The sequence below is a fragment of the Nicotiana attenuata genome, unplaced genomic scaffold (genome assembly GCF_001879085.1).
Source record: "Nicotiana attenuata strain UT unplaced genomic scaffold, NIATTr2, whole genome shotgun sequence".
NCBI classification, from domain to species: domain Eukaryota; kingdom Viridiplantae; phylum Streptophyta; class Magnoliopsida; order Solanales; family Solanaceae; genus Nicotiana; species Nicotiana attenuata.
The window spans coordinates 164,449-236,537 of NW_017670350.1; the positions used below are offsets into that span (position 1 = coordinate 164,449).

The window sequence follows — 72,089 nt, forward strand, 5'->3', positions numbered from 1 at the left end:
CAATTGGCCAAAGCTTAACTTCAACAAGTTCAAGGGCCGAAACAAGTGCATGCAATGTAAGGTGTGAATATGATGGTAAACAAAAGATGACAACAAGGTCAACAAATGCAAAACTGTTTGGAATAATTGATGCAATGATAGTGGTTATGATCAAGGTGATTCGTTCAATGAGCAAGAAGAAGAAGTTCAATATGTCAACAATTATCAAGGCCAAAGAAATAATGCTCAAGGACAAAATCAACAATAATAGAGGTCGTAAGGAAATCAAGGCAATTGGAATAACCAAGGCCACCGAGGCAATTGGAGTGGTGGCAACAATAATCGAAGCAATTGGAATAATCTAGGTAACCAAGTCCATTAGGGAGGTAATCATCAAGGCGATTGGGGTGGCAACAATCAAAGCAATTGGGGAGGCAATAATCAAGGAGGGTGGAACAACAACAACAATCGGGGGCCGGGTTTTCAAAGGCCTCCGATGTTCCAACAACCGAGCAATCCACCTCCCTATCCTTATCAAGGACCGAGATCTTATTCCAATGAAATGGGTATAATTGAGAATATGTTTAAACAAATGATGGAGAAGAACGTCGACTCCGATGCTCAATTAGCCTCTCACAACACTTCTATTCGGAATTTGGAGGTTCAATTAGGGCAAATCTCACAGGCTTTGAACACTCGTCTTAAGGGGGCACTACCTAGTGATACGGTGGTGAACCCAAAGGGTAGGAATAATACGAGACATGCTATGGCTGTGACTACTAGAAGTGGAAAAGGTGGAGATGCAACCACCTAAAATCAAAGGAGAATTGTGGATGAAGATGTTGTGGTTCAAGAAGCGGAAATCCCAAGCAATGTGGTTCAAGCTAATGAAGAAGTGAGAATTGATATTGATGAAAGTGTGGAGGAGATGCAAGAAGAGGTGAACCCATGTAGGGAACACGTGATTGACATGCCGGAAATGGTAGTGCCGAAGGCTAAGACACCAATTCCAAGGCCTCCTCCTCCATACCCTCAAAGGCTTGCAAAGCAAAACAGTGAAAACCAATTCAAAAAGTTTATTGATACGATGAAGAGTTTGTCAATTAGTGTGCCGTTGGTTGAGGCATTGGAGCAAATGCCGGGATATGCAAAATCCATGAAGGACTTGGTAACAAAGAAAAGATCAATTAATTGTGAGACCATCAAGATGACTCATCAAGTGAGTGCTACTGTACACTCAATGGCTCCGAAATTGAAAGATCCGGGCGCTTTCACAATCCCTTGCACTATTGGGAGTGCCGACTTTGCCAAAGCATTATGTGACCTTGGGGAAAGTATCAACTTGATGCCCTATTCGGTGCTCAAAACTTTGGGAATTAGGCAACCAAGACCCACATCCATGAGGTTTTAAATGTCGGATCGAACAATGAAGAGGCCTTTGGGCATTATTGATGATGTGTTGGTTCGAGTTGACAAGTTCATCCTCCTAGTGGACTTTGTGATCCTTGATTGTGCAGTGGACTATGAGGTGCCTATCATTTTGGGTAGACCTTTCCTTGCTACGGGGAAGGCTCTTGTTGATGTGGAAGCCGACGAGCTCACTTTCCTGGTGGGTGAAGAAAAGGTGGTCTTCCATGTGTGCAAATCAATAAGGCAACAGAATAGTAATGAAGTTTGTTCATTCGTGGATTTGGTGATGGATGTGATTGTTGATGATGCTAGTGCCACAATGAATGTTGAAGACAATTTGGAAGCTGTTTTGCTCAAACTTGATGATGATGAGGAGAGTGATGGCTATGTGGAGTGTGTAAATGCATTACAAAGCATGGGGTCGTACACTTATGAACCCCGAAAGCTATCTTCAGGTCTTGAAAACTGGAAGACTCCTCCAACAAAGCCCTCAGTCGAGGAGCCTCCTACCTTGGAGTTAAAGCCGTTGCCCCCGCATCTCAGGTATGAATTCCTTGGCCCTTCTTCTACTTTATCGATTATCCTTTCTTCTGGATTAACTAATATGCAGGTAGAGTCCATATTGGAGGTGATACAAAGGAGGAAAAGAGCAATCAGCTTTGGCAAATATTCGGGGCATAAGCCCTACCTTTTGCATGCACAAGATTATTTTGGAAGAGGGTGCCAAACCCTCAGTTGAACATCAAAGGAGACTAAATGAAGCGATGCAAGAGGTGGTGAAGAATAAGATAATCAAGTGGTTAGATGCCAGGGTTTGTACCCCATTTCCGATAGCTCATGGACCTCTCCGGTGCAATGTGTCCTAAAGAAAGGGGGCATGGTTGTGGTAACAAATGACAAGAATGAATTGATCCCAACAAGAACTGTCACCGGGTGGAGAGTGTGCATGGACTATTGGAAGCTCAACAAAGTCACTCGGAAAGATCATTTCCCGCTTCCATTTCTAGATCAAATGCTCGATAGGTTGGCCGGACGTGTTTTTTATTGCTTTCTTGATGGATAATCCGGCTATAATCAAATCCTTATTGTTCCTGAGGAACAAGAGAAGGCCACTTTTACTTGTTCCTATGGTACTTTCTCATTCTCGTGGATGCTATTTGGGTTGTGTAATGCACCGGCAACTTTTCAACGGTGTATGATGGCTATTTTCACCGACATGGTGGAGGATATTCTTGAGGTCTTTATGGATGATTTTTCTGTGGTTGGAAATTCGTTTGAAGATTGTTTGAAAAATTTGGATAGGGTATTGGCTAGATGTGAGGAGACAAATTTGGTGTTGAATTGAGAGAAGTGTCACTTTATGGTCGAGGAAGGCATTGTCCTTGGCCACGAAATTTCAAAGCATGGCATTGAGGTCGACAAGGCCAAGATTGAGGTGATCTCCAAACTCCCTCCCCTACATCCGTGAAGGGAGTGAGGAGTTTCTTGGGTCATGCGGGTTTCTATCGCCGATTCATCAAGGACTTTTCCAAGGCGGTGAACCCATTGTGGAAACTTTTGGAGAAGGATACCAAGTTTCATTTCAATGAAGATTGTATGAAGGCATTCGAATTGCTTAAGTTCAAGTTGACTACTACTCTTATTATCACCGCACCGGATTGGAGCTTGCCTTTTGAGCTCATGTGTGACGCTAGTGAGTTGTGGTTGGAGCAGTGTTGGGGCAAAAAATCAACAAGATCTTCCATCTGGTCTACTATGCTAGCAAGACCATGAATGATGCCCAAGTCAACTACACAATGACCGAAAAAGAGCTATTTGCTATTGTTTTTTCTATGGAGAAGTTCCAGCCGTCTTTGATGGGTACTAAGGTGATTGTTCTCACCGACCATGCAACACTTCGGTATTTGATGAGCAAGAAAGATTTCAAGGCAAGGTTAATGCGGTGGGTGCTTCTATTGCAAGAGTTTGATCTAGAGATTCAAGACCGCAAGGGTAGTGAAAATCAAGTGGCGGACCACCTGTCCCGATTGGAGGAGGAGGGGAGGCCACCTGATGGCCTTGAGATCAATGATTCATTACCCGACGAGCAACTCCTAGCCGTTTCAATGACCGGGATGCCATGGTTTGCCGATCCATCCAATTATCTTGTGAGCGGCATTGTACCGAATGGGTTCTCTTAAAACCAAAGGAAGAAGCTGTCGCGCCTCCTTTTTTGTCGCGGAGTCCGGGTTTCGACATTTTTGGGACAACTCCTTTCCTTTTGGGAATTGGGTATGAGATTTGAAGAGTCGCCACCTAACGGATTAAGGTGTGTTAGGGCTCCTAGAGCAAATAACTCATGAACTAGTTTACATTACTAGAGATTGGGTAAGGGCTCGAAATTACCTTGAGGGGAAGGTGTTAGGCACCCCTCGAGGTCCACAACGGTGGGTCCCGGCCAAACAAAATTTAAGCGAATTAGTCTTATAAGCAGATAAACAAACAAATATTACTTTTAAAACAAGGAGTAAAAGGGGTCCTAAGTTTTTTAGCCTATAGGATCACTTGTGTGCAATACTTGGTAATCGTCCCCAAGCTGGGGTGCTACACATAGCATTAGCGCACATGTCATCATTTCCTTTACTACCCGATTACCCTCCTCTTTCTGATTATTACCTAAGCGTTCTAATAACATCCAGTATGTACCCTATGCGTGCACTACCCGTCCCTTACCTGTGGCCCTGGAGGTGTTTATGACCTCTATTTACGGTGGTTCTAGACTCACCTATGTTGTTTAAAAGGAGAAAATCTAAGCGACAAACAAAAACAGGTAGGACTGTCACATAAAGAGCAATTAAGGGGCTCATATTTACCTCCACAAATAGACAAAACAAGTGCACGCCATTCAAATAAGTAGTTTTTATAATTTTAGGAGTCCTATAGGCAGGATATCTAAATGAGTACAAACAGAATATACAACATTTTTATTTAGGCGAGGTAGTGAGTACCTATCAGTTTGCCTACTGATTTTTTATCACTCACTGAATCTGAGCACGTTTCAAGCAGCAAGAAAATCACAATTTTAAACCCAGGATTTAATTGTCCTACAGGCTTTCCTAAGTGATGACCGGCAGAATCCTATGGACATGGCATCTAAACGTTAATCAGACCATAATTTTATAAACCACTGATTAATTTAAACAGGCGGATTTTTATCTTTTGGACCCTATAGGCATGCTTTCTAGGTGTTGAAACTGATTACAAGCGTTATTTCACGGCATAAAAACTGATTTTATACACGTTCCCTATAGGCATGATATCTAAGTTGTCAAACGGATTTTAAATATGATTTCCTATGGACATGACATCTAAGTGAGCAGAATGTTATACGAGTTGATAATTCCAAAAAAGGTTCTATAGGCATGGTTTCTAATGCACATTGAAACTTGAGAATATGAATGAACATGAAATTTGATACAGAATTGATAATCGTCCTATAACAAGATTTCTAGGATGTAAAGTGGAAACCAGGACAAATATGAAGATAAGGCCTATAGGCATGGTTTCTAGTGCATATAAATAATCACAACAATCCTATAGGCATGATTTCTACTCGATCCCGACAAAGATATATAAAAATGCCTCCCAGCTTTACTAATAACCCCAATATCTGTTTTTACAAAGATTACTATTACAGACCAATATGAATAAATTACACAATGAAAGAACCATTATACTATAGGAAGCCTTCATAGGCCCAATATCAACCTGGTAACCAAGCCTTCAAACATAGCATCTATGAGCATAGTGGTGGCCCATCCATGACACATAAAACTGGTTCCGGTGTGTCAAAGTTCCCAAGGGCCTCAGGGACCCCGGGTAATGCTCACACCAGAATCAGATGTTTAACAGAATTCACAAAGGATTGGAGAACCAGACCCAATGTGTTAGAGTTTAGAGGAGTACCCTAAGCAGTGCTCACATTGGGGTGGCAGGACCCTAGACAGCTAAGAGTAAGAGTTGAAAACAGTATATGAAGTAGGAGATAGTTTTAGGAAAAATAGTTTGGATTTTAGAAGTGAATAGAAACAGATTACCAGATTACAAGAACTACAAGCAGAACCACATTTAGCAGATGGAGTTCAGACATGAACTCCAGTAGTCAAACAACAGACAGAACAGAGTCACAATTAATTCAAACAAGGTTTCACATTGCTTGGGATTGACTTAGTTCATTAGCTATTTTTCTAGGTGAGCATATAGGCATATATTAAATAGAGAACAACATGCTGGGATCAAGTTACTGATCAGACAGTCATACAGAAAAGGTAGCAAAGGTTGAGAGCATAAAAATCATGAATTAATCAGGAACCTGTTAAGGTAAACACATAAAACAGGACAGGGATTGAAACATGCTAGTTGAGAAACAGGTGAACAAGTATCCTGAATCGAGCAGGAATATGCCAAAGTGTATTAACTATACTAACATATTGGACAGGACAAATTCACAGGAGTTAAAGCATGCTAGTTAACAGAAACATAAGGGCAAATAGAGGCATATTGATATCTACAGCAGATTGACTACATGGCATATTGAATAGGACATGATAACAGAGATAGACATGCTGTTTAAAAGCAGTAAATAGGAAGAACATTTATATAGCATATTGAATGATAGTAGAAGTCGAGGCATACCAGTTAAGAGATAGCAACAGGAAAATGAAGCAAATAGGATCCAAGAGTCTAGCCTTGGATTTTAGCCGGCTAGACAGTGCAACAAACACAAGTAACAGAAAGAATTGCAATGGAAAGTGTGTAAGAGCAAGAGTTTGTGTGTGTTTCTGTGTCTTCCTATGTGTGTTCGTGTGTTATAAAGAAGTCAGAATGGGGGAATTATATAACACTTAGCAGGGTGAAACGAATAAGGCAAAGAATAATTCAGAGTTTACAAATAAGGTATACAAATAAAATCAATCAGTGGGGATAAACTAAATCAAACAACTCAACAGAATCCGGGAAAGACCACTTAAAACAGGGGAAATCAATTAACAACCCAGATTAGAGGTAAACAAGGCAATAAAATCAATCAAAGACCATTTAGGAATCGGCTAAAGCAGTCAAATCCCATAAATCTGGTTAATAAACTAATTAAGGCAAGTAGTACCAATTAGGAGTCACAAATAAGAAAAATAGGTAAAAATCACAGAGAAGTATCAATCTCGGCAGAAAAATATAATTTGAACCCTAATAAAATCAATCAATCTCTTCTAATTAACAGAGATGAAAATAACGGGCAAATACTAGAACAACTAATGAAATAATCAGAAACCCTAGGGTTTAGAACATAGACAGTCAAGCAAACAAAGAGTAACGGAATCAAACACTCAAACTTCTTTAGAAAAGTTTTGCAGAAACGCAAAGAAATGAAAACCTAGTTTAGAGAAACATTAAAATCGGTTAATAGTAAGAAAAATAGAAGATTTTTGAAGAGAAATATTAGATAACCTCAAAATCATCTTAGATCTACGAAGATCTGAACAAACTCGAGTAGAAAGTGATTAGGGTTTTGAAGAATGGAACGAGGTGAGAAACATCCAGTTAAGAATCGGAATTTCAAACCATAATCATAAAGATAATAATACTCACAAACATAGTGATGAACACAAGGCAGGTTTATCGAAGAAATGAAGAGTTTAGGTCGACTCTGAGTTGAATCTCTTCGAGATTCTTTCACATACCAGCAAAATTGAACAACCAGTGAAGATAAGAGGTCGGCTGGGGCCTAAAATCACAGGGAAACCCCATGGAACGGAGGGTTTTTCGGTGATGGTGGCTAGGGTTAGGGGAGCGTCTGAGAGAGAAGAGAGGAGGGAAGGGATTCAAGGGGCGACAGACTTTGTCAAATGAGGTAGGGTTTGGGATATTAAAAATGGTAACCACATCCTGGACTGTTGATCTCTGAGATCAACGGCTAGGATTTGATCTGGGGTTGGGCGGGTCAGATTGGAAATTGGGCTAGGGTGTTTGGGTTATGATTTTAATTGGGCTGGGGTAAAATTTGGGCTAGGTCCGAAATTAAAACAAAATTAAAAGAGGCTATTAGTTAAATACCCAATTATTTAATGAAATATTTTATAAAATAATTTATAAATGATAAAAGTATCATCTGTGCATGAAAATGATTTAAAATAATTACTTAGTATTATAAAAATATAAAAGGTTATTTTCTTGTGAAATAAGGTATTTGTGCACACATGTGGCCATTATTGCAAAATTATTGCAATTATAACCCTAACATGTACATATGGCTATTCATGAAATAATTAAAGCTTAGTATAAATATAAATGATAAAATTAAACAATAAAAATGATTATAAAACCCTTTGTGATGTAATTAGTAATTATTTATATAATAAAATGCTAGAATAAATTAATTAAAATCCGTTTAAAATTACAGAAAAAAATTATGAAAAAATACTGGTTGATGCTCATGCACTATTTTGAAAGTATATATGCATTTTGAAATATATGAGGGAAAAATTGGGTATCAACAGAAGCTCAAACGGGATGGCTTGGACTATTATTGGGATGAGCCGTATCTTTTCCAGATATGTACCGATGGTATGATCCGGCGATGTGCACCGGAGGAAGAACAAATGGGAATTTTTGAGGCTTGCCACTCTTCACCGTATGGTGGTCACCATGGTGGAGCTAGAACGGCTGCAAAAGTGTTGAGTTGTGGATTTCATTGGCCTACTCTTTACAAGGACGCTAGTGATCTTGTCAAGCTTTGTGATGAATGCCAAAGGGCCGGTGGAATTTCTAAGAAGAATGAGATGCCCCTCACCACCATCTCGGAGATTGATATCTTTGATGTTTGGGGTATTGATTTCATGGGACCGTTCGTGAGCTCTTGTGGGAACACTTACATTTTGGTAGCTGTAGACTATGTGTCAAAATGGGTTGAAGCCGTGGCTTTACCCAACAACGAAGCTCGAAGTGTGGTGGCCTTCTTGAAAAAGAACATCTTCACAAGGTTTGGTACTCCAAGGGCTATTATTAGTGATGGGGGTTCGCATTTTTGCAACCGGGCTTTTGATACCTTACTCACCAAGTATGATGTCACCCCAAAAATTCTCAACCCCCTACCATCCTGAAGCAAGCGGACAGGTTGAAGTCTCTAACGGCAAAATCAAGAGTATTTTGTTAAAGACTGTGAATGCCAACCAGACTGATTGGTCAAGAAAACTTGATGATGCTCTTTGGTCTTATAGGAAGGCCAACAAGAAATCGATTGGGATGTCTCCATATCTATTGGTGTTTGGGAACACGCCGGTTGAACTTGAGCATAACGCCATGTGGGCATTGAAGAAGCTTAAGCTTGAATGGGATGTTGCTGCAAACCTAAGAGTAGCATAATTAAATGAGCTTGATGAATTCCGGTACCATGCCTACATAAGTTCGTTCCATTACAAGGAGAAGATGAAGTACCTCCATGAAAAGTACATCCACAACAAGGAGTTTAAAGAAGGTGATCTTGTGCTATTGTTCAATTTTCAGTTACGGATGTTTCCGGGCAAGTTGAAGTCAAAATGGAGTGGCCCCTTTGAAGTGGTGAATGTAACCCCCTTTGGTGCTCTGATTTGAAAAATAAGAATGATGAGGTTTTTAGAGTCAATGAGCACCGGGTTAAACATTATCTTGGCAAGGTTGATGATGGCCACATTGTGGCGGTTCTTCATTTCAAGTGATTGGTAATCTGCGTCGTGCCGCGATGTTAAACCAGGCGCTTCTTGGGAGGCAACCCATGTCTTTTTCTTTCTTTTGTTTCTCTTCTTTAGATTATATAGGCTTTGTTTTGTGCTAACTAGTTTTGAAGTGTATGAAGGAATGGGTGTGCATTGCAGGGACTGTGCGAGAAAATTTGGCTAAGTGTCACAAAAAGTGCAGACCGCACCAGAATTATGCGGACCATACTGACACTCTGCGGCCGCGCAAATTCTGTGTGCGGTCGCACAACTGGAAGATCAAAAATGCATGGTCTTTGAAGTTTGGCCTGTCAAAAGTCCTTAACAAATTGCGGCCGCACACATTTTTGTGCGGTCTGCACTAATTCTGCGGCCGCACTCACTTTTGTGCGGACCACAGCAAGCTTCGCAGGATCAGGTAAGGAGTGTGGACTGCACTCAATTATGTGGCCGCACTCAATTATGCGGATTGCAGTCAGGTAGATCTGGGTCCGACTGGTCAAATGTATAAATAGAGCCTTTCTTAGCTTTTTACACTTTACGATCCTTGAACCCTGAAACTAAGCTAGCACAGTGCATATCCCCAGTGTTCTGAAATCTTCCCTTATTTTATCAGTGTTGAATCTCACCTGCATCTTCATTACTGGTATGTTGATTTCATCTTTAGATTCTTCCTCTCTTTCTTTATTTTGTTCTTTAATCTAGGGTTAAGTTTATGCCTAATAATATCAATAGATGGTCATTCTTGCTTAGCATCATATGGGTAGCATCATAAATGTTAATTTGGGCCTGGGTAAGTAACTAATGATGTTTGATTGCTAAAGCCATGTCGAATTCGTGAACAAAATTGCATGAACCCTAAACCAATGCTGCCTAAGTTCAATTGTGCGGCCGTACTCATTTTTGTGCGGTCCGCACTTTGAGCTTTGCGGCCGCACACACTTTTGTGGGGTCCACAACTCTTTGAGTTAGGGAATGTGTGTGAGTGAATTGTGCGGCCGCACTCAAAATTTTGTTTGTAGTGGACTTATGCGGCCGCACTGATGAAACATCAGAGACCCCAGTAGTCATAACCTAGGGCTGTGCGGGCGCACTCAAAATTGTGCGGTCCGCACTTTTGGTTGTGCGGCCGCACTCACTTTTGTGTGGTCCGCACTCGGCAGTCTACGGCCGCACACACTTTTGTGCGGTCCGCACTGCCCCTTCTGAGACTGTGTTACTGCAACTTTAAATCATGCTTCTGTATACACTATGAGTTTCAATTCCAACTGATTTCTATTACTTGTGTATTGCAGACAATTTTTCGCTCGCGTGGTAGAGGTGATACATCGAAAGGGAGGGCTGAACCCTCCCGAGGCCGGGGTCGAGGCAAAAGCAACCTACCTCTAGCACTTCAAAGGGTCATAAGCAAGAAAGCCAACGCCAACAGAGCTCCCGAACCCTCCGAAACCAGTTAGTATGTCCCATCTGGGGAAGCTTCTGAGGGTAACTCCGTGCAAGCACAGCCGGAATCCCAATCACAACAAATCCCGGGTAGTTTCCACTAGGTGGATGAGTCATCTTCTGCTGCCAGTTTATCTGAAGGTTCAGAAGAGGGTAGCCAAGACTCTGAGCCTTCTTCCTCACATGCTCCAGCTGCTCCAATTAATTTGGACGATGGTAGAGGGGGTGATACTACAGTGGGAGGTTAGAGAGATCAAGAAGGACAGAGATATGGCAAGACAGATTCATTAGTGCCAATGCCTTTGCAAAGTTTAGAGAATGGTGGTCGCAGAGGTCGCTCACTCTTGAGCGACAATTCTTGATGAAAGATTTGAACAAGCACAACCCCGATGTCCTTAGACAATTCCAGGAGCGCAAAGGATGGAAATGATTCACCCACAGCGTTCTAGATGCAAATGAGCACTTGGTCAAAGAATTCTATGCCAACATGGCTCACATAAAAAAGGGTACCAAGGTGACAAAAGTCCGAAATCTGAAAATCCATTTCGACTCCTGTGCACTAAACTCATATGTGGGGTTTGAAGAAGTAGAAGCAATGCAATACTTGGAAAAGCTAGCTATGGGTGATGCAGCTCGCCCATGGCTAGCTGAGATTCTGGCAATCCGAGGGTCAGCACCTCTGTGGCTCACAACAAGGGTTCCAATAGTCCGAGCCACCCTAAACTTTGAAGCAAAAGGGTGGAAAACATTCGTGTGCAGCCGCATTGATCCATGCCTCAATGACAACATCATCCCACTTCCCCGTGCAGTTTTGGTGGCATCCATCATGGCTGGGTATCCGATTAATGTTGGTGCCATCATGTCCACCAACATCTCTTTAGCTGTCCAGAAGGGTGAAAGATCCTATCCGTACCCGAACTTCCTCATAGAATACTTCAAGGATCACAGGGTGGAGCCGAGGCATTATGACATCGAGGTAAAGGCCAAGAAGCCTTTCTTATGGTACCACCTCCAGGGAGCTAACAACCCGAAGTTCAAGGGTAAAGCTACTACCTCCGGTGGCCAGTCTGAGGAGCCAGCGATAGTGGTTACTGATTCAGCTGCCGAGCCTTCCACATCAGCCAGTACTTCCACCGGGACAGCATCCTTGCCACCTTCATCTTCTAGACACCTGCTTCTGCTAGACTATCGGTATCATTATGAGTACCGGCCTCATCTACTTATCCTCAGACTGCGCTGCGAGTCTCCCAGACATTGGCGAATCTCAACAACTGGATGCAGGTAGCTACTACAAAGCTGACTGACATATCTAGTGCTGTTGCAACACATTCCTCCGCCCCAGCAGCCCCAGCAACGCCAAAGGTACCTCCATCAGTGGAGGAAACATTGAAGAAGATTCTGGAGAACCAGAAGACCATTATGGATACTCTAGTGACGCATGGGAAGGTCATTAAGGATTTGGGCAAGCAGGTCAAGAAGATGCGGAGGTCTCAGGCATCAAAAAAGTCGGAGGAGAAGCTGAGCAAATAGATTGAAAAGATTACATCTGCCGGAGATTTACCATTGGACCTGCTTATGGAGTCAGCAGCCCCATCAGCACAGACAGCACCAGTAGTACTTGAGGCACCAGAGGCAGCAGTCGGCCAGTCTGAGGAGCCGGTTGCGACTGCCCACACTGCTGAGGAGATGGTCCAAATGTTGCTCAGCAACCGTATTGTTCCTCAGTCAGGTGATGATGAGATATATCTAGAGACCGAGGGCACTGATGATCCCATGCAGACTGAGACCACATAGGGAGTTTTCTTCACTCTCTACCCTTCCCAATTCTTATTTTTGTTAAGAATTGGGGACAACGCTTATTTTCATTTGGGGGGTGGTCTATTTTGATTGATTGACATTGACATTTGGCATGTAATGACTCTTATACTATTTTTCTTTTATCTTTATTTTCCCTTTGGTATGTATATATTTTCCCTTTAGTTTGATGTATATATTCAGTTTCCCTTATGTATATATTCATTTTACTTCAGTTTATATATATTCATTTATCTTACTTTCGATAGTTTACTTCATGACTTATTTAGTTTGTTTTTCCTTAGTAGTATAACTTCTTATTTACTTTAGTGTTTCTTTTTAATTTGTTAGCTTCTTTTCACGTTCTTTGTGAACAATAAGCCTTTGTTTTTTTTAATGCCACGGTTCTTTTCAAAGGTGGATTTTGTGTGAACCGGGTGGCTCTTCCCAATGATGGATGGCGTGACAACCTTCTTAAGGGATTGAGTCAGTTTTCTTTTATTTTTAGGCAAATATAGTAGTAATGAATAAAAGGGTCTCAAGCATGCTTCACTTGGTACCAACGCATTTACCTATGATCGTATGGTTAAAAACAAGTTGTTGGCAGAAAATAGCTCTAGTTTTGACCCTTTTGACTCTTGTGTTGACTTAAGCAGTCATCGAGTGGTTCAAATCGAGCCATTTGTGATTCTCAATCTTATCTAGGGTTTTTGTGGGCCCTCGACTCCGTTCTCTTTAGCAATCCAGAAGCGTGAGCGGTGAGATGTTTAGTTACAAGTCCAAGTATCCGTGCTAATGGTCTAGAACTTGCTCCGAATGTTTTTCTAGGAGAAATTCTAAGTGTAGCTTGGCTTGAGAAATGATTGTAGGCTTTCCTTGATCCAATTTGAAATTTAAAATCTTCCATAGCCTACCAATGTGATATCCCTAGTCAACCTCTTTGAGCCGAAGCCCCTTTTCTTTCAATAACTACGTTACAAGCCTTTATCTATTTTGTAATGACCCTCTCTTGGCACCCGATCTTTCCTTAGCATTCTTGAGAAACAATTGGCAAAAACATAAGTTTGGGGCAGAGACGAGGAGTTTGAAAGTGATAGAAAGTACAAAGTAGAGAAAGAAATGAAGAAAAGGGAAGGCAAAGAAAAGAAAGAAAGAACAAAAAGAAAAATTCCAAAAAAAAAGAAAGTGAATAAGGTAGAAAGTTGAAGGGATTCAAAGAAAACAATGATGAAAGGCATGGAGTAAATAAAAAAGGAGAAAAATGAATGTCATGATCAAGAAAGAGTGATGTTACGTCTATCTAGCTCCCCCAAGGAAGAAGAAAATGACTCAAAGAGTCGAGAAAGTATGAGCCGAAAAGAGAAAATGGAGTGCTTAAGGAAAGATGAAACCATTATATTCCAACAAGTCCTACCTTGGTCCAAATTCCTTCATTACATCCCACAAAAGCCCTACATGATTTCAAGTTGAGTGAGCTTACACTAGTGGTGATTTACATAATGGACAAGCTTATGGTACTCAAAGTCGGACTTGTGGCGTTCTTTTGAGAGAGATGAGCGAACTTTTCACAATCCTTGCTTCGAGTGCTACATTCCAAAGTGAGATTTGCTAATGGAGAGTAGAGGAGGAGAATTTTGGGATCCACAATGACCTACGTGAAAGAGCGAGCTTCCTTGATGAATATAGTCAACTCTTGATGCTCTAGTGTCACATTAGAACTATTGTACTCCAAAGGTCAAATCATTGTGTTGTTGATAATTCATATGTGTTGTGGGTAATTATTGGTCCCAATTGATGTGTGATTGATTATCCGTAGGCCAGCTGAAATATCCCTTTTTCTAGTGGAGGCGGGAATTGCCTTAATTGCTTGAGGACAAGCAAAAGCTTAAGTTTGGGGGAGTTGAAAAGTAAGGATTTTTGACCGCTTATTTGCTCTCTTTTACTTGCATTTTAGCTCAAAAATGCTTAAAGGTATTCCTGAAAACTAATAAAATGTACTTGCTTGTAGGAATATTGGGAAATGAGTCAAAGAAGTCAAAATCAACTCATAAAGGAGTCAAAAGTGAACAAGAACCAAAACAGGGCAAAAAAGAGCCAACAGTGTGGACAACACAATTCTTGTGCGGCCGCAGAAGAAGAGATTCAGAGAGTGGTTTTAGGCAAGCTGAAGATATGTGGACCGCGCCAAAATTGTGCGGCTGCACTGACAATTATACGGTCCGCAGAAGTGAAGAATCAGAGAGCTAGGTTCAAGTTCAAAGTCAAGGAGTGCAGACTGCATCATTATTATGCGGCTGCATAATCAAGAGCACGACCGTACTCAGAATTGTGCGGTCCGTAGGAGTCCTACAAAGCTAGAAATCAAGATTCAAAGAGTGCGGACCGCACTAGAATTGTGCGGCCGTAGAAGCAAGAGTGCGGCCGCACTCAGAAATGTGCGGCCACATAACCTCCGTAGGGGCATTTTCGTTAGATATTTTTAGCGCAGTATAAATAGAACTTTTTGTCTTTTTTAGGTTAAGTTTTAGTTTTGGGGAGAGCACCTGAGCTGTTTACTTTATTATTTTGAGTAATTTTGTACTAGATTAACTTCTAAACATTAGATTTTCTTTCTCTAATCAGTTATTATGCATTCTCTCTTAATTCTTCTTGTATTTCTTTATTTTTCATGAGTAGCTAAATTTCTAGCTAGGGTTGTGGCCCAACCCTAGTGTGGGTATTTAATGGGTGTTTGATTTAGGGCTTGTTTGTGATTGGTTGGTGATATTTAGCCAAGTTCATGCTTGAATTCAAGAATTAATGGTTGCAAATATTGATTCATGCCTTTTTGACTTGGTCTCTACTTAAGAAAGAGAGACTAAGTCTAGGAAAATTTGGCTAACAAGAAAACTTGGCTAAAGGGTCAAATCTAGAGATAGTAAGACCCGACTTGAGCATATATCACTTGATTTGTGCAATACCCATTTGGACTTGAGAAAGCCAAATTGGGCAAAATCACTCAAACTATCGAGAGGTATAGAGTGGGTAATTGCGTGTGATTGCTATATTATAACTCCGACTAATCAAACTTGCCCTAGAGTTTATAACCCGTTAGGTAACTACCTAGGTGGAAGTCACGACCTTAGATCTTTTATCATTTGAAAAACAACCAAAACCAAAATTATTGTCTCCTAGTTTCATATTTGCAATCAATAGCCTAAAGTAGAAGTAAAAACAACAAACAAGAACGTGGAAGTGTAATTTGAGGCACATCACACAATTGCACTAAATATATACCTAATCCCAATTCTAACTCACTGAGGATTCGACCCCGACCCGTGTTGGGATTTATTATTGCTTCGACCACCTCACTACCTATACTTGTTGTGTGAGTTTGGGTGATATCAGGCACTTCGATCCCTGGGGCGGCTACATTATTGTTTTCTCCATGGAAACTGAGGCTGTTGTCGACGTGAGTGGGTACTGCTTGTGAGTTTGACATGTTGATCCTGAAATCAAAGAACACTAACAAGAACAAGCGTAAAGTAGTATGTGTATGAGAATTAACATTAGACAATCACTATTATCCTTAGCCCCACGGTGGGCGCCAAACTGTTTACCCTAAAAATTGGATAACAATTAAACTTATAATGTAGTTTTAAGGATACGTGATTTCACCTAATACCAATTGATGAATATGAAGATTAGTAATAGAAATTAACAATAAGATAAAGCAAACCAGTGTTTGAATGGAATTTAACCGTCGAGCTTGAATACCCTCGAATTGATTGGTGCAAGAACAGTTAAAAATATAACAAGCTGATGAACGAGAATATAAACGAAAGAGAAAGTGCTATATTTCTTTGATATCTGTGAACCACATCCCTTACAAATGATTAGAACCCTCTTTATATAGTATAGGAATCCTATCTATGGTACAATTCTAATTATGGAAGTAAATCCCATAATTAACTACACAACCGACCTTGATTTGGTTTGTTCCGAGATTTTCACCATGATCTTCGACCAGTCACAGATATCTCGCTTTTCCATTATTATGCTGTCTTCGGTCTTGCTCGATGTCTGTCCTGCTCAACCTCGATCATTATCGGTTTCGATCTTGCTAGATACCTCGAATCCGAACTCGGTACCTTATCCTTGTGTCACAGTTAAATATACTTCAAGGCTCATCCTCGATTCATCCTCCTGGTCTCGGTCAATTAGCGAAATCGGGTGGGCCTGGTTTTAACCGTATACAGGGTGCTACTAGCTATTTAAATGCGTAAAAAATTGTGGAAATTTTTTATTTTCCTTCACTTCACATATATAATTAAATTAGCTAATTAATACGTATTCTCATTATAACTTACTATAACTTAATTATAGTAAATTAGTATAATTTGATATAAACATTGGAGACACATGATCACGTGGGGAGGGACGACCGACACCAATTACAGAATGTTGGTGTTTTGTGAGAATTTTCTAAATTCTCGCCAATATCCGTAACATTTTAAGCCGTTAAAAGGGGCCCTTCCTTGTTTTCAGAAAATCTTGCCAATTTAAGCTAGCAGCAACGGCTACAATTGCATTTAAAGATACTATTTTCTTTTCAAGCATCTATAGAAAAAAATGGTTAGCTAGTAAATGAGTTGGAACATACTAGGACTTGAACTTTGTATATACCTGAACAATTCACTAGAAAATACTACGTACTACAATAATAAGAGTTTACAACTTATTGTCGTAATATTTTTTAAATCTTGATAGTATAAAAATTCTTTATATTAGTCAAACTCATATAATAATACTAAGTTCGGACTCATTATCATTAAAGAAACAGCAAGTGCGATGTACTCCTCACTCAACCTAACATATTAATTCATTTTTTTTTAAAACCGTATTTAAATTCATATTTTTTTTAGCCAGGGTCTATCAGAAACATCCTCTATCGTTTGGATAAGAAATAATATAGGAAATGAGTTACAATAGATACTTTTGGTGGATAATGAAATTTGTTCATAAGTACTCCACTTATATATAATATTGACTAAGTTGGAGATGATTCCACAATATATAGGGCAGTGCAAATATGTGACTATTCCAAATTATTTTCCCATTATATATGGGAGTTTGAAACCAAAAGACCAATAGCTCTGATTTGCATGCTAATCATTCTTTCGAAATACGCATACGCTAAAGCCTAAAAGGGGTACGTTGAAGACTCCATTATTTCTTTCCTAACATAAACATATTTCCCAATTCTCTGTAACAGTTGATTTCCCTTCCCAAGAAAATTCAAGAAAAAGTTGCCAAATGAACTCATTAAGATCACCATCTCTGCAGAAAGATAATTCCAACTACAAGTATATGCAAAAAAATAAAGACAAAGAATTGTCGGTTTCAGCAAGAAAACTGGTTTCTACTCGCTCGGAAATCAATGGGGTTGCAATGGCTAATAAAGAAAGAATTTTGCAGTCATCCAAATTGAGTTCAGTACATCCTTTTCATGCCCCTCTTTCTGAGGTGAGTGCTAATTTTGTTAGGTAAATTTTTGTCATTTGAGTTCTGCATATGGTGGTTTTTTCCCTTACTAGTGTGTAATTTATCTTTAGAGATCCCAAGTGGGTAGTCATAGAAGAAGAAAACTTATCAAGGCTGATTTCTGTCTCCAAAATGGTTGCTTTATGGAGGTACTCATTCCCTAAAATATTAATAAGTAATCCATTTTTAATCTGTTGTATATAGTGTTTTGGTGGCAGCACCTCATCCAAGGTATTGGATTTTAAATATTGGAGCGACTTGATTAGCGAGGATTCATATAGCTGACCTCTATGTTGCTCGGACTCTCCGAAAATGTTGCTGGGTGCGTGTCGGATCCTCCAAAAATAGTGTATTTTTTGAAGGATCTGACACGGGTACGACATCATTTTGGAGAGTCCGCGCAACATAGGCTGACCTAACTAGCTTGAAATTGAGGCCAAGTGTTGGTGTACCTTATCCAAAGTTTCCACTTCACTTCTCTTTTTACGTGCTCTATTTGCAACTCCGAATAATTTCGGAGCAAAAGTAACATTTTGTATGGCCTAAAACTGATTAATAATTTTTTTTCTGACTAAGATATTTCCATTCTGAGAATCTGAACAGTGCCTAAATTAAGATCTGCTATGAAAGAAAGAGGTAAAACAGGCCAATTAAGATTTGTTACTATAAATGACTTCAAATTTCATCTTAGGAAATGGACAAAAATTTTATGAACAAAGGGACAGACATGTGACTTGGTTCTAGTTCAGGTTCTATCAAAGTCGACAGGTCATATGTTGTTGAATTGATGTAATTTTGAATTTTTGCTGTCGTGGAATATTTTTTGTAACAACTCCCAATCTATCACTGCCCTCAACTGCTGCTACTTTCTGTTAGCTACTTTACATTGGAATATACAGCTAATGCAAGAATGAATATGCAGCTTGATCAGACACAAAATCACGGACAAACTCTAAGCAGAGAACTGTTGAAGGATGTCTATAATGGGCTTACCACATCTAAAGAGCTGTTGCATGTTCTGAGTCATGTCTGGAATCTCGAACAGCGGAAAACTACATGTTTATCCCTTTTCTCGTCTATAAAAACTGAGCTTGACTGTTTGTGTAATCAGGTGTCTAAACTAATAAACGAACACAGATATAACCACAGTGACCTTGATCTCCTCTTGAAGAAGTTTGAAGAAGAAAAGATGGCCTGGAAGATAAAAGAGCAAGACAACATTCATACTGCCATTACATCCGTAGCGAGGGAGCTCAAGATAGAGAAGAAGCTGAGGAACCTAACTGAGAGATTAAATAAGAAGCTTGGTAGAGAATTGGCGGATACAAAGACATCTCTTTCGAAGGTAGTTAAAGAACTTGAAGACGAGAAGAAGGCCAGAGAGATATTGGAGCAAGTCTGTGAAGAATTAGCCAGAGGTCTCGGAGAAGATAGAGCTGAGGTGGAAGAATTGAAGAGACAATCTGCTAAAATTTGTGAAGAGGTGGAAATGGAACGGAAAATGCTTCAACTAGCTGATGTGATGCGCGAGGAAAGAGTTCAAATGAAGCTTTCAGACGCCAAGTATCAATTTGAGGAGAAAAATGCAGTTGTTGATAAGTTAAGGAATGAATTTGAAGCCTATTTTAGATCTAAAAAGGGTCATGAACAAGGCGGTGATTTGCATAATTTTGAAACGATCAATGAGCTTGGGAGACGTTTGAGAGAAACACTTCCAAGCACACACCATTACCAAGATAAAATAAAGGCAGATGGAGAAGAACTCAATAAGGAAGAGAATGGAGACAAAGATGATTCAGCTGATAGCGATCTTCATTCCATTGAATTAAACATGGTTGATAATGGCAAGAGCTATCAATGGTGCACTGCTTTACTGAATGATCCAATATTTTCGATTTCTGATAAGAATAAAGAGAGGAGGTCCATCTCGGAGAAATTCCCAAGACAAAGCGCTTCCTTAGAAAGGGAAACTTCAGATGGCATAGAGTGGGAATTCTCCGCGGGAGAGAAAGAAAACGTGAACACTTTGGATAGAGGAATCTCAAACTTTCATAATAATGGAGGAATACTAGACTTCTCTTCTCAAGCATGGAAAAAGGATTGTGGAGATGAGATTGAGAGATACAAAATGATCAAGGAACTTCGAGATCATATTGTTTCTGCTTCAACAATAACATCTTCTCAAGAGTTTTCTAGTCCAACCGAGAATTGGAGTCGATACAGATTTTCTTCCGATGATCCTAAAAAAGTGATGGGCAAGGAATTTTCCGTCTTGTAGGAAGCAACTTGAACGAAAGCCAGTATGCCATTTTCAAGAATCCATCATAAAAGGCATGTTTGTCTTCCTGATCCACAGATTCCATAATTATATGGACATACTTATGTTGTTCTTTGTCTGAACTAATAGCTGAATATCTGAATATTTAGGAATGTGAACAGAATCTTGTGTTATCGCTGTTTGTACAAGATAAACAGTACAAAAGTGTGCTGATGTGGCAACGAAAAGGCCACAAGTGCATTTTGCTGTGAACTTTATGCATTCTTCAATACATTGTATGATTCTCTTCATTTCTTAACCCCTAATGGGTTCCCTAGTATCGAATCTGCTCCTTTTTGTTCTTTATGTGTTTCATCATGTCCACTTCTATTATGCTTAGCCTACTATACAGTGGCAGAGCTACATGGTTTGAAGGAGGTTCAATTGAATCCCGTTTTTCAGAAAATTATACTGTGCAAATAGAGTAAAAACAATTATTTGTATTTGCATAAGGGAAGCTTTTAGTATAATCGCAAAGGGTGACACTACCCATTCGTTCCAGGTAACAGTAAAAGCAAACTGCCTCTTGAGTGCTCAAGTGGAACTCCACAGGTTGAAGAATAAAGTTGCCATTCTGCGTTTGATGGAAGAATGTAAAACTCTAATTGAGAAATTTTCTTTGGAGAGCTTTACAAAGTAAGTCTGTATAATACTCAGTAGGTGCAATTTATCATTGGAGAGAGATTTTTTTACTGATCATTAATAAACACCGGATCATCAGTTTAAGGGAATATTCTCCATATGCTCAAGCTTATTACTAATAAACCTTTTTCATGAATAAATAGGTACTCCATTCAACAGCTGAGTTCCCTTCCTGATCCTTTCTTGTTGGAGTAACATCAACAACTTCACGGGAAAGGAAAACCAAACAAATACACAACATAATAACTCACACTATATTACATAACAAGAATTAGCAGATCATTCAAGTTGATTTATTCTTGGACGGATGCGAGCACGCAATGGATTCTTCATAGTAACGGTGAATTCCAGCTTCTCAGATAGATCCACATTGTCTCCATCCGCAGTTGTCCATTCAAAATGCCAGATCAAGTTAGCCACAAAGTACTCTAAATGGAGCATAGCCAAACCATAGGCTGGACATATTCTTCTCCCAGCACTCTCCCTGTTATATCGAACTCTTCTGTATCACCACCATCCGCGAATAAGAACCTATCTGGTTTAAAATCCAAGGGATCCTCCCAAACATGTGGGTCCCAACCCATTTCTGCAATCATGAAATTGATTGTTGCATCCTTAGGGATGACATAACCGTTTAGTTCCACTTCCTGTGTCACCATGTGCGGCTGCAGGAAGTGACCTGGCGGGTGCCGCCTTAGACCTTCCAAGATCACTGCTTTTAGGTAAGGCATTTTCTCTAAATCTTCCTCTTTTACTACCCCCTGATCTACGATCCCTTTGGTTTCGGATTCCCTCTATGCACTACTACCTCAGATAATCCATTGTAATGAGGTGGACGTAGTATCTGTGCCAGCGGTGAGGAACTCACTGCAGAGGCCAACAATCTCTCCATGATTAATCTTCCTCTTTTTCTCTGGCAATTCCAAATTCAGCAACGTATCCACATAAGCCATCACTTCTTCTTCCTCATGATGATTCAAACCATTAGTACTTTTTGCTTTCATTCGAGCCTCGATGAGAGGTATAAAGATCCTCTCTTGCTCTAGTTGCAGTTGGATGAGCTCTTTCCAGCGATTTCTGAAAATTATCTTTTCAAGATATCTTGGCAAGAAGCTGAGGTTGATGAATCGCCCCACACTTACAATCCATCTTCGTTGCACATCTTTACTCCGTTTAACTTGAGTCTCGTCAATCTTGTCCCCAAAACACACGAGGACAAGAAGGTAGATGGTGGCATAATGAAAATGAACAATTAACCTGATCAAATTTTCTGTGGCAGAATCAGAATCAGAATGGAGCTGTTGAACAAGGACACTCAGTGCCTGAGAACGGGCCTTAGAGAAGGACTTGGTGCGGGAAGGGTGGAGGATTGCAGAGGTAAGGTTACGACGGAGGAGGCGCCATAAGGGGCCGTAAGGGGCGGAGGAGATGTTGATGCGGTTACTGTGAATGATTACACTGGTCTGCGCAGCCTTTGGCCGGTCCGAGAAAACAGCACCTTGTTGGACTAATGCTCTGTAGGCTAATGAGTGGCTAGCAACAAATATCGAAGAACGAGATATAATTCCACTTCTCAAGTTGAAGAGAGGACCATACTTAGCCTTAAGGTCCCTGAGGATGAGTTCTACACCCCATAGTAAGCTGCCAATGACCGAAAAGTCAAAGGGTCCGGGACCGGGTGGGAGTTTCTTCTTCTTCTTGTTGTTCTGGTTATTGGATTTTTTGAGGAAGAAGGAGATACAGAGAGTAGTGATGATGAGGAGGAGCCATGAGTACTCCATTATTTTCCACTTGTGATCTGCACTTCTCCACTTACTCTTATATATATATATAAAGAATGCATCTACTTGTACTCGAAAAGTATACTATTACTTGTGGAGAGTACGGCATGAATTTGTCGTAACCAAAAATTTTAATTAAAAAAAAAAAAAAGTTAAAGAGACAATGATGATAGCTTCCATCTACAATTTTTTCGTTGTGTATAGCCTCGTCCAATTATAGTATACGTATGGAGTAATGTTTAAGCTGAAACTGTTAAGAACAAAGGATGATAATCGAATATGACAAATTTGCTCAAAGTTAAGATTGTTTGAGAAAACCTTTTCACGTTTTCAGTAATTATTAGTATATTGTATTGAAAGTGTACAGCAAGTTTTTCTTAGAGACATACTTCATGTTCTTTCTATTCTAAAACATAAATTATTTATTTAATTCCACGTTAATTTGCTCAATCAATCCAAGCGGGCCACTGACGACCAATCTGGAAAATGACTTCCGGACAGAACCTAAGGGGATCATTTTCGTGAGATTGAAGGGGATTTTATTTGGTTTTCCTCAATATTTAAGTCAATAAAATATGAAAAATATTAACAACATTTTCTTTCATACCAAACACTTTTATCTCAAAAAATCATGTGTATGGTATCGCAGTAATGTAAGGATCAAATACTGTTATGCACACACCCACACACTGAATTGTGAATATAAATTAAATACTCTTACCACTTCCTAAAAATGCACAAATAGCCTATAAATACCTTTGCAAGCAGCTTCCTGAAAAAGTTTTAAGTAGATTTGCAAGCTGTTTCCTTAAGAAGCTTATTAAGTAGTAGCTTTGCGAGCAATTTCTTCAAGTGACTTACAAGTAGCTTATTTTCGTAACTGTTTGATCAAAAAGTATAGTACTCTTTGTTAAACCAAAATTAAAAAATAACAGAGGTATAAGGTGAATCCTAGTCAAGCATAATAATTCTTAGATCTAGCTAAGAGTTTAAGTGATATCGTTTACTTAGTGCTCAGAGTCGTGTATTCAATCATTTAATGCGCATTTTAGAGAATAAATGAAGAATGAATGATGAGCAATAAATATGGAAAGTGGCAATAAATGTAAATAGGAAGAACAATTCACCCAAATATCAAATGATATGGAAGATCCTTCCTTCTCACAACGAAATATGGCAGTAGATAAGAATATGAACAATACTTTCTTGGATCATGTGAATGTAAGGGAAGAATAATCGATAAAATCAATCACTGTGGAAAGGTGAACTTTGTATTTTCTCTCAAGGGTCAACTTCTTACTATAGTTTTTTCAGAATAAATCTCACATCCCTCTTTTCTTTCTCTCTTTTTCTATTTATATGGGATGTTCTCCAAAAATCCTAAAAAAGTACAACAAAGGGAATATTCAAGAGAATATTCCCATCTCTAGTCCCGAGACTGCACTAGCCGTTATTCCTACTCCTCGCTATTCGACCTCAGCTTTAGCGGCTTGCTCAACGACTACTCGTTGTTGGGCTTCGGTCGACCTCGGTTTTGCAGCCCAAAGTCGATCTCTTCTCACTTGACGATCTTTTCACGTCTGATTCCCTAAGTCCGATTTTGACCCATACAGTTAGTCCCTCCGCTTGTCGAGGTCGCCTTCTGGTCGGCCCCGATGAGCGGACTTTATTAGTTGGCAACTTAGGAAATTTTTTTGGCGTGACGACCGAGTGGGGGTGCTTGTAGCTGAAGCGATGATGTGTCGTTCTGAGAGTCGTTGGTTACGAGGCTGGTGCAGGGTGACATCACAATGCATGCGTCATCAATGGCATCTTCTCGATGTGTTGCCTCGTTCTTCGAGCTCCTATCGTTTCGATTCTAGGGCCGCTGTGGTTGCTTGCATCGATTCGAACGCCTCTGATGCCTATAAATATAGAGGGGAAAACTTCTTAAAGGAACTTTTGCATTCTTCTAATTTCTTCAGCCTTGCACTTGCTTCTCTTTCTCCTTCTTGTGTTCTTGCTCCCTACAACCGCTGCTGTTGCCACCCTTTCTTCTTTTTCTATTCCGTCGTATAAACACCATCGAAAAATGGCTACCGTGACCCCCAAGGCCGAGATAGTCTCTGAGCCTACTCCATTATCGGTGGTCGTGCCTTCTGGTGGCGAAGAATTAGCGGTGATGGAGGATGAGAGCTTTCCCACTGTGGAGGAGATCATTCCTCGTAATCCTACTTCTAGGTCTGACTTCTTTAAGGAGCACCTTGCCGCCCTTAGACCAAATACGGCATTCTAGCCCACGTTGACCTGGTTCCGGCTGGAGATGACGAGGTTCAAGTTCACAGGCCTGAGTATTGTGCATACTACGCCTACCCGTTCTAGATAGGCTATTCTATTCCTCTTCCTTTGTTGGCGGAGGAGTTCTGCCGCTACTACCACATCTGCCCGGCACAGCTCTCTCCTTACCTTTACAAGATCTTTCCTATGTTAGGAAGTTTGCGGAGCTTGCCGGCTGCGAAGTCTCTATCCGCCATCTACTGCATCTCTTCGGGCCGAGCTTCCATAGGGGCACGATGATTCACCTCCACCACCGCGGAACCAAAGGGTTGGCGGCGGGGATGGATTGATAGGACGAATCGCTGGTTTTGGGCCCATTAGTTCTTCATTAAAACCAAGCACGCGGTGGAAACCCTAGCGACTTTCCTGAACAATGGAATTTTGCTCATAAGTATCGTTATTTGGAGTACGTTCTTCCCTTCTCTTCGTGATTCGTGACTTGTTACGTCATTTTTCCTTTTGCAGCTAAGAGGCGTCCCCCATCTTTGGTCGCCAATATCAGTGATTGGGTGGCTCGCGTCTTGCCTCACACCGTAGGGATTTGTGACTGGGCGTCCTTCAACAAAAGATTCGGGCTCAATCCATCGGCTGGTAAGTCAGGTTTCGCCCTTATAATTATTTTGCTTTTGTTGTGGTGCATTTCTTTTTGCCGTTTATAGTTTTCCTTTGATGCTAGGTCGGAGAACTTCTAAGAAGGTGAAGGCTCCTATCCCCACATTTTGCTAGGTGGTTGCTTCGGCTGGGATGCAGTTTGTGTTGGCTGAGTCTGTGCGAAATACGTCTTCCCAGACTCCGGTATTAAGCGAGCCTGGTCGTCAGACGTCCACTCCGTTAGTGGAGATCCTGGACTGCCCGGTGGTTCATTTACTGGACGAATCTTCCCCTGGTGAGGAGAAAGCGATGCCATTGAAGAGGCAACGAGTAGAGGCCATGGTCACACCTGAACGGGCCATGATCATGGACGTGGAGGCGACGTGCACTTCAGCTACGTGGACTTCTCCCCCACCGGAGATTGTCGCGGAAGCTAGGCCATTAGAGATGGTGGAGGCTGCTGCGGAAACGGAAACACTGGGGGCAGCCGAGGTTGGCTTATCGTCTACTGGTGGTAGAGAAAAAACTATCATTGTGGAAGATGACGGGTCCGGTTCTGATATCGACCCCGAGAAGGTACGGACTTTCGAGGAGAGATTTACTCGAGTAGAGGTGAGGACCGAGGGGTCCACTCAAAATATTGTCATCCCCGTGGATTTCAACTTGTTGGTCAACTCGAAGAGCATGGTTCCAACTTTGGCCCCCCTATGCGCGGAGCCCGAGAACAGGACCTTGCAGACGCTGAAGGATGCGGACCTGTCATTAGGCATTTCCGGGATGGCCCTACGAGTAAGTCCTCTCTAAGCGTTTCAATTTCTTCTTCTTTTTATGTTATTTTTCTTTGCTGACCTTTCTTCATCTGTTTATCAGACTCTCATCTTGGAGATTGAGAGCACGGGTTGGGAGGAGAAGAGAACGAGACTCTATATAAAGATGGAGTCAGAATACAGAGAGTACAGTACTAAGCACAAAGCCCTGGTCCGCATGCTTGGTGAGCACGCTTTGTTCCCAACTCTCCCTGGCGATCTGAGACAGAAGAGCGAGGAGTTGAAGGCGAAGGATGACGAGTTGAAGGAAAAGGATGATGAGCTCATGAGGATTATTGGCAATTGCAGCAAGCTCGAAGAGACGTTAAGGACCAAGAATGATGAGCTCGACGTGAGCAGGGGGGTCATGGCTGAGCGCGTCAACCTCCAAGCTCAGGTGACGTCTTTATGGTCGATCTTGAGCAGAGCGAAGCTGTAGTTAACGGCTTAAGGGACGAGCTGGCTTCCAAAGCTGCGGAGTTAGAGCTAGTTGAGAGAGCGAGATCGACTGCTGTGGCGGAGGCGGCGGCGTTAGCGGGCGCTATCCGCATCCTCATATCAGAGCGAGCTAGTGAAGCAGAGACTTGTGCTCTTAAAGAGGCAAGGCTCAAAGAACGTATAGGTGGGTCGGAAGGGGAAGTGCTGGATTTGAACGAGCAGATAACCGCCCTCAAGGCCGAGAAAGTGCAGTAGCAGGCTCAGCCGTCTACCTCTCATGCTTCCACTTATCCCGATGTCCTACAAGATTTGTATGAGAAGTGGGTCCATGCTGAGGCTTATCTTGACATATACAGGGCTTTAATGGCTGCCAGAAAAGCTTCTGAAGCGGAGTTTGAGGATGCACGTGTTAAGGCATGTGCAGCTCGTACCGCTTGCGGCTATGACCCCGGCACGCCCGGAATGGATGATGACGACGAGGATTTGGACTGGATTGAGCCAGATGCTTGGTACGATGACGAGTATTCAAATGGCGGGGGCGCCGGTAGTGATGGCGACAGGGGAGCTGCAGCCGAGTAGTGTGCTTTTCTCTGTACTTTTGTTCCCTTCTTTTTCTTGTGCCTTGTGGGCACTTGTTTGGCCATTGTAAGATGATATTTTGTAATGATAATCCTTTGGTTTTCTATTCTTGAACTTCTCGCTTTTCTTCGCATGCTTTTTCCTTCGTAAGTGTTCCTGACCTAGTTGAATCGAATGGGGTCGAATGTTAATGAATTTGACCGAAGTCGAATGTCAAATAATTCGAACGAAGTCGAATGTTAATGAATTCGAACAAAGTCGAATGTTAAATAATTCGAATGAAGTTGGATGCTAATGAGTTCGAACGAAGTCGAATGTTAAATAATTCGAACGAAGTCGAATGTTAATGAGTTCGAACGAAGTCGAGTGTAAATAAATTCGAGTGAGGTCGAATGTGAGTTGATTCGAGCAAGGTCGAATATTTGACTCTTAAGTGATTCGAACGAGGTCTAATGTAAATAAATCCGAGCGAAGTCGAATGTGAGTCGATTCGAGCGAGGTCGAATATTTTGACTCTTAATTGATTCCAACGAGGTCGAATGTAAATAAATTCGAGCGAAGTCGAATGTGGGTCGATTCGATCGAGGCCGAATGTTCGACTCTTGAGTGATTCGAATGAGCTCTAATGTAAATAAATTCGAGCAAAGTCGAATGTGAGTCGATTCGAGCAAGGTCGAATGTTTTGACTCTTAAGTGATTCGAACGAGGTCGAATGTAAATAAATTCGAGCGAAGTCGAATGTGGGTCAATTCGAGCGAGGTCGAATGTTCGACTCTTAAGTGATTCGAACGAGCTTGAATGTAAATAAATTAGAGCGAAGTCGAAAGTGAGTCGATTCTAGCGAGGTCGGATGTTCGAATCTTAAGTGATTCGAACGAGGTCGAATGTAAATAAATTTGAGCGAAGTCGAATGTGAGTCGATTCGAGCCAGGTTGAATGTTTTGACTCTTAAGTGATTCGAATGAGGTCGAATGTAAATAAATTCGAGCGAGGTCGAATGTGAGTCGATTCGAGCGAGGTCAAATGTTTGACTCTTGGCGTAATGTATGAACTTGGCAGAGATGAAAAACTCGTGTGTTTGCGCATTTCGCTTTGTTTATACATTCATTGGAGAAGTTTACATGTCTTTGGTATTTTCATGCATACATTAGGTAAGTCCCAGTTTATCTAGTCCCTTCATTGATCGACCTAGAAGAGCAATTTGAGAGGTCAAGCGATGAACTTATACTCAAACTTCGAGACGCTCTCTTTGTCAGCTCGTTAAAAACATCCCCGAGAAAACCCAATTGGGATAAAACTTTGGTAAGGGCAAAAAATGTACGACTCGGGAGACGTCTATCCTTAGAAGTTGAAGTATTTGAGGTGGGCGATGTTCCAATTGTTTGGTAGTAATTTTCCTTCCATTGTTTCTAGCTGGAATGAACATTTGCTTACTGCCGCCGTGATTTTGTATGGGCCGTCCCAATGGTTCCCAGTTTGCCGTCTCGTGGGTTTTTGAGCACGTAATCCCCGACTTTGAGTGGCCTGATTTTGGCTTTTTGGTTGTTGTACAGCTCTGCCTGTTGTTTTTGAGCTATCATACTTATGTAAGCCATGTCTCTCCGCTCTTCGGCTTCGTCGAGGTCTTGTCTTCTGTTCTCGTCGTTGCTTGACCCGCTTTCATTTGAGTATATTAGGCTTGGTTCCCTGACCTCAACTGGTATCATTGCATCAGTCCCATAGTCTAGTGAGTATGGCGTTTCCCCTGTGCTCGTCCTTGGCATGGTGCGATATGCCCATAACACTTCTGGCAGCACTTCTAGCCACAGTCCCTTGGCATTTTCGAGTTTCTTTTTCATGATATTCAATATTGTTTTGTTGGAGGATTCCGCCAGTCCATTGCCTACGGGATGATATGGTGTGGAGAGTATCCTTTTGATGTGCCATTTTTCGAAGAACTCGACGGTCGTTTTCCAGTGAACTGGGGAGCATTGTCGCAGCTGATTTCTTTGGGGATGCCGAAGCGGCATATGATGTTTCTCCATATGAACGTGATTACTTCTTGCTCGCGTATTTGGGGGAATGCGCCTACTTCTACCCATTTGGAGAAATAGTCAGTTAAAACCAAAAGAAAGCATACATTACCTCGTCCCGCCGGGAGGGGTCCGACGATGTCCATTCCCCATTTGATGAAAGTCCAGGGCGAGGTGGCTGAATGAAGGTGCTCGCCCGCTTGGTGAATCGTGGGGGCGTATCTTTGGCATTACTCGCACCTTTTGACGAAGTCGGCGGCTTCCTTTTTCATCGTGGGCCAATAGTAGCCTGCTGGTATAAGGCATCTAACGGGAGCTCGGTTGCCGGTGTGAGCTCCGTAGTGGCCCTCGTGTACTTTTTCGAGGACGCGCCATGTTTGATTCGGTCCTAAGCCCTTTGATAGGGGACTACCAAATGTTCTTTTGTACAGGTCGTTATTGACGACGCTGTACCTGGCTGCCTGCATTCGAAGTTTCTTGGCTTCTTTTTTGTCGGGCGAGAGCATTCCGTCCTGTAAGTATGAGATAATATGGTTGCGCTAGTCCCAAGTTAGGTTTATAGTTCGTACCTTGATTTGTTCTAGTGATGAATGGAGGAGAGTGACCACGTCCCCCTCCCCGGTAATGCTTTTGGTGGCCCCTGCCAATTTGGCGAGGTCGTCTGCTTCAATGTTCTGCACTCGGGGTATTTGATCGATCAAGCATTTGTCGAACTCGGGTAACAGTCTGCAAACTCGGCCTGATATTTCTGTAACCATTGCTCCTTAATTTGGAAAGTCCCTGTGACCTGATTGACGACGAGTTGCGAGTCGCATCGAAGAATGACTCGCCGTGCTCCGTACTTGAGTGTTTAGTTTAACCCTGCAATCACGGCCTCATACTCGGCCTCGTTGTTAGTCATATCAGGGCATCGTATGGATTGGGCAACCATTTCGCCTGCTGGGACTTCGAGTACGAGTCCCAGTCCAGATCCTGATGCGTTAGAAGCATCATCGGTGTACAAAACCCATTGGTCGTGTACTTTGGTGGAGGAAATGGCGGTTTCCCTTTCGACCTCGGACATTAACTTCTCACTGTAGTCGGCGGCGAAGTTGGCAAGAACTTGCGACATTATCGCAGTTTGCAACTGATAGGTTATATCGTGCTCGCTCAGCTCTATGGCCCACTTGGCCAATCTGCCCGACAATTCGGGTTTGTGCAAGATACTCCTTAAAAGAAAAGTTGTGACCACCAAGATGGGGTGGCATTGGAAATAAGGTCTAAGCTTCCGCGAAGCTACGACCAGGGCCAGAGCTAACTTTTTGAGGTGGGGGTACTTTGTTTCAGCGTCGACCAAAGTTTTGCTAATTTAATAGATCGGAGATTGCGTACCTTTATTTTCTCGTACCAGGACGACACTTACTGTGACGTCGGGCACAACCAGGTAGATGGGGAGGCGCTCTTAGGGTACTGCCTTAGCGAGCAACGATGGCGAAGACATGTAGGCCTTTAATTCTTTTAAGGCGTTGACGCACTCGGAATTCCATTAGAGTCCGTTATCCTCTTTGATTACGCCAAAAAATTTGTGGCATCTGTCGAAGGATCGTGAGATGAATCTTGATAGGGTGGCTATCCGACCGGTCAGCTTTTACACCTGCTTTTTCCTGGTCAGTTTTTTTGGGATTCCTTCTAAGGCCTTGATTTGGCGAGATTGACCTCGATGCCTCATTGTGATACCAAGAAATCGAGGAATTTCCCCGATGTCACGCTGAAAGCACATTTCTCGGGGTTTAATTTCATGACGTACCTTTGGAGTATGTCGAAGGCTTCCCTCAGGTGGTCGATATGGTCTTCCTTTCTCTTTGACTTGATCAACATGTCGTCTATATATACTTCTATGGTCTTACCGAGTTGATCCTTGAACATTTTGGTCACCTACCTCTGATACGTTGCCCCCACGTTTTTTAACCCGAACGGCATCACTCTGTAGCAGTACGTCCCCTGATGGGTGATGAAGGTGGTTTTTTCCTTATCCTCCCCCTCCATGAGGATTTGGTTGTAGCCCAAGTAGGCATCCAAGAAACTCAGCAGTTCGTGCCCGGCTGTGGCGTCGATAAGTTGGTTGATGTGGGGTAGTAGGACGAGTCTTTTGGGTAGGCTGTGTTCAGGTCTGTGAAGTCTACGCACATTCTCCACTTAGCGCTCTTCTTTTTCACCATGACTACGTTGGCGACCCACTAAGGTTACTTCGATTCTCCAATAGAGTCGTTCACTAATAATTTCTCGAACTCTTCACGAACTGCGTCATTTATTGCAGAGTTGAACTTTTGTCTGATTTGCCTTACTGGGGGAGGGGGGTGGGGTAAAATGGGTCAACGTTCAACTTGTGAGTTTCTATCTCCTTTGGGATACCTGGCATGTCTTCATGGGAAAAAGCAAATAGGTCTACGCTATTTTTTAAGAACTGATGAAATTTACCTGGATCTTGGAGTTTATGGCCGATGAAAGCTTTCTAGCTATGCTCGTTGTCATCTAGTTGGACGGGGTCAAGGTCCTCTACGGTTGACCCCGTGGCTTCTATGATTTCAGGGTCGTTGATGACGTCTTTCCGACCCCGACTTCGTTAATTGCTATGCTTCCTCGTCTTTTTCTTTCAACTGTTGGGTGTACGTGCAGTCTTGGGCGATGCGGTAGCATTCTCGGGCCGTGCGTTGCTCTCCCCAAATGCAGAATACTCCCCAGGGGGTGGGAAATTTAATGACTTGTTACAAGCTGGAGGGGACAGCTTTCATGGCGTGTATCCATGGTCGGCCTATGATGGCGTTGTATGCCGTATCCTGGTCCATGATGTGGAACGTGGTCTCCAAGGTGACGCTGCCGGCCAAGATGGGCAGCGAAATTCTCCAGATGTCCGCTCAGCTTCATTGTTAAAACCTGTTAGTGTGATGCAACATGGCACTATCTTGTCCTCGAGCTTTATTTGGGTGAGAACTCGAGGATGGATAATGCACGCGCCGCTTCCATCATCGACCATGATACGTCTTACATCAGTATCAAGAACAGGTAAAGTAATGACAAGGGCGTCATAGTGAGGAAAGACCAAACTGTGGGTATCCGACTTATCAAAGATGATACTTTCTTTGAGTTCGTCATACCATTCGTGGGTGATTGACCGCTTGAGCTTCTGAGTGGGGGTAAACTTCACACTATTGATGGATGCGTCATCGCCTCCTCCGATGATCATTTGAATGGTCCGAACCAGGGAAGGTGGTTTGGGCGGCCCCTGATGCTGTTCTCGCCCTCGGGCGAAGTTGTCCCTCGCTCGATCGCTCATCAACCCTTTTAGGTGCCCTTGGTGAAGCATGTTCATGACCTCTTGTCTAAGGGCGATGCAGTCGTTGGTCTTGTGACCCCGTTCCTGGTGAAATTCGCAGAGGGCATTTGACTTTCTAGTGCTTGGGTCGGATTGCATCTTCTGTGGCCACTTTACCTATGGGCCGAGCTTTTCCAATGCGTAGACTATTTCTGAGGGGGAAACACAAAAATTGTGAGCTGATAATAAGGGGGGCATACCTCTTTCATTTTGGTGGATTCCTATTCGGGGCCTGGATGGGCCTTCGTCGTGATGTGGAGGCGGCTTGAGAGTGCCTCTGACGTAAGGCTGATGTCTTTCTCGATTAGGTCGTGACCCTGCTAGAACTCTTCTGCTTTCGTTTCTTCGGTCTTTCCTAGACTCCATTTGGACCGAGGTCAGACGTTGTAAGTCCGTTGAGATCATCCTCGTCGGCCCTTACCTCGGCATAGTAGGCATTGTGTATCTCGTCCCAAGTGGTTGGAGGGTATTTCATGAGTCGGCTTAGCAACTTTTTGGTTGCCCGTGACCCACTTTTGCTTAGCCCATTCTGGAAAGCGGCCACCACCATTCCTTCAGATACATTCGCAAGGGTCATTCTTACATGGTTGAACCGGGCGAGGAAGTCCCTGAGTCCTTCACCAGGTGATTGTTTAATGGCGAATATGTCGTTGACCCTTGCCTCCGCTTTCTTGGCTCCGGCATGGGCGGTGACAAACTTGTCGGTCATTTCCTCAAACATTTCTATGGAGCGCGCAGGTAATTGCGAGTACCAAGTCAGGGCCCCGCCGGTTAGGGTTTCTCCAAACTTCTTCAGCAATATGGAAGATACTTGTTCTTTTGCAAGGTCATTGCCTTTCACTGCAGTAACATAGTGGGTCACATGATCCTCCGGGTCCGTTGTACCATCATATATTTTCAAGAATGGCGGCATTTTGAAAGTTTTTGGTATAGCATGCGGTGCCGCTTCATCGCTATTTGATTGTTCCACAAACCGGCCGGCGTCCCGCTTTGGTAGGAGTTTTGGGGCGCCCGGTATCTTATCTACCCTTCTTGATGCTCTCTCATCTGGTCGCGGAGTGCTTTGTTCTCATTCTCCATCTCCTCTATTTTTCTAAGGATGGCAGCGAGGGCGTCGTTACCTGCATCATTAACGGAATGAGTGATACCTGTCGAGGGAGGCTGGGTGTGTTGCTCATTGGTTGTTGTGGCGATGTCAACTCGCACACCTTACCTACTCGTCATCTGAGCGGGTTTGTCGAGTATACTGTTCAGTGTACTCGTTAGCCATGCTTCTAGTAGCTTTTTTATCGCTGGTGGTGCTTCTTCCGTAGTGGACGCAGAGGCTCCCTTTCCATGAGAAGCGGTAACGCTGCCATGAGGGGGGGGGGAGGGGGAGGGGGGTGAATCACTTCGCCTGGGTAAGGCGCTCAGTGTCACTTTCTTCTCGTCTTCTCCGTGCGCTTGATTGATGGTATTTAGGAGATTAGTAGTAAGGCCTGCCACTGCTTTTAGTCTTTCTTCTCCATTTCCTGCCATGTTAGATTATGCAAGTAGGGGAAAGAAAATTTTGTACTTTGCTATTGGTGTGTTTTTGTAGATCTAGAAAGACTATGATATTGACTAGAAAGTCTCCAGAGACGGCGCCAAATTGTTTGACCAAAAAGTATAGTACTCTTTGTTAAATTAAATTAAAAGATAACAGAGGTGTAAGGTGAATCCTAGTCAAGCATAATAAAACTTAGATCTAGCTAAGAATTTAAGTGATATCATTTACTTAGTGCTCAGAGTCGTGTATTCAATCATTTGATGCGCATTTTAGAGAATAAATGAAGAATGAATGATGAGCAGTAAATATGAAAAGCGGCAATAAATATAAATAGGAAGAACAATTCACCCAAATATCAAATGATGTGGAAGATTCTTCCTTCTGACAACGAAATATGGCAGTAGATAAGAATATGAACAATACTTTCTTGGATCATGTGAATGTAAGGGAAGAATAATCGATAAAATCAATCACTGTGGAAAAGTGAACTTTGTATATTCTCTCAAGGGTCAACTTCTTACAATAGTTTTTTAAGAATGAATCTCACGTCCCTCTTTCCTCTCTCTCTTTTTCTATTTATATGAGATGTTCTCCAAAAATCCTAAAAAAGTACAACAAAGAATATTCAAGTGAATATTCCCATCTCTAGTCCCGAGACTGCACTAGCCATTATTCCTACTCCTCGCTATTCGACCTCAGCTTCAGCAGCTCGCTCAATGACTGCTCGTTGTTGGGCTTCGGTTGACCTCGGCTTTGCCGCCCAAAATCGCTTCTCACTTGACGATCTTTTCACGCCTAATTTCCTAAGCCCGATTTTGACCATACAGTAACATGCTAATTAACAGCTTCTGTTCTTCTATAAATAAAGATCTAAATCAATTCATTCGATAGTAATTTAAAAGTGAATAATACATCAGTCTTTTTTATAATTTTCTCTACTTTTACTTTGCAGTTTTATTGTAAAATAAAAAGTGCATTGTTTTAAGTTTAATTGAATCGGACAATGTAATCCTTAGGTTATTACTTTGGCCTTTTTATTTTGGTCCAAAATAAGTGTCCTTTTACATCAAGAAGGAATTAATTTTGTTCTTCCAAAGTTTGGCCTTATTTACATATCCCAATATATCAAGGTAATAATTAATTAAGGATAATTTAGTGAATACATCTTATTTTCTCTAGGAAGTTCGTATTTTTTCTTAAGGGGTGTGTCAAAGACTAAAAATCACTTATTATGGACCGGAGGGAGTATTCAATTTTTTGGTATTAATGAAACAGGAAAAGACAAATTGAGAGTTTGGAGAGACCCACAATGTTTTGCAGAGTATGCGCGGAATATAAGGCAGAAACATTTTTTGTTAAATTAAAAGAGGCAAAGGTTCCTTGGACGACCAAGGGTGTTTTGGTAATTTTATATATTGATATTTTTAGAACCTGGACCCATTATTATGTTAATACAAGACCCATTGAAAGCGGACCACATGTGTCCTTTTGTTCTCCACGTGCTCCACTTTTTACTTTACCATTTAGAAAGAATTACAAGAAAATACACTTGACATCACACTATAACAAAAAATGGCCCATGTTTTTAAGCTTTACCCGACCTAGCCCATATTGTACATATTTTGAAAGCACTAGCAAATTTAAAATCTATGGAGTTAAATTTGTGTTCTCACAACCATTGCTTTCACTCTCTTTTCTTCTCACATCTTCTACATATGCTTCAAGGGGTCGTCCGCCATTACTGCTTCTCCCCCTGTGTCACCTGGTTGCAATGTAAGAAATTGAATAGTAGAAGTCCACCATTGAAGGCTTTTTAAAGCTTTGCTTTCAAAAATAGGATTTCTTTGAATTTGTTAGTTGTTTGGACTTGGTGTTGTTCCAATTGATTGAAAATATCAAAAGGGGTTCAAAATTTCAATTTGAAGTAATTTTGAGTAGATTTGAGCAAGATTTGAGTTAAATATCAGAAAAGACGCAAGGAAGAAGACGAAGTCAGTTTTTTGTATAATTATGTATAATCTTGTATAATAGTGTATATGGATGTATAAACACATCTTATGCACTATTATACACTTTTATACACCTTTATACAAGCATCTGTAGACGAACTTCTTTCACGATTTTCAGTTGCAATTCTTGTTCAAAACCAGTCCAAATCTCAATTAAATGACTTCAAATTTTATATACAACCTCCTTATACTATTTCTAACAATTCTAAATAACACCCGCTCCAAATTTCTAGCAAAATCAAATTCGGAATCTAAACCCACATATTTAAGCTTGTTAAAAATCTAATTTTCACCATTCAAATGGATTTGGTTTGTTGAACTAATATTTGAGTTATAGTTGCTGATTCAAAAATTAACTTAAAAGCTTGAGTAACCTTTTTTAAAAATTAAATAGTAATTTCGAGAATTTATTGAAGTTGGGTGTTGAATCTTAGCCTATTATTTTTAGGCTAGTTGGTTGTAAATTGAAATATGGGTTATAAAATTAAAAAGTAGGGATCCAGTTGTTCTTATGTGAAATTTTCCCTACCATTTATTGCCTTTCTTTTACACTTTCCATTGTCTAATGTCCAGTCACTTCATCTTCTTCACTGGAAAAAGGTACGATCCTCTACCCACTTCAGTTTCAATGGTTTCTCTCTCTCATTCATCTACTTCTCTTCTATATTCTATCAGTGCATTTCTTTCATGGTTTATTTCATTCGTGGGTCTCTATCTCAGTTTCAAGGTTCTCCATTTTGTCTAATTTGTGATTCTCTAAGCTTTCAATTTGTGGGTAAATTTTTGCTAGATTCTTTTCCTTTCCGTCTAATTTTCTTCTGGTTGCTTTTTTTTTTTTTTTTTTTTTTTTTTTTTATACTTTTGGTACTCCTTTTTGAATTTTATTTGTAGCTTTTCAAATTTCTCACTAGAAAAAGGCAGGGAGATGGATATTATTTGTCTTTCCTATGTTTTTTCAACCATGCATGTGTTAATTTAAGGCGACAGAGAGCAATTTTAGCGCTTTTTCTTTGTTATTGGGATTGTTAGTAATAGCAATTAAAGTGATTTCCTACGTTTTTTTCTTTTTTTTTTTCTCTTGATTTCTTTATGCTTTCTGCATTTTATGTCTTGCATGTGTGAGTTCTTTCAGATGAATGTCGGAAGTTAATTTATATTGATTAACACCTGCAAATTTCATATTTATGTCTCCTGTTTCAGGATAAAATTTAGGACATCTAGAGCTTATGGCTATTTCTGTTGATTACCTACATGCATGGCAACTAGAATTCTTTTTCTGCTGAAAATTTTATTATCTTTACTGTTTTTGATGAAATTTATGCTACACTGAATAGTTTTCCGCTATTTTGGCTTTTTCAGATAAATTTCTGTGGGTTGATCCATAGGAAAGTATGGGTCAAGAGTTAGGCATTTTCTGTGCATTTTCTGTGTACGATCTTAGGTTTCTCTTAGTTCTTGATAGCAATTGGACAATTGCTTTGCATGTTCTTAAATTAGACTAACAGAAACATAAAAGAAAATGGGTTTTCGATCCGAAAACAACACTGGCTGCTTTTACCTTCAGGTGTATACCCGCATGATATTTACCTCAAGTAATACTAATATATCATATTTTCCCCGCAAATTATCGCATATGTTTCCTCGATTCAGCTAGAATATAATGGTTATTCAATTTTATTTTTCAGGCTCTTGAGAGTGAACTTTGATCTAGGGGGAAAGTGAAAACAGTATTGCTAAACCAGGTAATTTTCGCAACTTCTGATCTACAACGTTATCTGTTTAGCTACAATACAACTTGCTTCTACCTTGTGTTTTGTGTTATAATATGTAGATATGTGTACCTATGGGAATAGATTAAATGTTACCCTTATAAAATTTCGACTTTAACAAAAGGCCTATAGAAATGTGTGCAAGTCAGATGTCTTCGAACAAAAGAAAGATGGATGAAGACCTAATTGATCACACGACAGGCCATCCATATCTTCGTGCCGAAAATAATGAAAGAAACCTTAGGCGACGTATCGCGTACAGAGAAATGCCACCTGAAGAAAAGGCAGCACTTCTAGAGCGATGTCGGACTGAATATGCTGCGAGAAAATGCTGTCTTTCTGGAATTTCTTCCGCCAAACCTTCTGATCAAAGTCATTCTTCTTCCGAATCTCAAAGGATGATTCCAGGACAAGCTGCTACCTTCATCCGAGACATACCTTCTTCTTTCCGAAATGGTTGGTTGAATTGAACTGTAATATTCGATTAACTTCCGGCATTTTAGGCTATCCTCAGATAGTTAATATATTTTGAGGTGCTGCCTGTATATTACACGCCGGCATTAGGAACATATTTCTCAAGAAGGAGGCACAACATAAAATTTTAATTTTCATGTTGGTAGTTGGAGTTTGTATAAATTTTATTGTTTGTAACACATTCTGCCTATTAATAAGCTCAGGTAAAGCACAAATGAGTTTTGGTGGGAAAAATAGATATGAAACTGATTGCTTTGGCATGTCATTTGAGATTAGTTCATTTTATCCATAGCCTCTGTGTTCAAGAAAGAGCTTGAGACCTATATCTCTTAAGAATCCTACAATCTTTGTCGTCTCATATATTATGTTTAAGAATCTCACAAAAGGTCTCGATTGACAAGAACAAGTCGGGCATATGCAGAACACTTGAGAATTATCTTTGTTCACTTAGAAAATATAGGTGACATCTTATTTTCCTCCTGGTGTTGTATATAATGTGTAATTGTTACCCTTTTAAAAGGGGTTATAAGGATTTCTAACTTACAATTGATAGCTTTCTTATTACATATAGAAATGGTGCATTACTTTCATATTCATTGTTGAATAATCTTTTTCAGATATTTTGTTTAAACTCTGCAATGGAGAAAATAAAATATTGGTCTTCTTTTGGGTACTGAATTTTGGATATAACTTTAGAATCAGATGACATTTCCCCATTTGCTTATGTACCACTTACGTATATTGTTATCTCTAGGTTAGCCTGCATGGAAAACAGGTTCTTTCATGGAAGAATGACCATGGTGAAGAATTACTTTATATGAGCAGTAAGGTCCATTTTTGACTCATGTTCCCACTGATCTTACATTATGTTGAAATTTTTGCTACCATGAGATTCTGTTTCCAGCATTGCCACAATTTTCTCAAGAATCCCTTTTACGCCCACCAATATTTCCTGATGTTAATATTTTGTCTTTGCCATTGCTTTTATTGTAGATCATCATGGATTTACCTTCGTATACTATGTTTTATTTCTAATGCATCCTTTTCCATGTCTTTCAGTGAATAGCAAGATGAAGCATGGGTTACCAGTTGCAACTCCTAAACTCAAGATTTTATCCAATCTCGCCAACATGAACATGAACAATTTGACTGTTTTGGACTTTCTAGCAAGCTTAAGAATGTACCTGTACAACTTTGTTCCGCATATACATCTATATGTATGATGTACTTTATGTTAATATTAAACACATTATGCCAATATTTAACTTTGTGGTACTACTATCTTGCGCACAATAATTACGCACAAATGCCCGTGCTTTTGCACGGGCTCGGGCCATCTAGTATATATATATATACACACACACACGCTGGCAGGGGCAGAGCTAACTTATTAGATATAAATTTTATATCTAAAAGATATATTGGGTTCGGTTGAATTCAATAATTTTTATTTAAATTTTATATTTGTATTAAGAAATCCATTAAGTATATATATAAATATTTAACTCCGAACACAATAATTAAGACTAATTATGGGGTTTGTGGTAAATTCAGAACCCACAACTTCAAACCTGGCTCTTCTTGTTTGGAGTGTGTGAACAAAGTCTCACATGGAAAGTAGAAAAGAAAAATAGGCTACTTATAAGGAGTTGGATACTCTTAATGATGTGAGGCCTTTTGGAGAAAATCGTGCTGGCATGGCCCAAAGCGGACAATATCACCCATGTTAATTAAGAGTATCTTTGGACCGCTTTAGCCCAAACATCTAGTATTAGGCAAATAGTTTGACGGGACTATGGATATGGCGAAGTGTGGCGTGGGGTTCTGGCTTAGTACCTTTGCCCGTCTACGGAGTTTACGACTTTACCCGTAGCTTTAAAGACGCATACACAACCTTTGAGCTTCGATGACCGCAAATACTCATGATCACGTGGGTGGCACACAATTAATCACCAAACTAGCCCATAAACAATGATGGGTCATGTGGAACTTAGCCCAGCACTGGAGTCAATTACTCAAAAATAGTCACTCAACTATCTCAAATTATCTCCTAAAGTCACTTTTCTTTCGTTTGTAACAACAAAGTTATTGAACTATGCCTATTGCACTCAGAAGGTCACTCAACTACATTTTCCAAATTTTGGAATGCCAAATGTCTATTTTACCCTCTAAATTATAAATATTTATCTTCTTTTATTTTTTTAAACTTTCTAATATTATGATTTCCCCCTTTTTAATTTCTATTATGGACTTACCTATCGAATAAATAAATATTATTTATAAATTAAAAAAATAAAAAGTATTTAAGCATATAATGCTGGAATAACAAAATAATGACCATAGTAAAAAAATTTAATTAGAACAATTTTTTAGTAATAATAATTTTAGTATTAACAACAAAAATTCAAAAATTTATTCACACAATCCAGAATGAAAGAAAATAAAGGATGTAAAATATATATTCCACGTACGTAATATAAAAATAATTATTTAAATAAAGGTATTTTTATAATATACATTATATATTCTTGAAAAGTATGCTCAATTTTATATATATATATATATATATATATATATATATATATATATATATATATATATATATATATATATATATATNTCATTCTGAATTGTGTAAACAAAGTTTTTGAATTTTTGTTGTTAATAGTAAAATTATTATTACTACCAAATTATTTTAATTAATTTTTTTTTGACTATGCTTATTATTTTATTATTCCAACATTATATATGCTTAACTACTTTTTATTTTTTTAATTTATAAATAATATTTATTTATTTTATAGGTAAGTTCATAATATAAATTAAAAAGAGAAAACTCATAATATTAAAATATTTTTTAAAAAATAAAAAGAAGATAAATGCTTATAATTTAGAGGGTAAAATAAGTATTTGGCAATCCAAAATTTGGAAGAACCTAGTTGAGTGACCTTTTGAGTGTAATAGGAATAGTTAAGTGACTTTGTTGTTACAAACGAAAGAAAAGTGAGTTTAGTAGATAATTTGGGATATTTGAGTGATCATTTGAGTAATGAACTCCCCAACACTGCCTGCCAACTAGTTCTGCCTCCCTCAGATACATGAATTCAGAAACTTTGTGTGGGTGGGAGAGAAAGAGACACTGATTTTCAATTTTCAACGATCACGGATGAGTACTGGTATAGAACAGTACTGAGACTGCTGATGACTTGCGATTGAAGAAAAAAGGTTACATCCATGCATGATATATAAACATGTGGATGTGTAGTGTACTAAGCTTAACTTGCAGTAGACACAGCACAAGAGTATGTGAGTTTGAGTGGTTCACAGTAATTGCTGATCAGAGGGTTCTGCAGCAGATCAGCTCAGTCCCTACTTAGGCAAGTCTGCACCTTCTCTTCTCCCTGCATGGCATCAGCCTCTATAATAATCGTCCCCCCGCTAAGGAAGTGGAGTTGGGACTTTAATTTCAATTTTAGAACGATGACTACCAATGTTAATAATAAGGTTTTAAATCTATATCTATATATATATATATATATATATATATATAAAGTTGGGACTTGACAAGGTGATGTGACATGCTTCTTTGACTTGGAATCTTATTTATTTTTTTTCTCCATTTTTTGGACTTTCTTCTATTGTTAAAAGACTTTATCTATGAAACCAACTGTTTAATTTAAAATTTATGGAACCCAAACGTTTTCTAACGTATAGAGACACATCAGTTCGGAAACGTACATACACGTTAAAACCATCTCTAACGGACAGATATTCATGATTGGACCTATTATTAAGTGTTAATATATAGGAGTAGTCAATTTTCCTCCATCAAGCTTCTCATTAGTAATACATGAATAGTTGGCTCTTCGTTAGTATAACTTCTCATTCTTTATAGCATGGATGGCGCTACAGCGACTTATTCACTCATTGGAATTTACCACATGCAGGTACCTATTCTTTCTTATATAATACAGGAATTTAGTCGATTTGAGTTTATTTCATATTATTTGTTTATATGCAATTCATATTATTTGTTTATTCACATCTTTAGAGATCCTGATCCATCTGAAAGAAATATCAGATTTGAAAAAAGCTTATGCAGATTGCAGAAAATAAGGGAACAAAGATGTCGATGATTCAAATGAATTAACTTTTAACAAGAGTTCCTCATAGCTTTGCAATATGGAACGCCTCCAATTCCGGAACGGTATGTGCTCGATTTCTAACTTAATGAATACGTTGTAGGGTTTTGGCGTTTGAGTTAAAATATTGATAACGTTTTTGTTTGAATCTGTTTAAGTTTTTGGTTTCATTTTCTTCAATTCTTCAGTGGGGATTTTATATGAAATTTTAAAGAGATTGTATTTTGTAAGGATAAATTTCTGCGATGATGCAGATTAGAGTGATTTTTGGACGCAAAGGGATTCTGCATATTTACAAGGTGATTCTGGATTTTATTAGAAAATTGACACGTAAGAATGGAAAATAAAAAATAAAAAATAAAGTAAAAAGGGACGGAAGAAAAGAAAGAAGTGAAAAGAAAAAACGAAAAAAAGAAAGAGAAAGAACGAAGATAGTGGGAGGGCCTCCCTCATGTTGTTCTATTAATGTCTTGAGAGTTTGGGGTGAGATTTGTCATATTTTGCGCCCGGAGTGGTAAGAATCTTTGATATAAATCAAATGTTAATATGACTTATGGAATAAGATTAATAATTTTGTGAATTGTTATTTCTGCCATTTCTTAGAAACTAAGCAGGCATATAACTTGGCAAGCGAAGGTGTTGTTAACATATCTGTATAACTTATAATTTGTTTTAAGTGGACAAGTAACGTAACAAAAACTTACCCAGAAGCTATTCTTTTGCGAACAAATCCTTGATTGCTATTAATTGATTTGCTAACTGCTAATAAGGCATTAATCTAATCCCAAAAGCTAAGACCTTAAAATTAAGAGACCTTAATATAGATAAATAAATTGAGGCCCCCTTTTTTTAGGGAAAAAAAAAGGATGAAACCGGCGAAAAAGGGTCATTTTCCTTTGGGAAGCTAGACACGAGAAAAGCAAAAGAGGAACTCCATATATTGACTTTAATTTTTTAAATTACTTCTAAATTAGACAAAGACGAGAAAATATGTCTCTTTTATTGCCTTTGCACTGTACCAAACATCTAATAAAGTAATTTACGCATACTTCATGCAAAAGAAATAAAGAAATGAATTTCTCCTTCCTTTTGTGAAACCAGACAAGATATCTGGGAAGTAGAACTCATTGATAGTGTCATTGCTGCAAAACACCTGCTTCCCCCGAACCAAGACAATATCGCAAAATATTTTGTTGCGCTTGTGGTGAGCAGTCTTGGAGGCTCCATAGGAGATATAAACTCACGGACTAGTGTTTCGTTGTAAACCTCAGGCAGATCAGTGAAGCACTCCCATTGTCTAACAAGATATAAAAAAATTGAACGTTAAAAATTAGATCTTAACAACTTTTTTTTTTTAATTTTTAAAGCTATTAACTAATAAAAAAAATTAATATAATGATGTTTTTATAATCGCGCGAAGCGCGATAAGTTTACTAGTATAAATATAAAGTTGGGAATGTAAAAGGTGATGTGGCATGCCTCTCTAGGAGTATGGCAATTTATCCTTTTTCTTATAATTTTGAACTTTTTCCTTATTTTTTGCAAAAACAAAGTCTTTCTCTAACTATAAAATATTACCATAATGTCTTTAAAAATATATTGATTCACTCTCTCCATTTAATTACGTCTTTAAATGACTTCTAACAGTAATTATTTGTAACTATTATCCACCTCTTCCTCCATCTATAATTACTTATCAATTAATAAGGAATCGTGTATAGGATACGAAACGTATAAGATTAAGAGGTCCTAGCACATTTATAACACACCTCTTAATTCTCACATCTCACAAAAAAGAAATAACTGCTCTACCTTCTCCCTTTAAATTTATGCACGCATAATCAGATTCATTCTCAATTGTTTTTGTTATGATTTGACTGTATTCAATTATTTTGTTTCTTTTCATTTTTATTTCTTTTGCATATTTTTGTCCGTTTGTTTTGTTTCAGACCTGCATGTTCTGAAACAACTGCTTACATTACTGGAGAGAAGTCTATAAATTTCTGTTGTGCCCACCAATTTTCGTTTATTACCTAAAAAAGATTCAATATGCTTCATTGCTTGTGTAGCAATAGTTTTCAATATGTGTCTTTATAAATTCATGAACTCCACGGTAGATATCCGATAATATTTTATTATTGGTCTTTTTGTCAGCAGACCCAGACCCATGCTTGTGGGATTCCACTAGATTGTTGTTTTTGTTTGTTATTGCAACAGATAATTTAAGGCATAGGTGCAATACTGAAGATATTTATCCAAACATCCATTGGAAGTTCATGTACCACAGTACCAGCTAACCAAAGGTAATTAAGTTTTTATTTTCTTTTCATTACGTTATACCCTCATGTTGTTTAACAAGGATATGATTCTTAATATAACAATTTGATCGAAAGTTGGATAGATCAATGAGATGTATCTTGATTTTTTGATTAGGTAAGATTGTACTTCTATGAACTATTTTGTCAGTGAAACAGTTATCAGTTTAATATATCTTCTCTTATTCAAATTTAGATATGCTAATTAAATTAAATGAGTTGTTTTATATATTTAAAATGGAATGATTCTCATATATCAATCAAATACTTTTATATAAGATGTTAAAATCATAAAGCTACTTTTATTTCAACCTGATGGGATGCTGCAAGGTCTGTCTTTTTCTTAACACTTTAAGAGCTAGAAGAAAAGCAATTATATATATATATTCATCAAAACTCTTTTCCTCCTCCAATATGGGACAATGTCCCTTTGTCAAAGAGGAAAATTCAAATATTTCATTTTTCTTTCCATTTTTCATTCACTCTTTATTTTAAGCTTTTAACAAGCTTAAACCCAACAATCCCCCACGTGAATGGGGAATGTCCATATCACGAAAATATGCATGAAAATTTGTGTGATTCGCAACAAGGATTAATCGCATCTGGATAAGTAGGTTTTCCTTTGAACTTTCCGTAGTGAACTTATGTCGGATATACTCGGTCAATCGGTAGATTTGATATCTTTGAACCGTCGAACTTTGGTTTATACCACAACCATAAGTCACACAATCAACCCTTAGCCGTTTTTGGTTCTCATTGTTGTGCTCGTTTCAGCCATGAACACCTCCTGGTTTCGTAAGTGCATAGAGAACTCGCCTTGCAAAATTCTCCTTGAAGCGGCTAATACTTCACACTTATACAGGTGATTCCTAAACGTGACATCCCATAGATACGCTATTTGATATACCCCATATCAAATTTAGAAACAATTAAAAAGCCTTAATGCTTTATCCTTGGTACTGAACATTGTCTCATCACGAGAATGAACCAAAATTTTAGTTGACATTATTAAACCGTCATTAGTGACTTTGTTTGATCTCCTTCAACCTAGATCTTGGGATATCCAGTCTTATAGGTATAGTTACCACCACAATAACTTGTCCTCAGCAATAGTCCTATTCCCCTCGATGATTTCTCAACTACCTCTCTAACTAGGCCTTTCGTAAGTGGATCCGACACATTATCGCTTGATATTACGTAGTCAATCGTGATAATTCCTCTAGAGAGTAATTGTCTAACAGTTTTATGTCTTCGTCGTATATGACGAGATTTTCCTTTATACATAACGCTCCCAGACCTTCCAATTGCCACTTGACTATTGCAATGTATACATATTAGAGCTAACGGTTTGGGCAGAAATGGAATATCTTCTAAGAAATTTCGGAGCCATTCAGCTTCTTCAACGGTTTTATCTAAGGCTATGAACCCAGCCTCCATTATAGAGCGGGCAATACAAGATTATTTGGACGACTTTCAAGATAACTCTCCTCCACCTATAGTGAATACATATCCACTTGTTGACTTATAACCAGTTGAATCGGTGATCTGATTTGCGTCATAGTAACCCTCAATCACCGTAGGATATTTACTGTAGTGCAAAGCAAAGTCCTGGGTATGTTTTAAATATACCAAAACTCGTTTTATTGCTATCCAATGAGATTGACCTGGATTACTTGTGTATCGACTCAATTTACTTATAGCACAAGTTATATCTGGTCGTGTACAATTCATGATATACATTAAACATCACAACACACGAGCATAATCCAATTGTGATATGCTTTGGCTTTGTTCTTTGCTAGTGCAAGATTCACGTCAATTGGAGTCTTTACAACTTTAAAATCTATGTGCTTGAATTTTTCAAATACTATTTTAATGTAATGAGATTGCAAGAATGTCAGGCCTTGAGGAGTCTTATGGATCTTAATACCAAGAATTAGATCGGCAACTCCAAAATCATTCAAATCAAACTTGCTAGTTAGCATACACTTAGTCACATTTATATTGGCAGTGTCATTACTCATTATCAGCATATCATCCAAATATAAGCAAACAATGACTATGTGATTTGAAATATTTTTAATGTACACACATTTATCACATTCATTTATCTTAAAACTATTTGACAATATTGTTTGGTCAAATTTCGCATGTCATTGTTTGGGTGCTTGTTTTAGTCCATAAAGGGACTTAACAAGTTTACATACCTTGTTTTCTTTACTTGGAACCGCAAACCCTTCAGGTTGTTCCATGTAGATTTCTTCCTCTAAATCTCCATTTAAGAAAGTCGTCTTGACGTCCATTTGATGAATTTCAAGGCTCTATACAGCAACTAATACTAATAACGTTCGTATGGACATAATTCTTGTAATTAGAGAGTATGCATCAAAATAGTCAAGACATTCTCGTTGTCTATACCCTTTGACCACAAGTCTTGCATTATATTTATCAATAGTACCATCATCTTTCATTTTCTTCTTAAAAATCCATTTAGAACCCAACGGTTTATTTCTTGGAGGAAAATCTATCAATTCCCATATATATTTGTTCAATATGGATTCTATTTCACTATTGACTGCCTCTTTCCAAAATAATTATTCCGAAGAAGACATAGCTTCTTTAAATGTTCGAGGCTCATTTTTCAATAAGAAAGTCACAAAATATGTTCCAAATGAAGTAGATGTTCTTTGACGTTTACTACGTCTTGGATCATCCTGATTAGACATACTTTCTTTTGTTTCTTTCGGAGATCGTTTAGATCCTTCACCAATCGACTCGCTTTCCTTTTTATACGGATTTATATTTTCGAAGAATTAAGCATTATCTGATTTTATAACCGTATAATTATGAATGCCGCGATTTTATGATTTATGAACCGTAAATTGATATGCTTTACTATTGGCGGCATATCCTATGAAAACACAATCAATAGTTTTCGTTCCTATCTTTACCCTTTTGGGTTTAGGAACTTTCACTTTTACCGAACACCCCCATGCTTTAAAATAATTCATTTTGGGCTTCCTTCATTTCCATTTTTCATATGGAATGGATTGAGTTTTGCTATGGGAGTACTCGGATTAGTATCCGGTTAGCCGTAAGAATGGCTCCCCCCCCCCCCCACAAGTTCGGTGGCAAACCAGAACTTATCAACAAAGCGTTCATCATCTACTTTAATGATCGATTCTTTCTTTCCGCAATCCCATTGGATTGACGAGTGTAAGGGGTTGTTGTTTGATGAACAATTCCATGTTTAAACATATTTCTTCAAAAGGATATTCGTATTCACCACATCTATCACTTCTTATCATTTTGATTTTCTTGTTAAGTTGCGTTTCAACTTCTTTTTGTATTGCTTGAATGAATCTATTTCTTCATTTTTACTACTAAGCAAGTAAACATAGCAATATCGAGATTATCGTCAATAAAAGTTATGAAATACTTCTTTCCACCGCGAGATGGTATTGTCACGACCCCAGTTCACCCACCGTGAACATGTCGTGATGGCGCCTAGTCTCTACAACTAGGTAAGCCTAATAATGCGGAAACATAACTAACTTGCGGAATAATAGTCAAAACTGAACAATTTAAAGGAGAAACAGTATATAAAATGCCGCTCGGCACATACAACTCCACATCACAGCATCCTACATTACTATCCCAAAACCCGAAAACTCACGGGAACACAAGCTAAAAGGAATTCAATAAAGTGCTCTAATCTCCAGAAATGTCTACATCAATAGTACGATAGAAGGGCTATAACTAAAGATAGAGTAAAGAAGGAGACTCTTCGGTCTGCGGACGCGGCAGATGTACCTCAAAGTCTCCGAAATGCTCCCTGCCTCAAGGATGATACGCCTGAGTAGAGGTACCGGGATCTGCACATGAAAAACATGCGCAGAAAGGGCATGAGTACACCACAGCGGTACTCAGTAAGTGCCAAGCCTAACCTCGGTTGGGTAGTGACGAGGAAGGTCAGGGCCTTACTGAGGTTAAGTAAGATACAGGTTTAACAGTATGAAATGACAGTGTAATTAATTGACACATGATATAAGGGCAACAACAACTATTACAAGGCAAGCAAAACACAGTGAAAGAACATAACTCAGCTCCGAGATAACAACCGGGGATCTCCCACGATACCGTCTTGTAGTCCCCAAATATAAATATCATGTCTAGTGGATCTCCCGGGTGCAGTCCCGCAGTCCAGCTCATAAAGTGTAGGGGGATCTCCCGGAATGCAATTCCGTAGTCCCAAAGTAAACATACAGGGGAGCTCCCAGGATATCGTCCCGTAGTCCCAAAATAAAGTGCGGGGGATCTCCCGGAATACCGTTTCGTAGTCCCAAAGTAAATACACAGCAACAACAGAACTCAATCCGATCAATGTCATATCAAAGTGAAGCAAGTAATCCTAACCTAGCATGGTTCACGTACTACAATTAAGGCAGTTAAGACAGATAAAGAAAATTTAGTCAAGTAGACATGCTTCTCTAAGCTACAGCAGGTTTAAATATCAAACAGTATAAGCAAGGAAAAGAGGAACACAATTCAAGGCTATTTTTAAAGAAAAACCGAATTTCCAACAATTAGCACAAGTGCGTGCTCGTCACCTCACGCACGAGGCATTTCAATTACCACAATATCAATCCTAAGGGGAAAAAGTCCCCCACACAAGATTAGACAAGCCACTTACCTCGAACTGGCTCCAAAATCAACTCGAAACCACACGTTTGCCACGAGTATCCGACTCCAAATGGCCCAAATCTATTCAATTCAAATACATATCGTAAATAACATCTCAAGCAACTGATTCTGCAATTTAATTCAAAGCTAATACGCCAAATTATGTAAAATGACCAAAATGCCCCTCAGGCCAACGTCTCAGAATCGGGTGAAATTTATATTTTCAAAAACCTCGTACTCTTAGGAGTCTATACATAACAAGCACTAAAATTGGAGTCCAAATGACCCCTCAAATCCCCAATTAAAGGTCTCTTAAACTCAAGCCCTAGTTACCCCCTTTTCCAAAAATTTTCACCATTAATTAGGCCTTTAATCACAAAAAAACGAGTTATGAAGTCAAGGACATTACCTCCAAGTGATTCCCCTTTGATTTCCTCAAAAACCCCTCTCAAAAGCTCCAAACCAAGATGAAAATGGTGGAAGAATAGCCAATTTTCGCAAAGGCAACTATTTATAAGATCTGCCTAGCTACTTCCACATTTGCGGTCCCGCTTCTGCGGACAAATAGTCGCACCTGCGATTTTCATTAAGTAGCCAAGCTTCCGCATCTGCGGTCCTCCACTCGCGGATGCGGTTCCGCTTCTGCGGAAGATCCACCGCATCTGTGGAACCTGAAGAACCAACCAAAATCCGCTTCTGCGGTCTCCTTAGCCGCATCTGCGGCGCCGCATCTGCGGTCCCCAAACTGCAGATCCGAAAATATCAGAAGCAGCAAAAGTCTGCAAATCTCTTAACTTCAAAATCTTTCCATCAACCATCCGAAATCATCCCGAGGCCCCCGGGACCTCAACCAAAAGCACCAATAACACCTAATACCTCATTCAAACTTGTACCAATCCTTAAACCACCTAAAACAACATCGGAAACTCGAATTAATCAAGGATTTAAGCCTAAGAACTCCAATTTTCCTCAAAATATGCCTTCGATCAAAAACCTAACCAAACCACGTCTGAATGACCTAAAATTTTGCACAAACATCCCAAATGACATGACGGAGCTACTGCAACTTCCGGAATTCCATTCCGACCCTCGGATCAAAATCTCACTGTCGGACCGGAAACTTCAAAATTCCAACTTTCGGCATTTCAAGCCTAAATTAGCTACGAACCTCCAAAACACATTCCGAACACGCTCCCAACCCCAAAATCACCTAACAAAGCTAACGGAACCATCAGATTTCCGTTCCGAGGCCGTCTTCACACTGTTCCGACTATGGTTAGTTTTCCAACACTTAAGCTTTCATTTAGGGACTAAGTGTCCCGAAACTCTACGAAACTCGAAACCGAACGTCCCGACAATTCAAAATAGCAGAAATAAACTTGGGGAAAGCAGTTAATAGGGGATCGGGGCGTAAATTTCAAAAATGACCGGCCGGGTAGTTACATCCTCCCACACTTAAACATTCGTTCGTCCTCGAACGAGCACAAAGACATACCTGAAGTAGTGAAAAGATGAGGGTACTGGCTGCGCATATCCTGCTCGGTCTCCCTGGTCGCCTCCTTGACCGGCTGACCCCGCCACTGAACCTTCACGGATGCAATGTTCTTTGACCTCGGCTTCCTGACCTGCCTGTCCAATATTGCCACTGGCTCCTCAACATAAGATAGATCCTTCTCCAACTGGACTGAACTGAAATCCAACACGTGCGACGGATCACCGTGATATCTCCGGAGCATCGAAACATGAAATACCGGATGAACCCCCGCCAGGCTGGGAGGCAAGGCAAGCTCATAAGCAACCTCCCCAACTCGCCTCAATATCTCAAAAGGGCCAATAAATCTCGGACTCAGCTTCCCTTTCTTCCCAAATGTCATAACGCCCTTCATAGGCGATACCCGAAGCAGAACCCGCTCTCCAACCATATAGGAAACATCACGAACCTTCCGGTCCGCGTAGCTCTTCTGTCTGGACTGGGCTGTACGGAGTCTGTCCTGAATCACCTTGACTCTCTCCAAAGCATCCTGATCCAAATTTGTGCCCAACAATCTGGCCTCAACCGGCTCGAACCAACCCACCGGGGATCTACATCACCTACCATATAAGGCCTCGTACGGTGCCTTAATTGTCAGCAAGTAAAGTATGAGCACCAGAGGCCGGGTGGATTGCTTCAGCAGATAGAGATTCCGGAGTTGAAGTGGGAGCGGATCACCATGGACTTCGTATCTGGACTCCTACGGACTTTGAAGAAGTGACGAGTAGGTATCACATCATCCTACACTACTATCCCAAAACCCGGAAACTCACGGGAACACAAGCTAAAAGGAATTCAATAAAGTGCTCTAATCTCCAGAAATGTCTACATCAACAATACGATAAAAGGGCTATAACTATAGATAGAGCAAAGAAGGAGACTCTTCGGTCTGCGGACGCGGCAGATGTACCTCGAAGTCTTCGAAATGCTCCCTGCCTCAAGGATGATATGCCTGAGTAGAGGTACCGGGATCTGCACATGAAAAACATGCGCAGAAAGGGCATGAGTACACCACAGCGGTACTCAGTAAGTGCCAAGCCTAACCTCGGTTGGGTAGTGACGAGGAAGGTCAGGGCCCTACTGAGGTTAAGTAAGATACAGGTTTAATAGTGTGAAATAACAGTGTAATTAATTGACACATGATATAAGGGCAACAACAACTATTACAAGGCAAGCAAAACACAGTGAAAGAACATAACTCAGCTCCGAGATAACAACCGGGGATCTCCCAGGATACCGTCCTATAGTCCCCAAATATAAATATCATGTCTAGTGGATCTCCCGGGTGCAGTCCCGCAGTCCAACTCATAAAGTGTAGGGGGATCTCCCGGAATGCAATTCCGTAGTCCCAAAGTAAAAATACAGGGGATCTCACGGGATATTGTCCCGTAGTCCCAAAATAAAGTGCGGGGGATCTCCCAGAATACCGTTCCGTAGTCCCAAAGTAAATACACAACAACAACATAACTCAATCTGATCAATATCATATCAAAGTGAAGCAGGTAATCCTAACCTAGCATGGTTCACGTAGTACAATTAAGGCAGTTAAGACAGATAAAGCAAATTTAGTCAAGTAGACATGCTTCTCTAAGCTACAGCAGGTTTAAATATCAAACAGTATAAGCAAGAAAAAAAGGAACACAATTCAAGGCTATTTTTAAAGAAAAACCGGATTTCCAACAATTAGCACAAGTGCGCGCTCGTCACCTCACGCACGAGGCATTTCAATTACCACAATATCAATCCTAAGGGGAAAAAGTCCCCCACACAAGATTAGACAAGCCACTTACCTCGAACCGGCTCCAAAATCAACTCGAAACCACACGTTTGTCACAAGTATCCGACTCCAAATGGCCCAAATCTATTCAATTCAATTACATATCGTAAATAACATCTCAAGCAACTGATTCTACAATTTAATTCAAAGCTAATATGCAAAATTATGTAAAATGACCAAAATGCCCCTCAAGCCAATGTCTCGGAATTTGGTGAAATTTATATTTTCAAAAACCTCGTACTCTCACGAGTCTATACTTAATAAGAACACTGAAATCGGAGTCCAAATGACCCCTCATATCCCCAATTAAAGGTCTCTTAAACTCAAGCCCTAGTTACCCCCTTTTCCCAAATTTCTCACCATTAATTAGGCCTTTAATCACATAAAAACGAGTTATGAAGTCAAGGATATTACCTCCAAGTGATTCCCCTTTGATTTTCTCAAAAACCCCTCTCAAAAGGTCCAAACCCGGATGAAAATGGTGGAAGAATAGCCAATTTTCGCGAAGGCAACTATTTATATGATCTACCCAGCTACTTCTACATTTGCGGCCCTGGGACCGCATTTGCAGTCCCGCTTCTGCGGACAAATAGTCGCACATGCGATTTTTATTAAATGGCCAAGCTTCCGCATCTGCGGTCCTCTACTCGCAGATGTGGTTCCGCTTATGCGGAGGATCCACCGCATCTGCAGAACCTGAAGAACCAACCAAAATTCGCTTCTGTGGTCTCCTTAGCCGCATCTGCGGTGCCGCATCTGCGTTCCCCAAACTGCAGATGCGAAAATATCAGAAGCAGCAAAAGTCTGCAAATCTCTTAACTTCAAAATCTTTCCGTCAACCATCCGAAATCATCCCGAGGCCCCCGGGACCTCAACCAAAAGCACCAGTAACACCTAATACCTCATTCAAACTTGTACCAATCCTTAAACCACCCAAAACGACATCGGAAACTCAAATTAATCAAGGATTTAAGCCTAAGAACTCCAATTTTCCTCAAAATACGCCTTCGATCAAAAACCTAACCAAACCACGTTCGAATAACCTGAAAGTTTGCACACACATCCAAAATGACATGACGGAGCTACTGCAACTTCCGGAATTCCATTCCAACCCTCGGATCAAAATCTCACTATCGGACCGGAATCTTCAAAATTCCAACTTTCGGCATTTCAAGCCTAAATTAGCTACAGACCTCAAAAACACATTTTGAACACGCTCCCAACCCCGAAATCACCTAACGAAGCTAACGGAACCATCGGATTTCCGTTCCGAGGCCGTCTTCACACTGTTCCGACTATGGTCAGTTTTCCAACACTTAAGCTCTCATTTAGGGACTAAATGTCCCGAAACTCGAAACCGAACGTCCCGGCAAATCTAAATAGCAGAAATAAACTTGGGGAAAGCGGTTAATATGGGATCGGGGCATAAATTCCAAAAACGACCGGCCGGGTTGTTAAAGGTATTGACTTCATGTCACAAATATCTGTATGAATTAAGTCTAAAGGATTTGAATTCCTTTCAACTGACTTATAAGGTTGTTTACCCTACTTAGATTTGACACATATTTGACATTTTGATTGGCCACATTGAAAAGTTTGGCAATACTTCAAAAATTAATCATTTTCCGCAAGGTTTTATAATTGACATGTCCAAACGTATATGCCATAAATCATTTGAGTCAAGTAAGTAAGAAGAAGCTGAAACTTTATTATTCTCAATGACCATTACATTCAGTTTGAAAATGCCCTCGGTGAGGTAACATTTTCCTACAAATATTTCGTTCTTACTTATTACAACCTTATCAGATACAAAAACGTACTTAAACCTTTTCTTCACGAGAAGTGCAGTAGAGTCACTACCTTGCCAGAAGTCATTTTCAGAAACATCTTGCCACATCCTTCAATCTTGACCGTTGCAGAATTTCCCATAAAAAGCGTCTCTTCGGGTCCAATAGGATCATATGTAACAAACACTTCTCTAATAGCACCAATATGTCGAGTGGATCCAAAATCAATCTACCATTTCTTAGGATTTCCCACCAGGTTGCATTCAGAAAGCATAGCACACAAGTCATCAATATCCTCGTGCTTTTCAACCATGTTTGCTTGACCCTTCTTCTTGTCTTTCTTTGGAGCACGATAATCTGCGGATTTGTGTCCAACTTTCCTGCAATTGTAGCAATTTCCTTGAACCGCTTCTTACTTGGGTTGCTCTTTGGTCCAGAAGACTTTTTCCTCTTTTTATTATTTTGTGGATCATCCTAACAGTGTTTGCTCCCATTATTGTTGAGTTTTCACGATCCTTCTTTTCAGCAGCTTTGTTGTCCTCTTCGATCCTCAACCGAATAATGAGATCTTCGAGCGACATCTCCTTGTGTTTGTTTTTCAAGTAATTTTTGAAGTCCATCCACAAAGGAGGTAACTTCTCAATCATTGGTGGAACTTGGAATGCTTCATTGATAACAAGACCTTCAATGAAAATTATATTAGTAATAATAATATAATTAATACTTTTAACAAAAATATTAATTCGACTTATACCTTCAGCAAGGAGATTGTGAGTAATCACTTTCAATTCCCAAACTTGGATAATAACAGACCTGTTATCTACCATTTTGTAGTCCAAAAATTTTGCGGCAATAAATTTCTTTAACCCGACATCCTCATTTATCTATTTCTTTTCAAGCGCAATCCACAGTTCTTTTCACGTCTTCACGTTACTATAGAAGTTATACAGATCGTCCTCTGGTCCGCTAAGAATATAATTCTTGCACAAAAAATCAGAATGCTTCCACGCCTTAGTCACGAGTAAGCGTTCATTTTCTGGAGTTTCGTCAAGTAGAACATGAACATCTTCCTTAATGAACTTCTGTAGACTTAAACTCGTCAAGTAGAAGAACATCTTCTACTGCCACTACTTGAAATCAATCCTGGAAAAATTTTCGGTCTTTTCTGCTGGTGCCGGTGCCAATGCCAATGCCGATATTTTTTGGCTTGTCGATGCATTGGCATTCACCATAGGAACATGCTGGTTTTTGTTCTCAGTCATCATTTCTGTAAAAGAATGACACAAACAAATATTTAATATACGGTGAAGTTTTTATATCTTCAAACTAAACAAACCGTAGTAGATAAATCACGTATATTTTAATCTCCAACAGAGTAGAAAATCACTAGGATTTTAATCTCCAAAACAGAATATACGTTAAGATAAAAAATGGAGTAGAAAACTACGAAGACTTTAATCTCAAAACTGGGAGTAGAAAACCACACAGGCTTTAGTCTCCAGAAAAATATATACAGTACAAATACATAATATAATTAAGTTCCTTAAGCTTGTTACAAATATGTATTTGCAAAGTAATTCTGAAAATAAAATAACGTAAAAATAGAAATGTAGAAGAAATAGAATTTAATCCGAGCCCACTGAATTCACAGTATTTTCTTAAGGAACTTAATCCCCTCCTAGTACCCAAGGTTGTGGATTATTTCCTCCCAGGATAGAACAACTTACACACTGGTGTAGTGGTACTTCAAACTCCAGTGTTTCAGCGAACACAATGATCGGTAGTAAATCACACTTACTGTTGCCTTCTTTGTAGTTAAAAAAATGCAGAAACAGGGAAGAAAATTAAGTTACCGTTACAAAAACGACTAATTTGGATTAAAATAATATTACATTAATAATCCAAAACCGAAGCCGAGCGAGCAACGACAACGGTGCGAGGCTTGCCTTCTTCTTAACTTTTTAAGAGCTAGAAGAAGAGCAATTGTATATATACCCATCAAAAATCTTTTCCTCCTCCAATATGGGACAATGTCCCTTTGTCTGAAAGAATGTAAAGCAGATTTGTGGAAATTTTCTCTATATTATTTCATCGTTGTGTATCAATATTTATACAAATAGCTATTCTACCAAGAAAGAGAAAGAATCTAATTATTTGTACGCTTGTAGAAATTCTATTACTAGTCCTATTATAGAAAAAAATATTCTTTTACAATGTATTAACATGTGCTTCTCACGTGAGAGAAGTTTCCTTTATATTCTCTTGTTCCAGCTGTCCAAAATTGTTAATCAAACGACTGAGATTTAGGTTCACTGAATTGTCAGGCTATCCACGTGTAGAATCTAAAGGGCCCAAATAAGAGAGACAACAAAGAGATGTCTGAACCCTATCTGTTGTGTCTCAAACCCGTCTGCTTCCCTTTCTCATCATTAACCACAAATGTGTTCTTTGATTTTGAAGGTTCTGCAGAGAAATTATCATAGGACTTCTCTTTTTCAACATCCCCCCTCAAGTTAGAGGGGAGAGATAAAACCCCCAACTTTCTCAAAATAGATCTATGAGAAGCCCCAGATAAAGGCTTTTGAATAAATCGGCTAGTTGATGCTGCGATGGTACAAATGAGAGACTAATCAAGCGGAAAGGAATTATTGTCGCACAAAATGACGATCTAACTCAACATTTTTGGTTCTTTGGTAGAAGACGGGATTGCGAGCAATATGAATGGCAGCTTGACTATTGGAGTGAATCGGAATATGGAGATGTGGTGAAGATGACAGATCGTTAAGGAGACAAACCAACCATGTGATTTCAGCTGTAACTCCGCGCATTGATTGGTACTCTGCCTCAGCAAAGGATATGGAAACAGATACCTTCTTTTAGAATTCCAGGAAATTAGTGCTCCCCCAAGTGTGACGAAGAAGCCACTATTGTCACGACCAAAACTGACCCGGTCGTGTTGGCGCCTATCGTGAAACTAGGCCAGCCGACACAAACCCAACACCAACCAGAAAATCATAAGAAACCATTTTTAAGTCATTAATCAACTGAAATCCCATAATAAGTTCAAACAAGCATTGCAAAAATATAACACAAGCCCGACATCGGGGTGTCACCAGTAATGAGCAACTACAAACTCGTCTAGGAACAAGAAAAAGACAACACAGTCCGGAAATAAAATACTAAGAAAATCTAAGTAAGACAAGAAGGAGAAGCACAGGGCTGCAAACGCCAAGCAGCTACCTAGTAAACTCTGGAGACCTGCTGGAAGACTGATCAACACTCACTATCCCCCCGAGACTCCTGGATCTGCACACAAGGTGCAGGGAGTAATGTGGGTACGACAACTCAGTAAGTAATAAAAGTAAAAGCAGCTGAGCAGTGAGAAAACAGGTAATTCCATGTCATAGCACTACAGCAAAACAGTATATGTCCCAAAACAATACAGTAAAACAATTAACTTGTAAAAAACAACTCAGTTCAGAAAAACCTTTTTAAAACATCTTACAATAGTTCAAATGAGTGATGAAAACAGTGAGTAAAAGGATAGAAATGTAAACAGCGCCTCGGGCAATACATGTACCATAAACCGCCCCTCCGGCAAAATATCAACAGATCCAGCCACTCGGGCTACCTTACAATCACTCGTAATTAGCCCATCGGGCAACAACATGAAACAATAACAACTCCTCAGGCAATATCACATCACTCACACTGGGTCGCGCTCACTAGGGTGTTCAGATTCTGGAGGGGCTCCTAAAGCCCAAGCGCTAACACAAGCCATCTCGTGGCATAATGAATTAGGCCCTCAGCCTCTCATATATCATAAATTAGTACAACCTGTTACGGCGCGCAGCCCGATCCCATGATATCCTCACAACACAGGCCCACGACCTCACTCAGTCAGAACTCACTCAAGCCCCTCGGGCTAACAGTAAAACAGGTACTCGGCCGAAATATCATTTCTAAAATCAAAACGAGTAAATAAAATCGAGTTACGAAATCACTGAGAGCATAGCATGATTGAGTGTAAATATTAAACCAAACAGTGAGAAAACAATAGTAAAAAGCCCCTAAGGGTCCAAACAATCATCACAAGGCCCAAACACGGCATTCAGCCCCAAACATAGTAATACTTTCCAAAATATAATAATATCAAATAGTTTCCAATTAAATACGCAAATTAATAGTCGTACGGGATGGACCAAGTCACAATCCCCAATGGTGCACGATCCCACGCTCGTTATCTAGCATGTGCATCACGTCAAAGAAGCACAACGATGTGAAATCCGGGGTTTCATACCCTCAAAACAACATTTACAGTCATTACTTACCTCAATCCGGTCCAAACTCTAGCCCGCGATGCCATTGCCTCTCGAATCGGCCTCCAATCGTCCCGAATCTATCCAAAATCAGAACCATAACATCAATATATGCTAAGGGAACAAAGCCCACACGTAAATAATCAAATTTACACTAAAATTCCAAAATTGGACCCGACCCCCGGGCCCATGTCTCGAAATTCGATAAAAATTATATCAAAAGAATCCTTATTCCCCCACGAGTTCATACATACCAAGAACATCAAAATCGGACCTCAAATGGCCCCTCAAATCCCCCAATTTACACTCTCCAATTTCAAGCCCTAATTCCCCAATTTTAGGCTTTAAACCCCACTAATTTCATGTCTTAATAGTTAGAACTCACCATAGAATCAAGTATTGTATTAAAAAATCTTACCTCCAAGTGTTTCCTGATTCCCTCTTCAATCCCTCTCAAAAAGCTTCAAAACCGCTCAACAATGGTGAAAAATGGCTAAAAAACGCAAAGACCTCCATTTAAACCTTCTGCCCAAGGATTATTTCCTTCATCGCGATTGCGGAAACTGCCACGTGATCGCGAAGGACAAAATTTAATTGCCCTCAATTAACCCTACCCGATCGCTTAAACCTCCACGCGATCGCGAAGCACTGCCTTTCCTAACTCACGCGATCGCGCCCTCTCCCACGCGATCGGATAGAACAAACCTTTCCACTCTTCACCAGCTCTTACTCTTCTACGCGAACGCGACCCTGGCCACGCGTTCACAAACCACAACTTCACAGCCAATTGAGATCGCATCCTAATCTCTGTGATCGCGTAGAACAAATCTCACCTCTGCCCATATAAGCCTACGCGATCGCGAAGAACAAATCGTCTGCAACAGAATACCAGCGAAAAATTGCTAACTCCTCTAGTCCAAAATGTCCTGTTGAGCATCCGAAACACACCCGAGGCCCTCGGGACCTCAACCAAACATGCCAACACATCCCATAACATCATTCAAACTTGTTCCAACCTTCGGAACACTCAAAATAACATCAAAACATAAAATCAACCTCGGATTCAACACTAAGAACTTAGAAACTTTCAAATTCTGCAAAAGATCAAAAAGTCTATCAAACCTCACCCGAATGACCTGAAATTTTGCACACACATAAAAAATGACACAATGGACCTACTCCAATTTCCAAAATTCCATTCCAATCCTGATATAAAAATTTCCACAGCCGACCAGAAAATGCCAAATTTCCAACTTCGTTAATTCAAACATAAATCTACCACGGACCTCCAAAATATATTCCGATCACGCTTCTAAGTCCCAAATCACCTAACGAAGCTATCCGAACTATCAGAGTTCACTCCGACACCTTTTTCACATAAGTCAACATCCGGTTGACTTTTCCAATTTAAACTTTCTCAAAAGAGACCAGGTGTCTCATACCTCTCCAAAACCATTCCGAACCCAAACCAATCAACCTGATACCACATAATACAGTTGAAAAAGACATAAAGAAGCAAAAATGGGGGGAAACGGAGCGATAACTCATGAAATGATCGATCGAATCGTTACATTGATAGAGCGATGAGATTCTTAGCAAGATGCATTATCCGCGTTGCAAAATGCTAGCAAATCAAAAGAGAGTTTTGAGGAGAGAAGGATCCCATGACCTAGGCCTCGACTTATATATGGTAGAACACACATGGTGTCACGCCCCGAACCTGGGCCTGGACATAATACGGCACTCGGTGCCTGACTACATATGACCGAGCGAACCAACTGGCTGGCTAAATCAATATGTGGTATCATAACATACTGAATGCGGAAGATAAATTAACACATGCTGATATACTGAAAGTCTGGACGATATAAATCAAAGTGCGGAAATATTAATACAATTCTGTAAATATTTGTAGCCAACATAGCTGAATATGAAAAGCCTGCGACTCTGTCTAAATGTTACTCTAGTCTATGAAGCCTCTAATGAAATACTGAAAACACTGACTGCCTAAAAATACTGAAGGACTGCAAAGTAATGATAATGCCCCGAAAAGAACTGGGGATCACCAAATAGCTGGTACGAGAATCCTAGCGCTCTGGATGATCAACCTGTAAATCATTACCTGCATCGTGAGATGCAGGCCCTGGGCAAAAAGGGACGTCAGTACATTTGAATTGCACTGGTATGTAAAGCAACTGAAAGAAAAAATTGTAAATGCTGAAACTGAAACTAAGCTGATAACTGAGAATTGATAACTGATAACTGAAATGATAACTATTGAAACTCAGACTGAAATGATAATTGATAACTAATAACTGAACTAATAACTGATAACTGATAACTGAACTCATAACTGATAACTGAACTGATAACTAATAATTGAACTGAACAAAGGAAGTAAGGATATGAATGTCCCTCTTCTGAATGATGAACAACCTGTTTATCTAAATAAATAAACTGCGGCCTCAGGACCAATATATATATATATATATATATATATATATACATATATAATATTTGTGTGTGTGTGTGTGTGCACAACTGCGGCTTCGGACCCAAGTATACGTATACATAACTGCGACCTCAGGTCCAAAATGCATAAAGCATAAACTGCGGCCTCAGGCCCAAAGATGCATGAAGCATAAACTGCGGCCTCAGGCCCAAAGATGCATAAAGCATAAACTGCAGCCTCAGGCCCAAATACAGGTGTTCAACATTCAGGAACTGAGAATCAAACTGCAATACATGATAATGAAATACTGAATCACACTGAGTTACATGATACTGGAATACTGGATCACACTAAGTTACATAATACTGGAATACTGGATCATACTGAGTTACATAATACCTGAATACTGAATGGGACTAGACTGAAACATGTAGTCTTGAACTGATTATGAACACTGAAACTTCAACTGTTTATGGCATACTGAGTAATCTTTACTTAGATTCGGGAGAATCAAACCCAAGTCTATATTGAATACGCACTAAGCTCACAACGTTAGAATGAAATTGGTGAACGAGTTATGAAGCTAGAGAATAGAAGTTCTGCAACTATTCAAGGAACTAGGATTAACTATATTTCTGAGGCAATTAGTTATGTCATAAAAGAAACGTAGTGTAGGGAGAATCATTAACATTCCCAAACATAGAGAGTTAGCCTCACATACCTTAACTTCCTGCTCTTGAGTGTAATACAACATTCGCCAACCCTTTAAACTTTAATCTTTTTGACGTTCAATCTTCTTGAATTCAAGTTCTAGGGTTTCTTCTCTCAACAATGGTGTCCCAATCGAATATCTTGGGTGGTGGAGGGACTCTTAAGGAGTTAGGTTTTTGAGAGTTTTCCTTTCTAGAGCAAGTTTTTATGTTTTGGGGCTGTGGGGGACAAAATATGGCTAAAAAAAATGACTTCCCAAGTTGGCCACCGCGTCCCAGTAGGCGCGACCGCAGTAAATCGCTGGGACACTACCTCAGCACCGCGGTCGTGGTCTGGGCGCGGTCCGAGCGCGGCGGTTGCACACTGTACTATAAAACGGGCATAACTTTTTATATAGAGCTCCGTTTTGGCTCCACATTATATTGTTAGAAAGCTATTTGAAAGGTCTACAACTTTCATGCTTTGAGGTTTCCCAAATACCTTACATATTTTCATTAAACCCTGCTGGAAGACAGACCTTCTGCAAACTTAGTCGATTTTGTCAAATCTTATGCACCTCGCTTTCCATCTTGATTTTGAAACAACTGTGTTCACCCATAATAATCCCGATAGGACTTCATATGTCCAAAATATAACCTTACTACTCTTTTAACTCATTCATACCTAATCCGAATGTGCGGGGTGTTACATTATCTCCCCCTTGGGATTATTCGTCCTCGAATGATTGTCTTGACTGTAACTTCTACTAACTCCGGTCCTTAAATGAGTCTGGGGCAAACATGAACTTTTGTTAACACTTGCATACTAAACTGAATGAATACATGATTACTGAACTGTTGATATGCTGAACTTAATGACTACTGCATTGACTGAATATTGGTCTGCCATGGATACATGAATACAGAACTAACATCGATATTCGAATATTGAACTGGCACGAATAATTGAGAATTGAACTAACATCAATATCGGAGTACTAAGCTGTCATGAATATCTAAGTATTGGACTGAAATGAGTAGTTGAGTATTGAACTGACCTGAATATCTGAGTATTGAACTGACATGAGTATCTGAGTATTAAACTGGCATGAGTATCTGACTACTGAATTGACATGAGTATCTGAGTACTGAACTGGCATGAGTATCTAAGTACTGAACTGACATGAGTATTTGAGTGCTGGAAACTTGAATGTTATAACATGACACGTGAAATACTGGTTGTACCACCACTAATTCTGGTGGAAACTGCAACTCATAAGCTAATTGACCGATCCTTCGCAAGATTCTATATGGCCCAATATAGCAGGGACTATGCTTCCCCTTCTTCCCAAATCTCATAATGCTCTTCATAAGCGAAACTTTCAAAAACACCCAATCATCAATTTGAAACTCTAGGTCTCTATGTCGCACGCTCGAATAGGACTTTTGGTGCCTCTGAGTTTTCTTCAAACGCTCTTGAATCAACTTTACTTTCTCTATAGTCTGATAGACCAAATCGGGTCCTAACAACTCCACTTAACCAACTTTGAACCGACCAATTGGTGATCTACACCTTCGCCCATACAGAGTCTCGTACGGTGCCATCTCGATACTAGAGTGGTAGGTTATTATTAGCAAACTCAATGAGAGGTATGTGATCATCCCAATTTCCCTAAAAAATCAAGGATATCCTCAACTGTTTAAATAAAATGCTCTGCCTAGCCATAAAGTCTACGACGTTCTTTTTCATGTCGTTCAACCAATAAATCTCCTTGGTCATGATGCATATTTGGGAACCTAGATGGAAAGAATACCTAGAATTATGGGCTTCTAACATGATCTTCCCTCTTTAAGTCCATCTATGTCTGGGACACACAATCTGTCCTAGTACCTCAAAATACCATCATCTCCCCCTTATTCAAAAGTCATCGTCTTATACTTGTGAATCTCCTCTTTCAACTGCAACACGTAAAGATCATCAAATTGTTTCTCCTTCTCAACGGCTACTAAGGGGGAACAAGTCCTTTTCTAGACAACAACTCTACTATCTTTGGAGTACGTAAATTGAACTCCTAGCTAGGCTAAGCGGTAAACTTCTTTCACCAGAGTTGTCTTATCTACCTCAATCATGAGTTATACTTCCCACACTTGATTATCTTCTTAAGCACTTCCTGAAAACACTTATATTATTATTGTGAGCTAAGTCTTTAACCAGTACTCCGAAGACTAGAGTCTCGTGCAATGGCACTACCCTCGTGATACATAACTGGGCATGATTTTATAGCTTTCTATGATCACTTTATCATCAATAACTAAACTCGGTGATTATTCTACTCACTTTGTGTTTCTTACACATGCTGGACATAATCCCTGTGGTAATTGTACAATTTTCCCTCATTACCGAACTGATTTTCTTTTTCATATCCCATGCTAACTATTCGGGTTTCAAATCTCTAACTGGACTTACTGAAAATTTTCACATCACCCCTTAGACCAAAGGTCTTATACTTGTGGATCCTTCTCTTTTTGTTGGGATCCAAATAACTTTCCTTATTTTCTGCAATTCTTTGCACTCTACGTCAATGACGACTCATCTTCCAACTTACTATTGAGAAATCTTTCTTACTAGGAAAAACTATAATTATTCACTTAACGGAAAGTTAATGTATTCACAACTATCATACACAATCTTAATAATTTAACTCTGCTCACATGGTCAATCTTGGGAAGACCCCTTTTCGATAATTCTTAAAGGCTATCCTTCTATAGTTTGCTCTCTTATGGCTAGCTGATTGTTTTTCCCCATTATCACTATACTTAGGGTTTAACTTAAACTCTTTGGGTTCTAACACATGCGTTTGGTATTTCAAACTGCCATCCACTCACTAGAGATAACCTGGCTAAGTGGATCAAATTGTACCTCTACTAGTTCTACTGAAATTGCTAAATCACTATCATCTCAAAACTTACATATTATTCTTTTACTAAACACCTGCTAGGATCACGTTTTCTTGTCCTACTTTGGATAACTAATGTGAAGGATAAGGTTATTTCTAACTTCCCTCATCATCCGACCCTATTGTGAGGTCGTATACTATCCCTTTTTTTTACTATGTACATATATCACACTTAGGGAAAGTTCATCTATCTTAAAGGAAATTGGGATATCTAACCCCCAAACTTCCTATATACTTCAAAATTACTTCAGACTATAAACTTTTGGCCTAAACACATATTCACATCATTTGAAGGGGAATTTCCATATCTTTTATCTCACAATAATAGCCACTTCTTATAGTAACTTACTAACGTGATACTTCTAATTCTGATTTGAATAAATCTAAACAACTTAAAATCTTTTCCTGAAATTCAATATTGGCTGCTCTTGATTCTCATTTTGTACATCATGTCTTCTTAGTCATATACATGAGTTGTATGAGATCACATCTTTGGTAATAACAAACGTTTCTGTCTCCTAGGTATTTTGCCCTTAGGCTCTTTTCTGTCCAAAACTACAATGACCAATGTTAGGGTCTGACATCTGAACTATCATCATCCAACTTGTGGCAAAAAATTAAATGAAGTGGTTCTAGTAGGTAAAACATATATGAATACACTACCACACACAAACTTGTCCTTCAAAGTATGTCTTTATCTGATAAATCACTACCTCAGACTCCCTCTTCTGAATGATGAACAACCTGTTTATCTGAATAAATAAACTGCGGCCTCAGGCCCTATATATATATATATATATATATATATATATATATATATATATATATATATATATATATATATGTGTGTGTGTGTGTGTGTGTGTGTGTGTGTGTGTGTGTGTGTGCACAACTGCGACCTCGGGCCCAAGTATACGTATACATTACTGCGACCTCGGGTACAAAATGCATAAAGCATAAACTGCAGCCTCAAGCCCAAAGATCCATGAAGCATAAACTGCGGCCTCAGGCCCAAAGATGCATAAAGCATAAACTGCGGCCTCAGGCCCAAATACAGGTGTTCAACATTCAGGAACTGAGAATCAAACTGCAATACATGATAATGAAATACTGAATCACACTGAGTTACATGATACTGGAATACTGGATCACACTAAGTTACATAATACTGGAATACTGGATCACACTGAGTTACATAATACTGGAATACTGAATGGGACTAGACTGAGACATGTATTCTTGAACTGATTATGAACACTGAAACTTCAACTGTTTATGGCATACTGAGTAATCTATACTAAGACTCGGGGGTATCAAACCCAAGTCTATATAGAATACGCAGTAAGCTCATAACGTTCAAAATGAAAGTGGTGAACGAGTTATGAAGCTAGAGAATAGAAGTTCTGCAACTATTCAAGGAACTAGGCTTAACTATATTTCTGAGGCAATTAGTAATATCATAAAAGAAACGCAGTGTAGGGAGAATCATTAACATTCCCAAACATAGAGAGTTAGCCTCACATACCTTAACTTCCTGCTCTTGAGTGTAATACAACATTCGCCAACCTTTTCAACTTTAATCTTTTTGACGTTCAATCTTCTTGAATTCAAGTTCTAGGGTTTCTTCTCTCAACAATGGTGTCCCAATCGAATATCTTGGGTGGTGGAGGGACCCTTAAGGAGTTAGGTTTTTGAGAGTTTTCCTTTCTAGAGCAAGTTTTATGTTTTGGGGCTGTGGGGGACGAAATAGAGCTAAAAAACGACTTCCTAAGTTGGCCACCGCGTCCCAGTAGGTGCGACCGCGGTCCCGACCACGGTAAATCGCTGGGACACTGCCTTAGCAGCGGTCGCGGTCCGGGCGCGGTCCGGGTGCGGTGGTTGCACACTGTTCTATAAAACGGGCATAACTTTTTGTACATAGCTCTGTTTTGGCTCCACAATATATCGTTAGAAAGCTATTTCAAAGGCAACTTTCTTGCTTTGAGTTTTCCCAAATACCTTACAAATGTTCATTAAACCCTACTGGAAGACAGACCTTCTGCAAACTTAGTCGATTTTGTCAAATCTTATGCACCTTACTTTCCATCTTGATTTTGAAACAACTATTTTCACCCATAATCATCCCGATAGGACTTCATATGTCCAAAATATAACCTTACTACTCTTTTAACTCATTCATACCTAATCCGAATGTGCGGGGTGTTACACATGGCAGCTGAGAAAAGAGATGCACAAGGGCGCTGCATGTATTGACTAAGAGATAGAACAACAAACACAAACTCGACCTTGTGTTGGTCAAAAAATTGAGCTTTCAAACGAGACGCCGATAGATATTAGGGTCTTCTAACAAAGGTCCAGCATCTGCCAGCAATTTGCAAGATGGATCAAGTGGAGAGGTGACAACAGCCCCATAGTAATCAAACCCTTGCAAGAGTTCCAAGATATATTGTTGTTGAGCTATGATGAATCCTTATTTTTCTCGCAAAATTTCCATTCCTAAAAAGTAGTTTATATCTCCTAGATGCTTGACTTTGATCTCGGTATTAAGAAAGTCTGTGATAGACTTGATTTCCTTGCAATCATTCCCAGTTAACAAAATATCACCGACATAAACTGCTATAATACAAACAAAATTCCCATTGCGTTTGAAAAATATAATATAGTCATTAAGAGAACCTGAATAACCTTTATAACTGAGGGCCCCTGCTATCCAAGCATACCATTGTTTAGATGCTTGTTTTAGACTATATAATGACTTTCTCAAAAGAAAAACTTGATTCTGGTTAGGAGGAGTTAGGCCTGTAGGGAACCTCATATAAACCTCTTCTTGTAAGTCGCTATGTAGAAAGGTATTGTTAACGTCTGTGAGCACGTAATTTCTGCCCGACTAAAATACTCCTACAAAATTCACAAACAGATGTTTCCTTAATTATTTTTAATTTTCATAGAATTTGTAGGAATTTTTTCGTTAATTATTTGTTTGCATTTAGTTGCATTTTCATGCATTTTTAACATTTTAAAATCATAGAAAAATACCAAAAATATCCAAATCTTTATTACATAGAATTTTTAGGCCTTATTTGCATTTAAAGTTTAATTGCACAAGTTAATTGTATTATTAAACGAAAATCACAAAAATATTGGTCACTTTTACATTTGTAGTTTTTAGATTTAAATTAGTAATTTTCTTTCATTTTCTTTTAAGCTAAATTAATTATTTTAGTGTTAGAAATATTTTATTAGGTTTATTTTGCAAATTAGGTTTTGATTTAGGACTTAATCTAGGTTTTGATTAATTAATATGGGATTTAAAATAAGAGAAGAAGAAGAAGAAGAAGAAGAAGAAGAAGAAGAAGAAGAAGAAGAAGAATAAGGGGTCGGTTTTGGGCCAGCCCATTTATTTTAAAACCAAAGGCCAAACCTGCCCAATCCCCACTAACCAAAATCCTGTCCAGCCCCCCCCCCCCCCCCCCCCCCCCCCCCATTTAAAAACCAAAACGATGTCGTTTTTGTCACACACTGATCTCAGCCGTTGATCTCCATAGATCCAATGGCTCGCAACTCACCACCCATTTCCCTTTTAACTGTCTGAAGCCACCCCCAAACCCTAGATATTTCCCTCAAATAGACCCCCTCCTCATCTCTCTCACTCACCATCATCTCCGCCTCCACAAATCGTCCCACGACGGCGGAATGTTCCCAAAACTCCCCAAATTTGTACCATATACTCCCCATACCCTCTTAAACCTCTTCCCACCATTAATTTCCCCAAAATCCCCACCCATCTTTACCAATTTCAGATCTAAAACCTCCAAGAAATCCTAGGATCTTCTTCTTCTGATTCTTCAAGCTTCAAGGTTCGATTCAAGCTGAAAATCAAATTAATTGGTTGTTATCAACGAGAACAATCGACTGCTGTTAATTTCAGTTCGTGTCGAAGACACCGGAGTTTCATCGTCAGTCCTCGGAAGACCAGTAGGTAATTCCTCTACTCTATGTTATTTTTCTTTTTTCTTTTCTTTTTCTTCTTCTTTTTTTCCTTTTCAACCAAACTACCCTTCTGTTCCTTCTCAATTTCTTCTTCAGATTGTTTGCCCTAATGATTAAGAGGTTTAGTTACTTAGTAATTCAGGTTAAACATATAACATTAGTTTAATCGACTTTAGATTAGTTTGGACAACTGGAATAGTATACTTGTTGAATTAGGTATCGATTTTATTTTGTTTCTTCTTTTGCATGATTTACTTGTCAGTTAATTGCATGATTGTTTAGTTAATCGCATGTTGTTTATATTAATTGAATCAATTCTTAATTAGTTCAGTAATCTAGTTAGGTCTGAATTAGTAGTTCGTTTATGTTGATATTTGATTATTTGATTGCTAATGTTGGAATGTCATTTAGAATTAAAGGGTTGAAAGGATAATAATAGAAACCTTAGAGGGGCCAAACGAATAGAGAAAATCAGGAGCTTTGAGATATTTATGTAGGAATATCTAGAAGGGACTAAAGTTCATATAAAACCAGAAATTAGATCAATTTTGGGGTAAAAAGGGTAGTTTTCAGAAGTTAAAGGTTTTAAAAAATAGAGAAAACATCTGAAATTGGACAGCTGTCCATTTTTCAGTTGAAAAAGATACCTATCCATAAAAATTAGCTGACAGATTCCCTCACACTCCTCTGATTTTTCCTCTCATAAGAGCACATGCTCACATTCTATAAAGGGACTCCTCCTCCTATCATTTTACACAGGCTATTTTTTGCATACAGACTTCACACACGAAAACAATCTCTGAAAATTCACACTCACTCCTCCATTTTTGAGACTGGTTTCCGCACATAATTTCTGCATTTTTACACTCATAAGTTAAGAAGTTTTGGTTTTCTTTTAACCCTTGGTCTTATTAAGTTGGATCTTGATCTAAAGTTGAAGTTTATTCTAGAGTTCTTTCATTGCTGTTTTCCTGCTTACCTGCTGTTGCTGTTTCTGAGTTTGCTGAGTTTCTTCCTTTGGTTTTGACCTTTATTTGGCCTCAGTTATTTTATTTCTACTTTTGTTGAAATCTCATCTACGGTGTCTTTTGGAAACATATAAATAAAAATTTGAATTGTTGTTCATATTAAATCACATGTTTCCTAATGTTTGAGTTTTCTTACCAGTTCCTGTTCTTTTTCTATGTTCATGATTGAGTTGTTTATGTTTTAAGTTTAAAATTTATGAGTTTAAGTCACTTTAGAATCAATATAGCACATGCTGGAGCTTGATTTGTTCTTTAAATGTTGAGCCATGTTTTTAAAAGGATCTCTATGGTGAAAATTAACTATAACATGTTATTATTCATTTGATAGTCACGCAGGGTCATGTGCAATGGCTTCTTTCTTGTAAATTAAGAGGCTTGGTTGGAGAACAATGGGGAATTTACACCCCAAGAACATGTTGAATAAATATAACAAGGATTGTAAGAAGCAGTAGTATAGGTGCTTATTTCATTTCTTGATTTCTGATTAGCATGTGTATGGAATCTGGAAATTTGAGGAAAAAACAAGGAGGGATTCAATCGCATATTGTTTCAATGCACTTATTTTAAAATTTAGTTTAGAATTTGAAGGTTGTTCTTTGTAAGTTGAATGACTTGTATGTCTTAAGTTGGAAATGAGTTTGAAGTGACTTAGTAGTTCATCAATTATTGTAATTAGTCAATAAATTAGAATTAACATCTCTACTATGATATCAGTAATTTGAATCATGTTAGTTTTTGAATGAATTGATTTCTCCTAGAATTATCGGGCCTTGTCTTCTTAAAAGCTAATGGGCCTGGTCGTCAGCCGACTGATACCGCTTGTTTGACCCAAGGTCAAACCAGCCTTGAACTTCATATTGTTTGGGCTTAACTTAAGCCCATTAAGAGTCTGCATCTTTGTGCGTACCACTCCAAAAAGGATGTGATGTTTTGGGCCTCACATTTAAACCCATAGGCGTTAGTTTGTGTGAGTCCACCAAACAGTAGAGTACCTGGTCCTCTACAAGATTCTGCTGAGAATGCTAATAAAACAGTATGTAAATAAGGCAGAGGATTTTTACGTGGAAAAATCCTACACAAGGGGATCAAAAAACCACGACCTACACTTGTAGTCTTTCAACTTCACTAACTTGTAAAAACCTATTACAAGCCACTTTGCAATGACTCCATTACTAAGAATTTACTCAACTAACTTGTGGTACTCTTACCACAAGCCACTTTGTGACTTCCTAGTTACAAAGGCTTTTACTAACTTGTGATGCTCTCACCACAAGCCACTTTGTAACTCTACGATTACAAAGACTTTTGCTTATGACTAAACCTAGTCACAACATAAACTCAAGGAGTTTACGGATTTACAAGAGGATTCCTAATCGAGGGCTTCTAGCTAAGCAATTTAGGAGATATAATAAGTACAATCACAAAGTTAAAAATCATCTAGGACAACAAGAAGCTATCTTTTAGGAACTGGTCTATAGTTGCATTCAATTTTGTTCTTCAAGCTTGTGAGGACTGATTTCTCTGTTTTGGCAAGAAGCTTGAATGAGAAACTAAAACCTTCAAGTGATGTTTTGTATAAACTCATTGTAGGTACACTTTGATCACATCATTTGAAATGATGTGAGTACTTTCTTTGGTTAGAGAATGAGTGGGCGCCGGAGACATTGCAGTGCGGCAGAAATAGTGCAGGCAGTCACTTTGTTTCCAGCTGTGTCCAATTGACTTTATACTGACACAAGAGTATCAGGTCCTTGTTTGGGTTCCTAGCTCCTGAAGCTGTAGCAGTTCACCTTCAGCTGGAATCCGTTAAGCTTGCAGTATAGTCCAAGTAGGTTAGGTTCCCTATCTGGTTTATAACAGTAAGTTTGTTAGAGCATCAAAACATAAGGCAAGAACATGTAAAACCTATCAATTTCTCCCTTTTTGATG

At 39.5% G+C, this 72,089-nt stretch overlaps 2 protein-coding genes, 1 long non-coding RNA gene and 1 pseudogene across 5 annotated transcripts; 2 read left to right on the forward strand and 2 right to left on the reverse strand.

The window, feature by feature from the left end:
* The first annotated feature begins 17,411 nt into the window (after positions 1–17,411).
* On the forward strand, positions 17,412–20,494 carry LOC109238224 (intracellular protein transport protein USO1-like). 2 transcript variants are annotated; one of them, XM_019404651.1, is made up of 3 exons: positions 17,412–17,858; positions 17,948–18,025; positions 18,799–20,494. In XM_019404651.1, exons 1-3 carry the CDS (start codon positions 17,649–17,651, stop codon positions 20,152–20,154), a joined length of 1,644 nt encoding a protein of 547 aa, XP_019260196.1. In that variant the 5' UTR covers positions 17,412–17,648; the 3' UTR covers positions 20,155–20,494. The 2 variants fall into 2 exon arrangements, with proteins under 2 accessions (XP_019260196.1, XP_019260197.1); XM_019404652.1 differs by lacking the exon at positions 17,948–18,025 and having other exon boundaries at positions 17,413–17,858.
* Positions 20,495–20,830: 336 nt separating this feature from the next.
* On the reverse strand, positions 20,831–22,731 carry LOC109238225 (annotated as a pseudogene).
* Positions 22,732–30,208: 7,477 nt separating this feature from the next.
* LOC109238211 lies at positions 30,209–33,623 on the reverse strand. The gene is made up of 3 exons (XM_019404635.1): positions 33,132–33,623; positions 32,211–32,755; positions 30,209–30,533 (listed from the first exon to the last, which is right to left on the reverse strand). Exons 1-3 carry the CDS (start codon positions 33,621–33,623, stop codon positions 30,209–30,211), a joined length of 1,362 nt encoding a protein of 453 aa, XP_019260180.1.
* A 3,150-nt stretch (positions 33,624–36,773) lies between these two features.
* Positions 36,774–39,742, forward strand: LOC109238215. 2 transcript variants are annotated; one of them, XR_002069711.1, is made up of 3 exons: positions 36,774–36,847; positions 39,245–39,319; positions 39,550–39,742. It is a non-coding gene; the product is annotated as an uncharacterized LOC109238215 (long non-coding RNA). The 2 variants fall into 2 exon arrangements; XR_002069712.1 differs by lacking the exon at positions 36,774–36,847 and adding an exon at positions 37,931–37,989.
* The last annotated feature ends 32,347 nt before the right edge of the window (positions 39,743–72,089 follow it).

Coding starts and splice junctions, on each gene's coding strand:
- LOC109238224 (XM_019404651.1), top strand. CDS start 17,649: ATGAACTCATTAAGATCACCATCTCTGCAGAAAGATAATTCCAACTAC. Junction 17,859..17,947: donor TTCATGCCCCTCTTTCTGAG/GTGAGTGCTAAT, acceptor ATTTATCTTTAG/AGATCCCAAGTGGGTAGTCA. Junction 18,026..18,798: donor AAAATGGTTGCTTTATGGAG/GTACTCATTCCC, acceptor ATGAATATGCAG/CTTGATCAGACACAAAATCA.
- LOC109238211 (XM_019404635.1), bottom strand. CDS start 33,623: ATGCCGCCATTCTTGAAAATATATGATGGTACAACGGACCCGGAGGAT. Junction 32,756..33,131: donor ACAATGCCTACTATGCCGAG/GTAAGGGCCGAC, acceptor GAATTTCACCAG/GAACGGGGTCACAAGACCAA. Junction 30,534..32,210: donor TGCCCATCTTGGCCGGCAGC/GTCACCTTGGAG, acceptor ATTGTCGGGCAG/ATTGGCCAAGTGGGCCATAG.